The 72,089-nt window shown below is 34.1% G+C and overlaps 1 protein-coding gene across 1 annotated transcript; it reads right to left on the bottom strand.

Moving 5' to 3' along the window:
* Positions 1-13,746: 13,746 nt before the first annotated feature.
* Positions 13,747-52,004, bottom strand: Ppp1r3a (protein phosphatase 1 regulatory subunit 3A). Its single transcript, XM_047562614.1, has 4 exons — positions 51,193-52,004; positions 20,886-20,944; positions 20,662-20,786; positions 13,747-18,759 (listed from the first exon to the last, which is right to left on the bottom strand). The coding sequence occupies exons 1-4, from the start codon at positions 51,978-51,980 to the stop codon at positions 16,399-16,401; spliced, it is 3,333 nt and encodes a 1,110-aa protein (XP_047418570.1). The 5' UTR covers positions 51,981-52,004; the 3' UTR covers positions 13,747-16,398.
* Between the last annotated feature and the right edge of the window lie 20,085 nt (positions 52,005-72,089).

The following is a 72,089-nucleotide window of genomic DNA, read 5'->3' as shown; positions in this document are numbered from 1 at the left end:
ATGCTGAATGTTTCTAGAACAACATGCCTTGGTACACTGTCCTTGACTCCCTTAGTGCCCTTTCCCTATCACTTAACTGCAAGCTTCTCTGTCCTATATTCTGCTGAACACCCTCTTCTGCTTCTTTCCCAAACTCTTCTCTCCTAGTTGGAATTAATCTTTCTCATGGTCATTCCATTACTCTTCAGGGGCATGTATCTCTTTCTTCCATGAGGTTGAAAGTTCTTTGAGGTATGAGATTTTCTACTTACCATGTTTGTATCATCTGCACAACATTGAAAAATTATACACAGCCACAGAAAAGTAGCTATGATTGAGCAGTGTATTATTGAAAATCAAAATAGTTACTATCAATTAGGTACTACCCAGTGTCAGGCACTAAGCTAGGTACTGTTAATGAAATCAGAGTTTGAAGTCAAGGAGATCTAGGGTCCTTGTTTTTAGCAGCATGGGCTCTGGAATTGACTACTTGAATTGAATCTTGATTCTACCATTTAATTGCTCAGTGAAACTCTGTGCCTCAGAGTTTCAACCATAAAATTAAAAAAAAAATAGTATTTAACTTGTAGGTTTTTGATAGATATACATAATTTGTGCTAATTACTTTCAGGATACCTAGTGCATAACAGTATAGACTAGGAGTTAGCTCTTATTTATTATAGTTTATTCTAAGTATTTGTTGAGTTAATGAATTCTACCTTCTTGGGTAAAATGCTTCCTACTTTCTCATCTCTTCTCACAGTCCTAGTCTAACTTTAAGGAACAACCTATGTAAAATCATTTCCAGCCAGGTGTGGTAGCACATGACTGTAATTCCAGCTAATTTAGAAGCCGAGAGTAGGATTATAAGTTCAAGGACTGACTCAACAACTTCATGAGACCCTGTCTCAAAAAATAAAAAGTGATGTGGATGTGACTCAGTGGGTAAGCTACCCTATGTTCAATCCCCAGTATCAAAAATAAAAGAAATAAAAAAGAAATAATTTCCAATGAATGTCTATGAGATTATTCTATCACAACATTGAGCACTTCTAACATTCCATAGCAGCTAACTATACCTTAACCACAGGAATTATTATGGGCATTTATAGTTAGCTATAATGTAAGAAATAGCTAATAGTTTGTAAAGTTTTGCCCATAATAAATAAAACTAAAAACTGTGCAAGTCAGCTTTTGTCACTATGACCAAAATCCCTAACATAAACAATTTAGAAGAGGAAGGATTTATTTTGACTCATGCTTTCAGTGGTTCCAATACAAGGACTTGAAGTAAGGCAAAACATCATGGCAGAAGGGCATGGTGGAAGAGACATGCTCACCTCATGGTAACTGGAAAGCAGAGGGAGAGGGGTGTGGGGAGTGGACCCAGGGACTAGAAAAACCAGGGCATACTCCTAGTGACCTGCTTCCTCCAACTAGGACCCTCCTCCTAGTTTCTAACAACTCCCAACAGACCATTAACATTATTAACCCATCAGATACACTAATTTACTGATGAGATTAGAGCCCTCATGATCCAATCATTTTCCCCAAACCCCATCTCTAAACATTGTTGAGGGACCATGCCTTTAACACCTGACTTTTAGGAAGGACATTGCATAGCTGAACCATAACATTCTGACAGGGGCTCCCAAAATCTCACATTCATCTGGCAATGCAAAACCATTTACTCTATCTCCAAGTGTACCCAGAGCCCCAACAGTTTCATCATAAGTCCAAAGTCTCTTCTGAGACTTAAAGCAAATTCTTCTTACATAGGCTGTACAGCCCTGTAAAAATTTAAAAAAATAAAAATAAAAAAAAATGTTTCCAACATACAATGGCACAGGGTAAACATTCCCATTCCAAAAGTGAATAAAAAGGAAACTTGTGACCAAAGCAAGCAAAACCTTGCATCAGAGCCACGTGGTGGCAGTATGTGAATCATCAAGGGCTTGGTCAACCCTGCCCGGACAGCCCTGCCCTTTGCAGCCCACATGGCTCCTCCGCTCCCCATCCCCTCCACTCTCTCTACTTCCCAGTTGCCATAAGCTGAGCAGCTTTCCTCCACCACACCCTTCTGCCATGATGTTCTGCCTCATCTCAGGCCCATAACCATGGAGTCAGCTGACCATGGTTTAAAACTTCTGAAAACATAGCCAAAATAAATGTTTCCTCCCCTAAGTTGTTCATGTCAGGTATTTTGGTGACAGTGACAAAAATTTAACTAACATAGGATCATCTAACCTTCTGTATTTTAGATCCAAAATACCTAAACATGTGAAAAATATTCTTGTAGTAGACAGGAGACTTCGAAAGAACTAAATGAGAATATACAAAAGAATAACTTTATACTTGGTCATGCCTGCAGCAGCATTCCAATTTATAAATCAAAAAGAAGAAAAAAAACTCAAAGTCCCCAGGTAGTGTTAACATATCAGAGATGAAGGGATTACTCAATATACTTGTAAAATCCCAATTTAATTCAATCTTTTCCTATACAGGAATTATTTTGGTATCTGAGGAGCCATATTCAATTTTCTAGGTCATTTTTTTAGAGGTAATCTATAAAGATGTATTTCCTTATAATGAAAAGCAAATATATACCAGGCATTTTCTCTGAATAAGATCAAAAGAATTTTACAACAATTGTCAGAACTTGATAGTTTGTTGGTTCTGCTGTGATCCATAGTGTGGTTCAGGAGCATGACATAAATAATCAGAGGAGAGGTGGCAATATGGCATCTTGGTGGTGTTGTTTTTTTGTCCTGCGTTTGGAACTAAAATATAACAGTAGTTTGAGTTGATCATTGGCTAATGTGGTTTTTAAGATGAAATAATTTTTTAGCCCTTTTTTCTAGTAGAAATAAACTTTATAACATTAGATATTATTTAGTGGGGTAAGAGGAAGCACAAATCTGCTTTAACCTAGTCCTAAAATTTTGTGAGATATTTCCTTGTTTAAGTGTGTGAGATCATCTCAAGGTAACAGTAAAATAATCATAGTAGCAAAGATGAAGAATTAAAGAGGGGAGAGGGGATATAAAATGAAAATTGAAAAAAAGAAAAACCCTGAAGTCCAAAAATTGAGTTCTCTTTCAGGTTTCTCAAAGGAATTGCATGTCCCTATAGAGCCCACCATTAGTTTCCTTGCTACAGTGTGTGGTATATGAAAACAATAATATCAACTACTAAAATACATATACCTGGATTTTATAGAAAATATGGTTTCAGTTGACCAGTTATTTGGACATATACCATTCAAGCCCTGGGGAACCCTTGGATTACAATGAAATAAGAATTTTATCAAATGTCTAGGAACTTTATATAATGAATCATTTCCTTTTATGTAAACATAATAATTTTTCATCATGTGTTCTACATATTTTGAATTTCATAAAAGAATATGTGGTAGTATAATTTATGGATAAATCACAAATTTTTGAGAAATTTATTTCACACAATAGCTCTTCTAAATTCTTATTAATTTTAAGATACTCTTTAGTGTCCATCAAAGAGAATAAACAGCAATATACTCAATCAATATCACTTTCTTTTGCTAAAATTTACCATCGATGAACTAGGTCTTCTAAACAAAGCCTTTCTCTGGAGTAAACTAGACTGACATAATCCAAAATAAGTAATGTTGAAACAGAGAAAACTAGTGAATATCTCCCCTCTCCCTCTAATGACCATTTTACCTAATATGGCAGGGCTGAGTTTCTCTCCCTTCTTTCTAACCCTCAATTCCTGCCATTTCTACAACATGATATACAATACCAGGATAACTTAAAACATTCAATAATGCAACTCAAGACTTATTCACTATTTGAAGCTAAGGATTAAATACCCTTCCCATTGGCAGAAGCTTATAATCAACCCAACTACATCACGGAACAGTTCCTTTTTAAGGAAAAAATAAAAACACTGACTAAAACTAGAATGCAAATTTAACAAGTTTCAGGCCTAGGGAAAATGCAGAAATAGCTTCCCTAAACAGTACAAACCCAAGTCAGCTGGCAAACATTTCTATTATCTCTATGATACACAAGCCCCAAATTCATGACATCATCATTTCACATGTGTTTTTGTCATCTTTTTCACTTCTGTGACTAAAAGATCTGATCAGAACAAATTCAGGAGGAAAAGTTTATCTGGGAGCTCACTGTTTCAGAGGTCCAATCCACAGACAGCAAGGCTCCATTCCTCTGGGCTCAAGGTAAGACTGAACTTCATGGCAGAAGAGTGTGACCGAGGGAAGCAGCTCACATGATAATCAGAAAGCAGAGAGAGACTCCGCTTTCCAAATACAAAATATTTACCTCAGATCCACACCCCCAGTGAACCAGCACGTGTTCTACATGTTTTGAATTTCATAAAAGAATATATCTTCCTGCCTTCAGTTACCTGCCTTCAGTTACCCCACCTGCCTTCAGTTACCACAAAGTTAACCCAACCTGCCTTCAGTTACCACGAAGTTAATCCCATCAGGGAGCAATTCACTGATCAGTTTAAGGCTATATTCTAGTCATTTCTCCTCCAAAACTTCTTGCCCCAAAACCTGAGCTTTTGGGGGAACCACATCTAAACTATAACAACACGTGTGATCTAGAGACTAAGTAAATGTCACCACTAAACAGTGGAGGCAAGGATAATGAACTCAGAGAAAGAGAGGCAAAGAAATTATGAACAACATTCTAAAACACCTGATGAAATCAAATAGCAATGAAGTAATCAAATCAAGAATTGGAACATGAAGTCAATCCACATTAAATTATTTTATGGAACATTCCAATAAAACTTTAAATATCTAACTTAAGATGCTCAAACTGATAAATGAAAGAATAACTTGCTTTTTAAATGGCAAGTTTTTTTATCCTCTAATTTATCTTTCCCCACTTTTCCTTTTTTCGCTTCTTATTTCATTCTACTTTCTCAGAAATTTCCTCTATTTTGTTTGTCAACCCTTTATAATTTTTTCTTCCCACTATTATCTTTTGTTGTTGTTGTTCACTGTCAAGTCTTTCAAATATCCTCTGGTTTTTTTGAGAGTCTGTGATATTGTCTTCTCTGTGAGGATAGTCACAGTTGTTTTGAAATTTATTTCTGCTCCTGGTATTGTTTCTTTTATTTTAGCTCATCTGGTCCATATTTATCTTTTTGTTTCTCCTTGTATAATAAAGACTTTCTTGAAATAGCTGTGAGTACTGGCTTTCTAATAATAATTAGAGGTGTAGTGAAATAACAAAAGAGTTCATTGAAGACTGTGTTGGGAGAGACAGGGAGACTCATTGATTGATGGCTCTCGTGGTAGGGAGATGTAACCAAGTTACTTCATTGATGGATCTCCAAATAAGGAACCTCCAAATGTTTCTCTCACTGAAGATTATTTTCCCCCTTTGTGGTTAGGATGATCAGTTTACTAAAAAAAAACAAAATCCTGGTCTTGCCAGAATTGAGAAGGCACAATTGAACAGATGTGTAAGGAGACAAGGGATCTGGGGGTCCAAATATATCTTTTAACCATTTCTTATTTTCAGCTCTAACAGTATTCTCATTTTCTGACACACTTGGTACTTCTAACTGCTGAGCATTTCTGGTGTAACTGGACTAATTGTGAGCTTCTATCAATTCTAGGATAAATTTCAACCTTATTTGGACTTGGAAGTAAATTATCACTGATCAAGATATGTTAGAACTTCCAAAATTGCTACAGTCTTTCCCCATTGTTTTTGTTGTTGCAACTCTTTATATAATTTTGTCCTTTTAATTTCATTTCATGAAATTTGAAGGAGAAAATCAACAATTATTTGACTCTATCATGTTTATCCAGTTAAAGAGAAAAATATTAAAAGTTATCCAGGGTGAAGCATAGACTACCTTCTCAGATGCCAGAAAATGATAGATGTCTTCAAAGAACTACCCATATCAAATGCCACACTCAGAAAAAAATCACCGAAGAGACATTTTCAGATTTACAAAGACTAAAGAAATTTTTACCAAAAGACCCTCAACTGAAAGGATAATACTTGGATGTACTTTCACTGGAAAAGCAGGAAACCCAGAGAGATGGCATGAGATCCCAGAGCAAACACCAAGCTGGATGAACTAATTGTAAACTTAATGATTGATTTAAACACAACTATATCTGTGTTGAGATGATTTTTAAAATCTTTAGAAAACAGTAGTGACATGAGGTAATTGAAACATTCTGTGGTGCCAGCGTTTTGTTGTTGTTTTGACAGATCAGACAACATAAATGACCTTGTTGTTAAAAAATTGAGTGTGTATTTTAATAATTAAGAGTGAATATCGGCAAAAGCTAAAGTGTGTATCTTCTAAAAGCAACAGAGAAAAAAAAGGATTTATCACTCCCAAAAGCACTAAGAAAAAGAAAAATAATACACAAAGATTTCAAACAGAAAATTCAAAATAACAAGATAAAAAGAAGTCATTTTGATTAGTACCAGCTAATCGAATTATATAATGTTGGTAATATGTAATTAGTACCAACTAATCAAAATAGTGTAAATTATTCATACTTACCTTTTGGAAGACGGATTACTGGTTGAATTTGAACCAACTGAATGTATCTAAAATGGTATTTGTACCTTATGGCATTATATGGAATATTTAAATAGAAAAAATTGAATGTAAATGAGTTATACACTCCCCTCACAAAGCCAAGGTCAAAAAATATTAAGTCGATTAAAAATAAAGTATTCAAAATACTGAATACAGCTACTGCCTGTTATCCCAGTAGCTCAGGAGGCTGAGACAAGAGGATCTCAAGGTCAAAGCCAACCTCAGCAATTTAGTGAGGTCCTAAGCAACTTAGTGAGACTCTGTCTCAAAATCAAAAATAAAAAATGCCTGGGGATATGGCTCACTAGTTAAGCACCCCTGGGTTCAATACCTGGTACCAAAAAAAAAAAAAAAAGTTCTTGTAAATTATTAGCAATAAATTACCAAGTATATAATTAGTAACTAATAGAATAAATAAAGTAATTCAACAAAATAGCTGAATAAGTGACAAAAAAAATCAGCAACGCTATAATGTCAATACTTTTCTCAAAGAAATTATAATAAGAGAAAAATGAATTCATAATAGCAACAAAATCCATATGGTACCTAGGAATAAGTCTAGCAGTAAATGTGCAAGATAATCATGGCAAAATTTTCACATCATGAATGAAGAAACAAAGGAAATGAATAAATTAAGAAACATACTATTCTCATGGTTGGAAAGACAATATTTTTAGAATGTTAATCTCAAATTAAGGTCCATATTCATGAAAAATCCCATAAAAATCAAGGTTTTAGTGAAATTTGATAAGCTGATTCAACATTTCATATGGAGGAGAAAAGGGCCAAAGCCACAGAATTTTAAAGAACATAGAGGTTCCTGCCCTGTGTGTTGTCAAGATCTGATCTAACTGTATAGAAACGAGGACTCTGTAGATCTACAAAAGGAGCAAAGAGGCAGAAGTACACCCAAAAGATTAGAGAATTCTCATATGGAGACATGATTTACAAGTCTACCACTCTAACAGCCCTTTGAGAACCTGAACAGCTCCTTTTGTGGGGAATTCTCTCACTAGGAAGAAGTAGCAAAACCTCCTCCCCTCACTCCTCCTCTTTTGGTTTGCAGGAAACAATGGGTTGCCTTCTGAATCTAATCCAGACCAAGTCAATACATTTCTGTCTCCTGGGAGTTTAGAACTGAGATCCAGAAAATCTAACCAATTAGCTTTTGGGTGTGTAAAATCAAGATGTAAATCCACTCTTGGATAATTCTATTTTAGGGATCACATGTCTCAAAGATTAAGTGGAAAGAGAAAACTCCCTGGCAAACACAGAAAAGCAAAGTGGATCCAGAAAGTGGAATAAAGTAAAAATAAAAGACATGAGAACATGAAAGTCAGAAGAGGCTCCATTTCTGACAGCTTTTCATTTCTTGACTCCTACTCCTAGTGACGCCTGTTTTCACTTCAAGCCCTGGAGTTCTGTATTTCCTATTGCCATGTTCCATTTTTGGCTTAAACTACTTTCCGAGATTTTGTTCATTTCCAACAAAAAAGCCTTGAGTGATAGATTCAGTTTGACTATTATCAAATTACCTTTGACCTTAATAATAAAAATTGGTGATGCTCAACTTCATAAAATACCATAGACTCTTACACACCTTCCAGTAGAGAACAGCTTTACAGAAACATAAAATTGATGCCAGTGATATTTTTGGAATACCCAAAGAGAAGATTTAGAAAGGGCAGTTTTCGCAAATCATTCCTCTAGGCTGGTAGAGGGAAGATTAACTGAAGCCAGTAGAGGAGTGGCTAAGGCTTTTATGTCAATTATGCTGGCCCTTTGCCTGCATATCGACATGAACATATTCTGCAGTCTTCAGTAATTCAAGTAGTTCTTTGGATAACCTTCCAGTACACCTATCCCTTAAGCATATGTGAAGGAAGAGATCCATTGTCATTCACAGCTTCCCACAGTGATACCTATAGGAAGTAAAGCCCAAAGCCAAAATTTAAGGTTATTGTAAAAGCCAAAACTGAATGGAGTGACAGTAGTTCTGCCTTAAGATATTTTTGACTCTTACTGGATATCTTGGATCATTTGTTTACATCTTCATTTATTTTGCTATTCTAATAGTGATGTCTTAGCTCATTTTTGTTCAATCTCAATAACAGAATCTAGTTATCTCTCCCTCTTCCTGGTGATAAGCAAAATGTATACACGTAATATAACTAACTTTCAGCAACAGACACCATTATCATAACACACATTGGCCTCCACAACTTTTATTCCATTTTGACTATCCTGAATGATGAAATTATCAAGTCCTGAGTCCTCTAAATAGGTTAAAGTATTCAGTTATGCCATATTAATAGTAATTATCTGAAGTTATGTAAAGTTATGTAAATGACTTTTTCTAATACATTTGACCAGCATATTCTTCAAAAAATATTCTTACTTTTAAAAAACTGTTCTCTATATTATTACTTCTGCAAAATGTTGTTCTACTTTACCTGGGCTGATCAGGAGTCAGTGATTTCGATTACAGTCTGTAACTCTAAAGAAAAGAATTCTGTCTGTAGGTTATAAATGACATCTGAATTGGAAAGCATTCTTCTTTTTCGTATGACACAGAGCTCTTTAAATCTACTAGTTAGGTTATTTTCTTGGCTTTTTAGGCTGACCTTTCAATTTGTCACCCAAACAATATTACTTCTGAATGTTAAAGGGGTGCTATTAATATGGTACCTGTCATAAGTGAGCACTATACCAATAACATCAAGACATACCCTCATCCTAATTATTATATATGTAAAAGTTAGTTATAACTTTTGAAGAAGTTTGTTGTGATTTCCTTGATTCCTAAAATTCTTGTGATAAAGAAAAGAAGGATCATCTCTGAAAAGTATCAAAGTATCATCTCTGAATGTGATAAACTGGAGGACGGCATGTTAAGCTAAATAAGTCATGAAAAGACAAGTATCACATGTTCTCTCTCGTAGGTACAAAATAAATAAATAATAACCTGAGGAGAAAAAGCATAGAAAAGAAAAAAAATAGTAAAGTGCTTTCAAGACCAAACTGTCCTTCCTTTATGCCATTTAAGTTCTTAAATCTTACTTCTGTTACTGAACTGGTCACAAGATGTTGCAATTATTTGTTTACATCTCCATCTCATTTACTATACTCAACCTAGGTAAGATGTTGTGGCCTTGATGGAATGGACCATTTCTTTTTTTTTAATTGAAATATTTTGAATAAAAATGAATTGAAATGAATAGAATATTTTAGAAACTTTCCACACTTAGGAACATTGATAATGAGGATTATCTGCACAAAAGACATTGTGAGTAACCTGTGCCTATAGCACTACTCGCATGTTGATGTAGAATAATGCAATTTATAAGAAAACTCAGTGCATCCAGATTGAAGGAGCAGCATAATGCAATGGTCAAGAAACTGAAGAAAAGCTGCTGGGGTCAGATCTAGACTTTGCCAAGTACTTGTACTTCCTTGACCTTGGAAAATTAATCTCCTTTCATCTGTTTTCGTCTACAAAATGAAACACTAATAAAATTTCTCTCATGAATTTCTTAAAATAAGTGTTATTTTATATGATGAGCCTAAACAGTACCCAGTTCATATAAATACTCAAAAACCAATGATTGGGAGCTGTGGTTGTGGCTTAGTGATAGAGCACTTGTCTGGCATGTGTGAGGCACTGGGTTGGATCTCAGCACCACATAAAAATAAATAAGTAAAATAAAGGTATTATGTCCATCTACAACTAAAAAAAATATTTAACAAAGAGCTAAAGTGTTGTGAGAAGGTGAACAATTAAAGAAAAAGAACCAATCATTGTTGTGCTGTGCTGTTACTATTATTATCATTATCCACATAGTCATCATTAATATTAAAGATTGAACTTCACATGCACAGATCAGTGAAGCTATATATGTACTTGTTATACTCAAAGATTCAAACTACAGCTTCATTATACCTTGTTTATTCATAGAATAACACATTAACTGTTGTACTTTAATTAAATAATAATTTAAGAATGATTTGCAATAGGACCATGTAGCCCAAATAATTCACTTGGGAAATGGCTTAAATTATAATCTAAAAATCTTATCCAATGTATTAAAGATCATAAAGTGAACATGAGGAAAATTATATTTCATCTTTATTCCCAATTTCCTTCTAAATTTCAAAGAGTGGAAATGCATTTAAAATATTTTCACTTATATCTGAAGTCAGAAAATAATATTTTCTTGAATCTTGATTCCCTTTTGTAGGTAGGACTCAGAATCATTTCACTTTGAAAGAGAAAAAAATTTACATGCATCATGAAAAAATACAATTGGATCTCCCAAAGATGGATTCATTAATTGGAAATTCACTTAATATGTAGAAACAAAAGAGGTTTTAAGAGTGTATAAAAGTAATTTAATGGTTCAATATTTTCATAAATGTTCCTTGCTAAAAAATTTTTATAAACTCGAACATAAAAACCTCCTACATAAAATTACTAAAAGTAGATTAAGGTTTATTTAAGTGTTTACCAAGAATTTGTAGCCTCTTAATAATGATACTTAAGCACTATCTCTCTGCTGTTTGATATTAAGTTTTATAGAGTGTGTCTTTAGGAAATTTTAAATTGTTTCCATTCTGAACCAAGTCAACCAATGCATGAAGTTAATGAATTCTATAATATAGCAGACACATATCTGGCTTTTGTTTAAAGTCTTAAGAGACTAATTGTTGATGATCTTAAACTGTTATAAGACATGCTTCTATATTCATAAGCCATGTGCTGCTTTCCTTTAGACTCAGCCTCAAAAAGAGGCAGGCCTTTGTCTTATTTTACTTCTCTATCTGAAAGGGAAAGGATCTATCAAGGAAAGGATAAACCTCCACATATGACATACATCACTACGCACAGTATTTGTACATTACTACATTACTGTAATTTATTGGAAATCATAATATTGTGTATGTGTATTCTCTCATGTTAATCAGGCAAATGCTTTCTTTTTAAAAAATCCACTGACTGCTTTTTTTTCCCCCCAGTTCTATTTGCAAACCCTAAAGGTTGACATGCAGAACAGGTGTGAAATTGAGAGATCAGCCATTTGCAAAGGGCATGGGAGCATTTGAGAAGATTGAATTTCTTACACTTTATACCTTGTGATGTTTGTTGATTTTTAAGCTACTGAGCTACTGAGCATACCTTGTTCTATTCATTTTCACCTTAGCCACTGTATTAAGATATGTGTTATTATTCTTTTAATAGATAATAGGTATATTATTTTCCAAAAATCAGAATGAAGGGAATGTTTCTTGTACTAGGAAGAATTTACAAATATGGACAATCAATTTAATTATTAAGAGAAATGTAAAGAATTGTTTCTCCCCTTCCCACATTCCAAATCCAGTACACCTCTGTCTTACTTCTCCCCATTCTCTTTGTCTTTTCAGCCTTGTCTTCAGAAGTGTACTTCTGTAGCATCCTAACTTTAAGTTCACTCAGTTTTGAATCAGATCTCAGAGTGCCCTTGTCCACATTGCAGCAAGAGGAAATAGAGGAGGTATCTTTATAATTCAGTTCTGTCCACAAGTATTCACTGAGGATGCCTACGAACTTGTCCTCAGAGAGTGGTCAGAAGAGAGAAAAGAACTTTGCTCCTCTCCGGAACAAGCAGATGGTCCACTCAGGATGATTAATTGAATGCCCAGTGTATGCAAGAAGAAGGTTAATATCATAAGCCATATGGAACCAAAGCCCACAAACTGAAATAGTAGGCTACTTCAAAAGGACAAAGACTTTAACTGCACATAGAAAAATGTGCAGAAATGATAGAAAGAGTGGAGTAGAGACAACTGAAGGTATCCTCTGGGCAGAGGGATGTATGTATTTAAAGTCACAAAGAAACAGGTGTAGCATATTCTGTGGAATAGTGTACTTTGCTTGACTAAGAGAGGACTTGAGGCAAGGGACAGTGGGAAATAAGGTGAGGTGGTTTGGGTTGAGTGATAAGAAGAAAGATTCACCAATTTCAAACAAGGCCAGTAATTTAATTAGGCATTGTAATCTATTGCAAAATCAGATTTTGAAGTTATCTCCCAAATAATGATATATCTGTAATCCACTATTGACTTGCTCCCTGTCACTTCATGTCCTTGAATATAAAGAATGGGATATAACAGGAAAAGACTTGGGGAATTTTTTATTAAATTTTCACACAAAGTACTGTTTCATCTTCGAAAAATGAAAGTAATATGCGTGCATTTAACAAATAGGGAAATGATAAAAAGTAAAAATCCTGTACTTTTTAAAGAATTGTTTGTTTAATAAGGTTTTAGCACACTACAAATAAAGATATTTCTTGCAAAACATGCACAAAGCAAGTTTGAAAACCTAGTGAAAATTTAATTTGTAGTTTAAAGTGGTTTGGATAAAATGATGGAAACATTAGATTAATGACCAAATCTATTTTTAAGAATGAAAAGAAAATTATGGTGCCAAGATTTTTTATTGCAATTTTTCCTGAAAACATTAAAAAAGAAATCAAATGAACCTAAATAAATAAAAGGAACAGTTTTAGCTGTTCTCTTCAGGTAAGTGCACCTCCACAGCTGTGGAGGTGTCTGGAAAACATGGGCTGTCAGAGTTTTTTGTACCTTGTTGCAGAATCAAAGTCTATATCCTATTCCTCAGTTTGATAGGAACTGGTTAAGATGGGATTCAACAAACAAAAGATTCTTATTGCATGCTTCAGTTTACATATTCACTCAGGGAAAATTTGAAGGCAAAGTCAAATATTATAACAAATCAGTAGAAGGTACTGCTTACATCTTTCTAGTTTCGCTATTTTTTATAATTTTGTCTGTTTTGATTTATTAATATGTAAAAGGGAACCTAATAGAGAAGGCAACAGGACTGGGGATACAACATGACATTCATGAGTGGGAAAATATTATGAACAAAACACTATGAATGCTATTTGGGGGAAAAGAAAATATTTACTTCCCCAAATTTGGTCTAGATATTCATGAGTTTTCCATGTAAACCAGAAAACTGGTTTCAGATGACAAACATATCCTATTTCTCTTGCAAAACAGTGATAAATATATAGATACACATACATCAGCTCATCAGGTAGGCAGGGTTAGATGAACCCAATGCTCTTTAATATTTCTGGATGAATGCCATCTTGTTGATTCATTATCTCTTAGTTGAAAAATACATTGTGGTATTGATGGCTTATACAAATGTGTTTTTTTTAAAAAATAAGTGGTTTCTTGCTTGACATATCAATTAATTTTTAGAATTTTGTTTCTAAAAGTTAGAAGACCATCAGGATGAAAGGCAACAGTTAATTCCATCATTTATCTTATTCAATGCGTAAAGGAGACCTACAAGTCACCTCTGAGCTGACACTTCTGCCACACCCTCATTTGGCTCTTAATCATTACTTGGTGAGACATGGTGCCAGCAGCTATGCTTAAAAGATAATGATCCTTCCTGTGATGATTCACAGCCAAATCTTTATTAGCCAGGGTCTACCAGTTGTTCCTGAGATCCACCTTTCTTGTTCAACATAGAGCAATGACTCTAACAGCTTTGCAAAATTTTACCTCTCCTTCTAGCAATCATAGGATCACAAGTTCTTATGACTATATTTCAAGTTCTTCATAAGTAATGTTGGGAAAGGCAGTTCAGCCATCAATTATTTCTTCATTGCATGCAAAGAATTACATAACTACTTTTAATCCTTTGAAACTTCTTACTGTTTGATTACAAACATATGAGAAGATTGGTAAATCATGTTACGAAAAGTCAAATAAAATAGATAAAAGAGGTTATGTTATTCTTTTAAGGGAATAATTCCAACTCAGACACCTGTGTTCATAAAGTAATGTAGTGTTCTTTGCATTAAAGAGATGGCATATTGACTAAAACTCTTTAAAAAGTAGAATTCAAAAGCAAGCCATTAAGAACTAAAGAAATGCTAAACTTAACTCCATTATAATTTGGACCTGCCAACAAAATTATCAGGACAGCAGTTTGGGAGATAATTTCCAGGTACATTTACAGTATTCCACTTGTAGTAAATGAAAATGTGCTTTATCAAACAATCAAATATTTGCCCTACGTTCTACTTCAGGATGTTTATATTTGCTCGACTTGAAGTCAAGCACTTATTTTCAATGGAACTTGAGGGTTGCATGCAATTAGAGGATTGGGAAATAGTTGTGCACCTAATGAAAATTAAGGAAATAATTTACTACCAGCTAAAAGTCAATTTTAAGTGTTTCATTCTTGTCTTCTCAAAATTTCTTGTTATATGTGTGAGCTGATATATGCAAATTTTGCTCACTGAATTTACCTTTACAGGTGAATAGACTCTTTTCCTGTGAAGATCCACATTACGTGTTCTATCAAACATGAAAAAGGAATCATCCCCATAGGCTTCTTTCATGTGACTTGCTTTCTCATTCCTGCAGCCAAGTTAAAAGGATCATAGTACATAATTAAAACTAGAACTAGCTATGGAGAGTACCGAGTGAAAACCGCCACAGAACAGAACACAGGGTTTTGTAGATTATAGATTATTTCAACAAATAGTTGTTGAAATAGATTGTATTTGAATCCTTGCATTGTCCCTAACTAAACTGACTAGTTTTCTCCTATTCCTTCTTTTGCCATAAGTAACTACAGCAAAGTCACTGCTCCACTTAATATTCATTTCTTCTTCAGTAGATTTCCACAATTACCTATTTACCTACTTAAAATTTTGAATTATCATCTTAAAACCTCAAACTCACATAATGAATATCACCAGAGGCTATTTGATCTCTAAATGCACCTTGGGGGATAATTCATTCCCTCACTAGGAAAAAAGATAAAATATTTTTTAAAAATTGTTTGAGGGTAAAAGTAGTACCACATAGAATACATAGTTCATTTGGATATCTTTTTTATTATTATCATTTAATGCTTTATGTTTTATAGGTACAAAGTCATTCTGAAACAATGCTTGTGGAACTTTTAATTTAAGTTTTCCACTCTGAATAATAGTTGACATTGAAATTGTTCAGCTATGTTACAGTCTCTCTTTATAAGAGAAAAAACATTGCTTAAAGACAGACCATCAACAAAATTTTGTAGAACTGAGAAATAATTTTCCAATTGTTTCAGTCTTTTTCAAATTTGGCTTATGAATGCCCTGACTTTGTGGGCATAAAAGAGGTACAAGGTGTGTACATAAAGTCTAATTCAAGTGACTATAATGTGTGTGTTTTTTCAATTTAAGTTTACATATTTCAATATCCATGAGTTTTTTCTTACAATTATGAAATGAAAGTTGAAATATTTGATCTATCAATATGTACCGATAAATGATATAGTGGTAAATGCAAATTTCATGGTCAATTCTAAAAAACCAAAAGAAAAAAAAAACTTCTTTCATTGTTCATGTTTTATCTATTTTTAAAAGCCGCAGGGGGAAAAGTGCTCTCAGGGAAAAAAAAAAAAAATGAAGCTTTACTGCAAAAGAAATGAATGCAAGAAATAGCACTTTAAGTAGTGAAGAGACATGAAGCATTGCGACTTCATAGCCTGCTAAGGAGCAACAGCTGTACCTAATTTCAACTTGACGTGCTTCAGATCTCATATTCATATAGGTATTTAATGATCCAAACATAATGGTCCTATATAGAATAATTACTGATATGAAGGAGCAAACTTCATACGCATTCCTTTTTAAATGATCCTTCAAGAGAAAAACTGCACTGGCTCTTTGAACAATGAATAGTCTCTTTCACCAATCCAAATGTTTGGGGCTAAATAGCTTATCTTTTAAGAGAGAATAATAATAAGTGCCAAGGTTACTTCTTTTTGACAGACTCTTTTTGTCTTCCCTCTTCCCAGTATAGCCAGTACAATGATAAAAGGTAGAATGCCAAGCCTATCATTAAGTCATACTGATAGATGGTTACAAGAAATATGAGAAACAAAAGGAAATAAGATATTTTAGAACTGGTGTATTTTGAGAGTAGAGATTCATTGCTTTGAGCTTGACTTTCCTGGACAGAAGCAGAGCTATCAGATTCTTTGTCACCAGAAGAGCATCGCGACTGTCCTGAGTTTATTAATCCTTCATTTTCATGCCTTTCCTCTTCTGTGTTCTCCAGAGGCTCACTGATTAAAATCATCGGCCCCAGGGATTTTCCCACTCTGCATTCTCCTGGTTGAAAACTCTGGCCTATACATCTTTCTTTTCTACCATCTGATATCATTATTTCCGAACCTTTGGCAACTTCTTTGGGTTTAAGCACAGGGTGACTCTGGGTTTCGCTGGTTGAATTACAATTATATTCTGATTTGGTAGGAATAGAATGGGGAGTCATGGTCGCATTTGTACTCTCTACAGCAACTGCCTGTTCACAAGACGGCACTGACACTTTAGTCTGGTAGCTGGAAACAAGAGAGCCATTCTGAGAAGCTCTGCTGGTGTCTGAGTAAAAAGCAGAATGAACCACAGCATCTAAGTTTGTTTTCTCTGATAATCCTTGGACCTGCCCCAGATCTCTATTTTCTAGGATTTTTTTTTTGTCTGTTGGCAACACTCCGAATTGTAAATCCAGTTTTGACATTGCTTTTTGATTGCCTATAAGGACCTGTGAAGATTCTTCTACCGATGTGATATTTCCAGTGCCACATTTCTCCCTGTCGTGTGCCTTCCCAGGATTGTACATAGACATGGTTTCCTCCTTCTCCATTTCATCTACATGCACGTTACAAATATCTAAACGTGACTCCTTTTCAAAGTCGTTGTCATCAATTACACCTGCTGTATCTCGTTGACAAAGGGTATAATGTGAATCATCGTTTCTCCCTTCATGTGGATCAAACGTTGTTTCTTTTACCTCCATGGGCCTGTCACTTCGTGCTGTCTCTTGAGGTAGCTTAGCAATTATTGCTTTCTCTCTAGCAGACATGCTTTCTGGAGTACTTTCTGATGTTGTCTTAATTATATAAGCTGTTCCTGCTTCTGCTTTCTCAGTAATACCATGATCAGCTACAGAAGACAGTTCGTAACTCTCTGTTTCTTGGCAGGTAAACAATTCTTCCCTAGGAGTAGCTTTCAAACTCCTCATGTTATCTCTTTTTCGGCACATGTCTTCACAATCTGCTTGTTCTTTGATCTGCTCAGCTATATTTATCTTACTCCCTCTTGCTTTTTCCTGACTTTCCAGAACATTCCAATATTGTGTAGACTGTTTATTCTTATTCTGATCTCTAGGATTAATCCAACCTGATTTTTCTTCTTCAACTTGGAAAAGATAATCATCCCTCAAAATATTTCCATTTCTTGGTGAGCAAGCTTGACTGGTTACCCCTTCTAAAGGATTGTCTTCATCTCTTGCTGGACTTGTGAACACAGCTTCTTCCCAATTCTGATTTGTCCTTGATGTGCGGAAAGTGTCTGCTGTGATTGTCTGGGCCAGAATTGTAGTATCTTTGCCTGGCACAGGAATTAGGTCTCTGTTCTTAGCTTCCATCCCTTCCACACTTATTTCAGGGTGGTCCATCTTTCTTTCTTGGTCATGTAAGAGTGATTGAAATGTTTTGCTTTGTTTTTCTTGAACACCTAAGTGTATTCTTTGTTTCTTTTCATCCGTACTGTTGCCATAACCCTCCTTGGAAGATCCATTTTCTTCCAGATATGTGGATGCCTCTGAATGGAAATCTCTTCTTAAACATTCCCAATCTGTTCTTTCAATTTTCTTAGCTCCTCCTTCATGATTTTTATTAAGGTTTTCTGCCATTAGTGGATCTGAGGAGGGACAGAATATTTGTGCTCTGCCACCCACGTGGGCTGGATTAGCATTATCATCCAGAACTTCTTTGCTGCCAGTTTGTAATTGCATTAATTCATTACTACTGGTTTCTCCCAGGGATGACTTGATTTCTCCCAAATCTGAAGCAATTTGCTCTGAAGATGGATGACTGTCCTCATTTCCTGAGGAATATTTTTTATTGTGGTAAAAATCTCCCTTGAAAGAACTTTCCGCTGATGAACTTGGAGACAAAGGCCTTTTGAACAAGTCAGTGCATATTTCACCGTGAATTTGTTTCTTCTCTAACCCCTCAACTTTATTTGGGAAATCCATTGGATCTGTTGAAAATATATTCTTTTCATCTCTTGAGGTGGCACTTCCAGTTCTTATTAAGCGTTGATTTATCTTATGGGATAAAAACAACAAAAATAATGACCATCTAATTAGATAGGTTTTATTATTTTGGTTAGTAATTATCTGATAGATTTCCTCAATGCACTTCATTTGCAAAATTTATACAAACTCTGTAAGCCGGATGTTTTGGGGAGATCCTTGTAGGCTATGACTTGGGAATGAGATTAGTAAGAAAAGGGGACCAAATTAATCACTCTCCTTCCCAGCCTCCAAATATCACATTGTATTATTCAACTATTCTTGCTTGTCATTGCACTTTCTCCTCACTTAGGATATACACATTGATAGCTCCATGCTAATCAATTAGAGAGCAGCTTCCTGGGTGCCCCTTGCTGCATTTACACTTGCTGTAGGTGCCCCCATTACAGTTTCTCTTATTAATATGTTTTCTGCAAAGCCTCTGCAAACTATTAATAGCAAAACGTCACTCAAAGAAAAGTGAGGGAGTTAATGTCTCTGCAAATTCTGTTTTAATGACCCTCTGCCAACTGGTACTCAAATGTATTTGAGCTCTTCAGTGATGCCAACTGTCAGGATTTAACAGTGAGATGCCTGTGTTTTTTTTTTTTCTCCTCATAACTGACATTTGCATGATCTCAATAATTATATGCAAATCTTACGTTTTCCCCTTCTTCTCACATAAGGCTCATGTTACTTGTCAACTGCACAGCTGTCTTGTAAGCCAATGCCTGTGGGTTCCACAGATTTGGTTGTATTTCCATCTATTATAGAGCTTCATTGTTTTATGCATTAACATCAGCATGGAGCAAATTAGCATCTAAATTACAGCACCCTGTTCATTTATTGGACTTACAATCTCAGTAACTTCTAAACAAACTTTTATATTTGAGCCTGCTCAATGTAATGAGGTGTATTGTTGAAGTATGTGATTTTTCAGGGTCCTTTCATTATATTCTGTAGTTTGAAAAAAAAAATGGTGATGTTAACTTTCAGCTAGTGAGAATTCTCAGAATGGGTGACAACTTTGTAGTTTCTTAAAGTTGGAGCAAAGTAAATTGCATACTTTAGTGATGCAGTTGCCATATCACTATAGAAAAGGTGGAATATGTGGGGAAAGAGATGAGCTCTATTTCTTTTCTGTTTCAGTACTGACACTTGAAGAGGCAAATGTCATTTTAATCTTAGATGATTATGAATCCATGTATCCCAATGATATGAGCTCCAACCAAATACAATAAGGGATAAATTGCATTATGTGACTCATTTACTTCTATTTCTTCCTTTATGATAAAAGTGCTATCTAAACCATACCCCCAAAATATCCCAAATAGATTGAATGCTCACCAAGTGTGAAATTTATAACAAATTTAATACAAAATTGTACAGCACTGAATTTGTTTCCTGTTTAAAAATTATGGCACAGGCTATTTTCTTCTCACTTGGTAATTTAATACTTTACAATGATACAGAACTTTGAGATTCTCACAAGGATGGAACTAAGTAAAATGTGAAATGAAATGCTGTTAAATGCAAGGATTATAGACTTGTAGAGTTGGACAGGACATTAACAATCATCTAGACCAGCCCTCTCATTTTACAGACGAGTTTGTGCTAAGTGTACACATGTCACAAAGATTAGAAATGCACATCAGGATAGTGCTACCTCTCCTACAATTCCTGTAAACTATTATTCAGAGCCTCTGGTAAAGAGATAAGAAATGAATGTCATTAATTTACCATTGCAGAGACCAGAAGCAACACACTGAAATCAAAGTGCCTTGTTGATCAAGCTAGAGATGCAAGGACAGAATAGACAGTGCTTTCACGTTTGCAAATTATATTAGTTGAAGCTATTGAAAAGCAGGCATTGCAGCATCTTTGAAGCATAAATGGATTCATCTTCTCTAATACCGTGGCAACCAGAACACTTACCATCAACTCTAATTCTTTTTCATTATGTTCATCATGTTCCCTGTTTATGTCTTTTACATTCCGATTACTGGCTTCCAAGTCTTCCTTGTCCTCATGAGAACAAACGATTCTTGGGATATAAGTATCTGTAAAGTTGATACAATGGCACCTTTGTAAGATTGTTTTAATTGTAGACTTTTACAAAGGCGAAAAATTCTATTTAAAAATTAAATAAGAAATGTTACCTGTAATCTTTGAATTATCAGAGTTATTCTCTTCTGATGTTACTGATGATTCTTCTTTACTGTTAAAGTTAAAACAAAATGTTATACATTTGTTCTGGGACTACATCTTCTAAATATTTTTATACAGGGGAAATTCAAATTAAGAGAAAGCCAAATAAACATTACCAAACATATTCACATTTTCTTGTATTACTTTGTATATTTTTAAGTAAAGTTGATTTTTAAGAATAATGCAATAACAATATTGACTGTGGAAAAATGTTTAATAATTCCCATAATGCCATATTTCTAATCAAGATTACATTGCTCACATTAAAATTTATATGACCAAAGTGAAAATGCATATAAATGTAAATTATTTTATCATTCACAAATTTAATAAGGACAAGTGAGAACATTTCTCTCTGGGTTTAAGTGATGAAGTCTTATGCACTGATAGTCCAGTTGTGGTCATGAAATTGCTTTCTAACATTTCAACTATTGGTTTTGTGTTTTATATTATCTAAAATTTTTTCAATGGAACTAATATAACATTTACTCTTACTGCAGAAAAGCAGGGGGAAAAGTTAACTAAAAACTGAAAGGCAGCTAAATTTATACTCTATTAAAAGATTTTATATGTGTATTGCCACTGGCCATTTTATAACCAAGACTTGCAGATTGCTCAAATTCAAGCATATATTTTCTTTCCTTAAAATGATTCAGGTTACATTCCCTTGCCTAGTGTATACTCTATACTGATTCAAAAGATTACTACTTTTTTTCAGAGGTTAATTTCTTTGTAGCTGTCTTTGTGGGATCATTAGGATTTAGCTTTTCTGTAACACTCAGTAGGAAAAATATTGTTAGTGGAAATGCCCACTGATACAGTAAAGTCCCAAGTCAAATATTAGAAATATTTGGCCAAGTGTCCACGTTTTCTGGTCTTAGCTGAATTTTCTTCTGGTGACTTTTCCTAATGACTTTTCTGCAACAAAAGAAATCTAGAAAGTTAGCAATGGCTGATAAATTTGCCTAATAGATTCTAGTTTTCATTGCATGGATAATTTTAATCCAAATCCCAGGAAGGCTAATTTTTTTTTTTAACAAAACATAAGAAAATTGCAAATTCTTCTATTGCTAAGAAGGTAATTCAAGTTTATAGATATGTGTAATGTTTAATTTTAACTTAACTAAAAACAATATCTTTAGTGGCAATGTAAATGAAAATAACATTTCTATAAAAATAATTTCATTAGAAAAATATAGTTTTCATAATTGACACTGAATTGATTTATAAATTTATATTGCTTAATGAGGCATATATCTATGAAAAGATTTATTTTTATGGAATCCATCTACAAACTGACCTATATTTCCTTCTCCAAGTATGTAATGTATATGTGTTTAAAAAATATAGAGACCATGAAATGACAGTTATTCCTGCCTCCTCTTTATTCCCACAACAATACTGAAAATATCATTTGTAGAGGAAAACTAGTATCTATTCAATGATTTTGTTTTCATCTAACCAAAATACTATCACTCATTTTTCTAATTCAGTTCTTTAAGATAATTTTTTTGAGTGATTGAGTCAAAAGTGAAGGAACCTGCCTTTTAAACTCATTTTGGGGACAAATGATTAGGGATCCAACTGTACTTTATTATGGTAGCATCATTGAAAAACATGCCAATACAGATATATAAGGGAAAATTTTGCATTCAGGGATAAATACAAGAAAAGTAAAAATAAATGAAATTTATATATTATATGAACTACATAAGGCAAAAACTAACAGAAAGTGTGCAAAATTCTTAAAGGGAAAATAAGATTAAGAAATATTAAAGTAGATCTAGAAAAATTAAGTAACATACCATGTTCATAGATAGGAATGACATATTAAATTGATTTAAGAATTCAATTCCAATGACAATTTAGAAACTGTTTAACATAATTTGGAAATGTGATTCTAAAGAAAAAAAGGGCTAATGATAGCTGGAATATTTCTAAAAGATAGAAAAATAGGAAGAGGAACTTCCCTTAACTGATTTCAAGAAAATCAGTTATGAAAATTACACTATGATATTTAGCTACTGAGACAGAGTTATACTGGTTAAGAGGAAGACAGACTGACCAATAAAACAAGACTGAGAGCTCAGTAACATAACAACACATATGTAAAACTTTGGTATACAGCAAATGTAGCATGTCAGACAATAGGAAAATAAAGGATTTTTCAGTAAAGGGAGATATGGGAAGTGGCTTCCCTTATGGCAAAAGATTAAATTGGCACAATGCACATTGAAAATTCTGTTCCACATGGATTAAGACCATAAGCCAAAAATCTTAAAATTTCTTAGAAGGAAATATATGTGAATATCTTTTAGACCTCAGAGTAGGAAATACTTTCTTTTTTTTTTTTTTTAATTTATTTTTTTTTATTATAAAATTGTAAACAAATGGATTACATGTTGTTTCTCTGTCTGTACATGGCGTAAAGACATACCATTTGTGTAATCATAAATCTACATAGGGTAATGTTGTTTGATTCATTCTGCCATTTTTTCCCTTCCCCCCCTCCCCTCCCACCCTTCCCCTCCATCTATACAGTCCTTCCTTCCTCCATTCCTGCCCCCCTCCCTAAACCCAACTCCAACCCCAACACTAACCCTTCCCACCCCCCATTATGTGTCATCATCCACTTATTAGCGATATCATTCTTCCTTTGGTTTTTTGAGATTGGCTTATCTCACTTAGCATGATATTCTCCAGTTTCATCCATTTGCCTGCAAATGCCATAATTTTATCGTTCTTTATGGCTGAGTAATATTCCATTGTATATATATACCACATTTTCTTTATCCATTCATCAATTGAAGGACATCTAGGTTGGTTCCACAATCTGGCTATTGTGAACTGAGCAGCTATGAACATTGATGTGGCTGTATCTCTGTAATATGCTGATTTTAAGTCCTTTGGGTATAGGCCAAGGAGTGGGATAGCTGGGTCAAATGGTGTTTCCATTCCAAGTTTTCTAAGGAATCTCCACACTGCTTTCCAGAGTGGCTGCACTAATTTGCAGCCCCACCAGCAATGTAAGAGTGTACCTTTCTCCCCACATCCTCGCCAACACCTGTTGTTGGTTGTATTCTTGATAATTGCCATTCTAATTGGGGTGAGATGGAATCTTAGGGTGGTTTTGATTTGCATTTCTCTTATTACTAGAGATGTTGAACATTTTTCCATGGAAATATTTTCTTACATAAGAAAAAAGAAAAAAGTAAACCATAAAAATTAGTATAGCTCTATTAAAATTTAAATTTTTGTTCATTAAAAGACTTGATTAAGTAAAAATATAAATTCCAAACTAGGGGAAGGTGTTTGTATTACACAAAGTCAATACAAAAAAGAATCAAGAGTATACACAGAGCGAACTTCAAATCAATAAGAAAGCACGAACAATGTTTTTGGTATTGAGGGGACATACACCTCACAAAACAGAAAGTACATGGTCAGTAAACACCTAAAGAGATGATCAGCATTACTAGAGAACAAAGAAACAAAAATCAAGATAAAAAGGCAGTAGCCTTTTACACTCATTAAATTGGCATAAATTTAAAAGATACCAAAAGCGCAAGATAATTTGGAGACAGACTTTCTTACACACAGCTGGTGGGAGAATAAATAGTGAAATACAATTTGGAAAACATTTTAACAGGTGCCTTTCTCTAAAATTGAACATTTATATAATCCATAACCACTGCATCCAATCCTAGACAAGATGTGAGTCAAAATATTTTCCAAACTGGCTTTCTAGTCTAAATTAGATCATGCCCATAAATAAAATTCTACTCTGAAATTCAAAGTGTCAGTCATGTGACCTAGCATATCAGAGTTTAATTCAACACCTTTAGTAAATCTGATGAAGATGATGAACTTGATGATTGATGATGATAGGAACCCAGAACTATGATTGTGATAAAAGTGAAATGTATTTTTTAAATATTTCCCATCTCCCCTTTATGTTCCTTGTGTCCTTTTTGAACAAGTGATTTCCTTACTTTTCTCTATTCCCAGTGGTTAACACAGTGCCTGGCATATACCAGTGGCACCATAAGTGCTGTTGAATAAATAGGTGTACCATATCATTTCTATCCCTCCCCTTTCCTTTCTATCTCTCACCAACATTGTCATGATATTGTTCTTCTCTTCTCTCTCCATTAAATTTTAATTTCAGAAAAGGACCTAGTATTTGAAAGCACATTTGTTTTTATATGTCTTCCAAGTCTTCAAATATCACCCTTTCCAAAGTTTAGGATATGATTTTAATTCTGGATTCAAATCATTACACACAATTTTTAAATTATTTATAAATTTAGAAATTAAAAAGTATAAAAGATAGGTTACTTTGGGAGCAAAATATTTATGGTTTAGTGTACCATAAGTCATGTGACATACTCATTATATTATTTTATCATATGAGGGTCATTCAGTTTCCTAAAAGATATTTTAAATCCTGCTGTGCAGTAATGATTGTTAACAAGCCCTGGAAAATCAAAGATGAATATTCTCTAGCCTCTTACCTCAGGGAAGCTAAAATGTAATGATGAAAATAGATCCATCAACAGACCATTATAATTACTATAATAAGTGATAACTATCATAACAAAAAAAGGAGATATGATAACAGTTTTCTTAGAGATATGAGAGGACAGAAATGAAGACATTGTCAGAAGAATCAAGAAAACCTTCACAAAGAAGTAGCTTTCTGAGTTAGCTTTTAGGGATCAGTGAGAGGCTCCCAATTAAAGAAGAATGATAAGGTCATTTTAGGCAGAGGAAAGAATGAGTGGTTAAAGATGAGAGTAAGAAAGCACAAGACAAGAAAAGATCATCCAGAAGCAAGATGTTCAGAGGATTTCAACTATGGAGGAAGAATCCCTGGGGACTCATCCAGAGTTAGTTTGAGCCAGATGGTAAAGGGTTTAGCCAGATAGGCAAAATGGGACTGAATTCTTTAGGTAGTTTTTAATCGGTTGAGTGAAGATGAGGAAGTTAAATGAGAGAGAGAGAAAGAGAGAGAGAGACAGAGAGAGAGATAAGGCACCTATCCCTGCAGATACTATAAAGGAGAACCTAGAAGCGATGGGTCACAGTGAAGCAGGAAGACTAGTTAGTCCCGAGGCTCCTGCAACATTGAAGGCAGAAATGATGTGGATTAAGGATGAGGGTAATGAGGAAGAGGAAGGAGAATCAAATTTGGGTTATAACTTTTAATGCAGCATCAGTATGACTTGTTGATCAATTTCCTACACGTAATTTTGTAAAATGCTTCTCCCTGCCTAACCTTGGTTCCTTTCATGAAAATTAGAAATCTGCAGTGTTGTTTCTGCCAAGACCTAAGACAGGGAAAGTTAAGTCTGGTGGTTAACTGGGGACACCTGCATTACAAGTCAGCAAGGTGTTGAGTTAGTCAGCCTTCTGCCTTAGTCAGGCTGCCTTCTGATGTCACGGGGGCTAGGGGATCTACATCTTAGGCACCCACGTAGACACTGCGTTCAGGCTTTTTCCCTCATCTCTGGAGCACAGCCCTCACAGTGGACCAGCAAGTCATGCCTAGGTTTTCAGTTTTACTGGAGTCCTTCGCGGGGGGAAATAAAATGCTTCCTCATCTATAATCTGTTCGCCCAAGTCTATAAAATTCTAAATAGTCCTTGAAATTTTCCTTTTACTAAATCTGGGCATTCTACATAAATAGATTTCCAAGAAAAGAAATCAAGATCACATAGGAACTTCAAGCCTCTCTGTTGTTCAGGAGCCCTGCTACCCTGTCACTACCTTCTCCCACAAACACTATTGCTCTTAAATGTTACAACAGTTCCCAGAATTGCTTTCATTTCAGAACCACAAACCCAATTTCTGTAAATTCTAAAATAATATACCTGTTCACGAAGCGAGGAGCTGGAATAGAATATGATGATGCTGAAAATCTCCTAAAATGATGTGAGGCCAGATTTGCAAGCTCCTGACAAAAGCAACAATGTAGCTCTGAGCACCAAGTCCACTGAATTTAGCTATGCTATGTACTTTCCCTCCCTAATGAAAGGTATTTTGGAAGTTCTTTCCTTTATTTGAATGGAGCTTCTGGCCCCAAACCCAGTTCCCGTACTGCCTCCCACTTGTATGTGGGTCTGCAGCATACTTGCCACTATCTAGGATGAGAGAGAAAAGATGAGCAGAGGTTTCTACTTTGAGAATTTAAAAGGATGGAACCACGATAATTTGAACAATGAATCAAAATGCAGCCTGTGAAAAATAAAAAAATAAAAATAAATTAAAAAAAAGAAATGAAGCCATTAAGATCCTGTTGAAAAAAATAAACAAACATCACGAATAATTAAAAAAAAAAAAAGAAAGAAAGAAAGAAATGGAGAGTTTAGGAAGAAAAGTACAAGTAAAGGAAAGAGCATTGTTGCAGAAAAACGTGTTCATCTTGAAGGTCTTTGACCACATTGGAAATGAACACCAGTGCTTGTTGAAAGAACATTGCCCAATTTTGTCATTTTTCCTTTATGACTCACAGTATCAGGCTTACTCCATCTTTACAATTGGAGGTAAATTTATTCCTATTTTTTTTAAAGTGAAATATAATAATGAAATTTTATGTAATGACCTCCAATAGATATTAAATAAATATGTGCTTTTATAGGAAGAAGTGAACTATTTCCAGCCAATAGTTAGGCTTTTGAAGTATAATAATAATTTTAAATTTATAGTAATTCATTTTTATTTGTTCATTCAAATATCATTAAACAAATATTTTATTGAATACCTACAAATTTCCCTATGTTGCATAAAATCACAACAAATAAGATGGAGTCCCTTCCCACAAGGGGTTACCCAATAATGGGGACAGTAAACAATTAAAGCAATAACACAAGAGTGTAAGTATGTGCTCAGTGAGCAGCAGAGAGGGGTAAAAATAGCTTCCAGTAGTATTTGACCTCTAAGTTGAAACCTAAGCAAGAAGTAGCATTAGCTAGAGAAAACAAGAGAAGCAATTTCAAGTTTAAGGCATCAGATGCATATTTCTTATCAGGAAAAAAGTATTCCAAACACGTCAATTCAAGATACAATGTGGAAAAAAAAAAAATGAAAGGTGAAAAACCAGGTGAAAAAAGGAAAGGTGATCCATTGGTAGTGATCTCACTCAAGCGGCCTAAACTTAAATCCAAACAGTGCCTCCCAAAATAAGATTCATAAGCCTCCTACTTGAAAATGATCTGGTCCTTGTTACAAATGCTTTGGTAGCCTGAAACCTGATCTACTGAATTAGTGTCTTTGGAGAGAGAACCTGCATCTTGAACTGGAATCACCCGGTCTGATGAGGTGCACTCCTCTTTGAAAACCTTGGTCCAAGTACATGTGTAGAAAGGGCTGCAGGCAGACCTTCTGAGACCACACGAAGGAGCTGCAGGAAGTGCCTCCCTATGTCTCTCAGGCTTCTAGCAAGACACCACGCTCAATTATGATAAAGATGGACCATGAATATAGCTCTATGCATGAAAGAAATTAATTGTATACATAACTTGCATGTACCGAGAAAAGAGGCACATTGAAGAATAGACCAATCTTAGGTACCCCACAGATTAAAATGATAAAACATTGAGGGGAGAGGTACTGAAACATGTTTTCAACCTACCTAACAAATGAATAAGCAAACAATAACTTGTGTTTCTGAATCAGCAGTTAATCTTTCATAAATGTGTCAGAGACTCTTTACCTCTGAGTCGCATGTATTTTGCAAAAAGTTTAGCCAAATTTTTCTCATTCACATAGGATCTCATATTTGTAAAGGACCTCATACTTCAAAGTCCTATCCCATCACTTTACAGAAAAAGAAGTTAATGCTTGATTAAGCAATGTGGCAACAGTTATACAAGTTATCTAGTGGCAAAGCTACAGATGCAAGGGTCTTAGTCCTCAGGTCAGTGTTCATTTCATAGAGGGTCAGTGCATTGAAGAAGAGCAGAAAGACCTGCATACAAATGTATCTTTCCTGATAGTTAATAATTTCTAAATCAATTACTGACATGTGATCTCAAACCACATATTTTTACGGCTTATACCTCATTTTTCTTCAAAGTATTGCTTACTTTCTTACACAGAATAGTTATTAAGTATAGTTTTCCAATATGTAGAAATGTTTAGTGAGTTTACTATTATTATCACTATTATAATTCACCAACTGCAGTAACTACCACACTAATCATTAGTTTTATCTTAAAATAGAAACCAATACCTATCCTTCCCCCTTTTACTTTGAATTTTCTGTATTTTTAATGTTTACCATGTTTTCTCATATCTTTAATTCACAAAGTACTTTTAAGAGTAAAATTTGCAACCCATGGTAGCATACTTGCTTAGATTTTTTAAGTTTGCACTCTGAAAATAAATGAGTTGATCTCCAGGAAAAATAACTTTTATTTAAAAGGATCTTCTCCAAATACAGTGAGCACTGGAATGCTAATTCACACCTCTTTTATAATTCAATTGATTTATTCAGTGTCAGGATTTGAGCATCATGTTAACATTACTGCAGATTCTGGGTATGTTGTATGTCCGCATTTGGAGTTATTTTAACACTGTCAAAATGTAGCAGTCTTTAGTATAATTAATAATATGGTTTTTCCTAAAGTCTTGCAAAACCATTGTGCTAAAACCCCACATGTGTCTTAAAGTATAAACGAAACCTCTTAGAGACCTGTTCTACAAAACCTAAGTCTGATGTGATAGAATTACCCAACCAGTTAGAGCTAAGGGCAGGATTAGGTTGTGAACAGCAAAATATAACTCTGCTCCAAAGTGAATCCAACAGTTGGCATAAAAAGGGATCATTTCCCAGGTGAGCAACAGATGGTGCATTCGTGTCTCCTTAACCCTGCCTGAAAATGTTCAGAACTGTTTAAAGAGGACCAAACTTGGAATTCTTGGGCATTACCTCTCACTCGGTGATAAACAGCTAAACAGTAAATGTTAAACTATTCAAGAAATTCAGACCTGTGCTTATTGTTCAAAGTTTATGGTCTCATTTGATTTCCTTTGTCCTCTTCTCCCCGAAGAAAGAAAGGAAAATAAATGATCTTTTAAGTCAGAATTATGAACCTCATTTAGGGTTTTTTTAAGAGGCATTGAAGAACAGTATATCAGCATTTGACCCTAAGTGATACAAATACACTGAACAGCTTTCCTAGGGTAAAATAATTGTTTATTGTGTACTGTTTCTTTTCATACTGTTATGCTGAGTTTTCCCCAAAAGCAGACTTTTTAGCATTCTGACATTTCCTAACTGCTTATGTATTGGAGGAAGAAGGAAAGTAGAGACATAATTAATGAGAGGTAAAGTTCATAATGCATTTGCCAGCTACTACAGCTACCACAGGCTTTTCCTTTGGTGCCATACCAGTAGCCTTCTCTTGATCAGGAATGAAACAGAACAGAAGAGAAATGTCTGATCAAAAGAGAGATAATTGAGATAACTGTCTAATTGTGAACAGAAGTGTCTAAGGGAAAAAAATTTTAAAGGCATTTTGCAGAAGGAATTTAGGATGAAAAGATGCATTAAGTTCAGTTTCTTGATGATAATGCCAGAAAGGAAAACAAAATGAATGTAATTCTGCATTATTAACAGCAATTGAAAGAAGCAGGAAATAATCTCTAGGGGAAAACATGAGAATTTTTAAATGGATTTATTATTCCTTTTGTATGCTGATTCTGTGGACTAATATCTGACATTGTAAGGGGCATTGGTTTTTGTGGGCTTCACATTCCTTATCTTTACAGTGAAAGCTCGGGATTAGATTAGGGATCACAAATACAACTCTGCTCATGCTGACCTCCCTCTCCAGCACCCATGGCAAACACCGATAACAGATAAAGGGGCTTCCTTGCTAAGTCCTGAATGAGCCATGACTCTTTTTTAACACGGTTAGGTAGCCACTACCCATCACCCTGTATTGTTCAAAATGGAATCAATTTTTCTCAGTTTTTAAATAACACACTTCTCTGCTTGAGAGTTCTGTATTTCTATAACTAATAGGAATATTCTATGAATATAATTTAGAAATGTTAATTTAAAAATACCTTAATGTTAAGACATAATTGCTGGCAGAATCAATGGAAATAACTGCTAATTTAAAACTGCAACATAGCCAAGATAAATTCTCAGTTAAATCTTATAGTCAGTGTCATCAGTTCAAATTTAATACCACAAATCTGACCTGTACAACTTGTAACCTAGTCTTATTATTTGTGCTATATATTATAGAATGATGTTTTCCCACATCATTTGAAAGTAAAACCTTTCAATATCAGAGAATCATCAATCTCTGCAATCAATTAAGATAAACAAATGTATTGGATAACACCTTTAGGTTAATTTATTAGTTTTAAAATGTAATCATAAACCATGAGAGACCACAAATTCTTTGTACAGATCATACTGAACTGCTCAAGCACTCAAGGAACTAAGAACATACCACTACTAAAGTGCTACATGGTTTTGAGTTATTTTCCTATTTTGCATAATGCTGAATTACTTTATTTCTAAAACTCAACTGTTTCAATTTCTAAATTAGAACACTGTTTATTGCCTTGGTGCTTACACTAGAAGATGATGGTACTTTGTTTTCTTTTATTCATATATATGTTATGTTATAACACATATGTGTGTTATAGATGGACACAATATCTTTATTTTTTTATGTGGTGCTAAGGATTGAACCCAGTGCCTCACACATTCGAGGCAAGTGCTCTACTACTGAGCCACAGCCACAGCTTATACTTTGTTTCCTTGATGGAAGAAATTTCAATAGCAGAGAAAGAAACTGAAGGACATAACCTTGCTGGAAAAAATCTTTGGTAATTCTCTCTTCCACAGTCTCTTCATTTTCTACCAAGAATTACAGGTTTAAATCCTCATTGTCATATCAGAGTGGAGGGTACTATTTTTTGAAACTCACCCCAAAGAATCAGGGAGAAAAATACTTCCGGTACTTTATTCTGTCATTGAGTGGAGCACCATGTACAATTCATCTGTGAGATGTGTGCTTTCTAATGAGGCCCTAGATTGTAAGGAGCCAATGCATGATTACATGGAATCATGGAAGTCCAAGTATGGTCTCCCCCCCAAAATAAATTGCAGATTGCTTTGAACTCAGATGCAATTATAAGCAGAATTCATGAATTTTAAGTGGAAAAAGACTTATAGAAAAACCTGGTATTAGGGACTCCTCAGTCACACCTGCCAATTATATGCTATGGACAGAAATGTAAATGTTTTTTAAGTGATCAACACTGGAACAACTGTAGAATGTACATCAGAAAGATATGAGAAAAAAATTCTTAAACTTACTAGCCTAATGTCCATATTTCATCTCAGTTCTTAAAGGAAGTAATTGTCACCTGTTGAATGACAAGAAACTAGTGATTACACAGCTGATGGTCTTACTACCTGGGAAGTAAGACTTTCCAAATCTTCACAATTCTCCCACATAGCCATTGCTAACAGCTTTACACTGACACCATTTTTCAAAAATTCTCAGAATACTGTCATGTGTTATTTTCCCCTGAACTTAATAAATTTCAAGCATTATTTTCTTCATGATGATATTAATTTGCTTGTGGTTGTATAAAAAGTCATTTGCAGGTCAAAACTACTGAGTCAGTTAACTGCAGTTAACGAAAATCTGTATAAATATGATTTCTCTTTGGAATCTATAGTAGCCATCATCTGAGCTATTTGGTTTGTTAAATATGAACCCTGACACCCAAGCTCTACAGCCTTTGTATTATTTTTAAAATGTTTTTAAGGAATGATTATTTAATATAGTAACTGATAACACCAGTGTATGGTTGTAAAGAATCAGACATGGAGTGAACATAGAGGGATGTGGGACCTCCAGACTTGGACATGAAATTATTCAGAAGTGACACCTCCCAGAAGAGGGATCTCTAGCTAAACCAAGGGTGGAAGATGCAAGGACAGAGATCACACTGCGGTCACTCACCTGAGCATCTCTGCTTTCTGTTCTCTCTCAAAATGAGACTATCATGCTGTTATTTCTTTTGGGGAACAAAGTACCAACTTCTCCAACTTTCCTCCCAGCCTCTGTCTCAATCCTGGCTCTCGACAAGTATTTCAAACATGTATCAATGTGCCTCCCTTTATCTGAAGAGTAAATTAGGTGAAACTGTATATTATTTAATAAAAATACTAGAAGAACAATTGTTTAGTGCAGATTTTATGGTAGATAATACATTTTGGGTTTGTATTAAAAAATCACATTTCTTCAATATAATAATTAGGACTTTTTAACAAAAGTTAAAATATACCAAATCAAATTAGAAATGTTAAGTTATTCAGTGCTTTGTTGTGGTTATTTTTTATTTAAACGTTAAATTTAAAAGTTATGAAATCATTCCTTAGATCAGGGGACATTTCTGGGTTGCTCTGCAATCAAATAAATGTATAGTATTTCCTGTAATACTTTTAATTTTTTATACAATTAGTTACTGCTTTTTAGTTTTAATAAGTGTTTAGTATCCTCTGTGATATGAAGTCTGTTGGTATTCATTTCCATTTTCAATTAATTCCATTTCAAAAACATTTTCAAACTAGCTCTACTTATGCTAATCATATTATAAATTAATATATCGAGGAAAACAGAAATAGGGTAAATTAGGCTAGATGGTTTGCATTAGAATCCAAATAAGAGACCCATTATCACACTAGATTTGTTTTTAACAGCATTTGAAAAGTTTTTTTAGGCAGTCTTAGTAAGTCTTAAAGCATTATTTCTAAATTTAATGCTTTTGTGAACTTACGTCACACATTAACATTATCCTAATGCACCTTTTTGTCAATTCTTCACAATAGTATTACAAAAGGAAGGGAGAAGAGGACACATTTAAAAAGCAAATGAAAAAGAACTCAATGGAAGCCTATTAGGCTACCTGTTGATGAGCATGTAAGAGAGTCATTAATATGCGGATCATTGACATGATAGGCCATAATGACTCCTCCAGGGACGTATCAGTCTATTGTGTCAGAGACTAGTTAGGGATTCATTAATGTGAAGACTTGTGACTTCTTAATATGCAAATTATTAATGCAAAGCACTGAGGCATACCTCACAAATGTCCACATTTTGCGTTACACGTTTTCTTTGCCAACCCCTCACCCACACCTTTTGTGAACTACTGTCTTTCTTCCATCCTCTGTCACAGATGCTTCACAAAAGATTCTATACTCACGTGGATTCTACCACTGTGCCCTCAAAGACCTTTTCCCCTTCAGCACGTTTCCTTGATTTAAGGCAGGTTTGTACACATGAACCATTTGAAGCATTTTGACTAAATCAGTCAAAATTTAGTCCAAAATATGATTTTATATATTTCTTCAGTGTCAAATTGACTGGTGGCTCATGACAGAACAAAATGAAGAAAGCACTTTTAAAAAAAAAATTTGAATTCTGAAACATGAGTAACATAACCAGCAACTAAATAACTTGGACTAATGTAGGCAATGGAATAGGAAAAAGAATGATAGATCCGAAAGAGGTTTAGGAGAGGATATAAAGAAAAAAGAGCAATTAAGCCAGGAAAAAAGAAAATATCTATACTCATGTGATGCATTAGATGAGAAAATGGATTTAAATCACTTCATGCCCAGAACACAGCAAGCAGTCTATAAGTATCAGCTCTTTATTATTGTGTTGGCATTTTGTATTTATGCAAAAGTAATGAAATTAATGCTCATAGTTGCTATTGAAACAATTTGAAAAATATTATCACTGAAAGATATTCAGTCTAAGAAAATATACTCTATGAAGGGGATCGAACTTTTATTCCTTCAACAAAATTACCTACAGAATCCATGGAAAGGTATTAAAGTGTCTTTTGAAGCTTATCCACATACCATATTATGAAAAATAAGTTACAGTATAACTTTCCATCTGAGACTTTATATACTGCCTATATTCACATTCTTGCCACTTTATTACTTGTGCCTAATCTAAAATACAATAATTTTTATTGCTATTTCTCTACTAAATTTCAGAAGAAACAGACCCTTAGTTCTTAACTTGTAAACTCCATATGCCCTAAACCCTTGCAATGAGTTTACAGAAGTTCATATTTATTTAATATTAATTCCTCATACAAAATCATTAATATAACTTTTAAATTAACTTACCTTGAACAGATACTACCTAGCTTTATTTGTTTAAAATTCTTTAGTAGGAGGCAATGTTATTTTTAACATAAATAACATTTGATATAATTGTCACAAGCAACTAATTATACTTCATATTCTGGTTAATGTTAACTTCATTACTAAAGGCCAAAAGATACCCAACAGTATTGGTCCTATCCAGGTTCAGAGATGATGTAAATGAATATGTAGATTGAAGGAAAGAAGTCAAACCAATTTAGGAAGGTTGCAGTACAGTAACTATCTTGTTTTCTTCAGATTCTACCACTAGATATGATGGAAGAGGTCAGGAGTTCATAAATGCCTACATGGCTCACCAAGAGGGTATTTGGGTCCCTGATTAAATAGAACAAAGTTCATACCAGAAAATCCTAAGACAACGAAGTGGGGAGGGCTAAGACAGACTGTGGTTGGAAATAAGTACAAGAAAAATATGCTGTTTAAGGAAAGACAAGCTGGGAACCACATACAAATGGGAAGAATAAGGATCAGATTACTGAGGAAGTTGGGCCATATACTGAGACTGCTAAAAGTGTCGTGTACAAGAGCCAAGTTCTGCTGAGATGCAGTTATGTTAACAAAGATGAAAATCTTAGCCACACTTTCAGTAAGGCAGTCGGACTTTATAATCAACACTGTGCAGAACAGTGCTATGAAGTGCGTTTAAAAGACTCCATACACCTACTGCACAGGATGCTAATTCAGAATAAGTGTTGGAAACAATTCAACATGAATTCATTCAACAAATATTTAAAATGTATTAGATATTAGACTAGAAGTTAAACCACTAACTCAGATTAAAGTTGAATGAATTGTGCCTTTATGAAGTTTATAACTTAATAAAAGATAAATACAAACCAGTATTTTAAAATCACAATTGTATATATCATAACTAGGTATGTTTCCTTCCAGAGGAAAATAATAAGAGCACTAACACAAATTCAGGGAAGGGAGGTGAGCATGGAAGATTTTCAGGAGGAGAGAATATTTCATGTGAGACATGAAACTTCAGTATGATTACTCAGATGAAGACACAGAAGCAGGAGAATATTCCAGGCAGATGGAGTATCATTAAGCATGTGGTGGGAGAGATTCTGTCCACCCCCTTCTTCACAGTTTTAAAAGTTAAGCAAATACTAACATAGTTTCTAACACCTCAAGGGCATATCCCTAGGATAATACTAGTCTGCCTGAGAAAAATCGAGATTGCCAAAAGAATTTACTCTTTGTTCTAGCCAAAAGTCTGAGGATAAACCTCTGGTCACTACTTCTTAGAGCCTTTACTAAAAAGGGTTCACAAATTTGAATCCTTTCTTTTACTCTCTGAGATGTATGTATATCCCCTCTGTTTCAAGAGTGCATTTCTCAAGGACCCAAAAGTCATTCCTTTACAATGTAATCATTTCCACAGATAGGTTCTCTTCCAGTCCCTGTGGAAGTACAGAATCCTAACTGACAATTGCCAACTAACAGACACAGCTAACCTAATCCGCATTTATACAGACCAACCCTTCTAAACTCCTGTTTGCCTCCCTCTCTGCTCTTTCATTTTCTGTTAAAAATGTCTAATCATCTCTGAACAAATTTGAGTTAAGTTCAGTTCACACTGAGCTTTCTTCCCTATCGCAATAGTCCATTAGTGATTAAATCTGTCCTTACCACTTTATGTCTCCAAAAAGAAAAATAAATACTCTTTAGAAGTTTATTTTAAATGGACATTAACCTTACCTTGCTGTATAATGTTGTTTTCCTCAAAGAAATGTGTTTTTTCTCCAATTCATCACAGGGGTGAAAAACCTTAATAAATATTTTATAAAACATATCTATGGTATCTCAATATCTCACTTCCATTAATGTTGCTATTCATGCCTCTGATCTTTCTTGCCACATTTTCAAATGTATGATTTCATTCAGATTTACTACATTTCCTTGACGTAAGTAGCATTATTCTTTTGATGGATATTGCAACTAATTAGTGGATTATCAGTATTTTAAAATTGTACCTCAAAGCACCGTTTATGTTGTTTACTCCATCCATTCCCAGCCCAGTACTCTTCAGAATCATCCAGAGAGTCTTTAAAACATATCTGGGCCAGGAATTTGCCCCAGATCAAGTAAATTAGAGTCTTTGTGGTGGGGTCTGAAGTTGGATGGTTTATTTTTCCCTTTTCTCTAAACAGATGAATTTTAAAAGCATTGGTTTGTATTACTATTCCACACTGACTTTCAGTACATGAAGGTATGGTTATGATGAAATTAAGTTACTTACTAAAAATATTCTGGGGGTGGGATTAGGAAAGAGATGGGCGTACATAATCAAAAGCACCAACATTCATGTAAATTATACATGGGTTGTATTTCTGCTACTGTTGGGGCTGTAAAACAATTTTCATTCACCATGTGACTTATATATTCAAAGTGAATTTAAACTTGCTTTTTAAACAAACACTATAAAGAAATCTAGATTTTTGGGGGGGCAATAGCACAATAATATTTATCATTTCCATGTTAACAATTACTACTTATTATAAAATTGGCCATGTTTATGAAGATTGGACTTGCGCTAACAAAATGTTTTCCAGTTATTACACTAAGTGGCAAATGGCCCAAACAATTACAGTAAATGTAAACACTCTGAAGTGTATTGCCATGTACACAATAGGTTAGATCTCATAAAAGAAACAGTCTTGGGGTGAAAATAAGATGATAGTTGCTAAAAAAGGCAGAACAAGAAATATAATGGTTTAAATTCAAGTTCACAGATACACTGAGAGTTTGATATGCTTGGATTTTATCATGTGCAAGATAATATTTCACATAAAAATACCATAACCACATATACCCTGGTCTTTTCATGACAAGGCACATAAGTGAAACCACTTGCAGGATTACATTTGCTGTCTTTCAGAATCATTTCAATGGTTAGCTTGATTTTTATGTACATAGTGCTAATTTTATGGAAAATATTTTCTTCTCACAAGTACCAATTTATGTAAACTTATCCAATCTGTCCACTACTCATAGTCTAAATTCAATAAAATGAGGACATTTCAAAAACAAAACAATAATAACTACAATGATATAGGGCTTTTTAAAGATAAGCGTGGAATTTCTTCTGTGAGTAGATTAACTTAACAATTCCATCTTCACTCAACTAGTAAACAGATTCTTCATTGAAAAAGATGGACCTACCTGCAGGTTTTGAGGATCATGACTCCCAGAAGGTCACAGGAAAGAAGAAAAGGAGCTCAGAAGAGTCTAGTGTCAAAGACAAACCACCCACAATTGTATGTGTTCATTTGTGCCTTTCCTGTACTATCTTTACCTTCAGAGATCTTTGTGGAGTTCACAGGAAACCCAGAGAAAATTTGAAGGGAAAGGGCCATCACTTAAACATGATTTCACCAAACATGGACACCTTCCCCATTATAAAATACAATCCCCAACTCTACAAACTGATCCCAGTGTGTGATCCATTGATAAGTAAACAGAACAGATTGTTATCTAACATTTATGCATTGTATAATTCCCATATAGCAGCCAGCAGCAGACTTTAAAAATAAAAGCTATATCCCATCACTGGTAAACTTAAAATTCATCAGTGACACTCTATTTACATTCAGAGTAATAGTTAAAAGACTTATGGTAAGTCACAATGCGTTCTACCATTGGTTCCATACAGTCTCCCTGACTTCATCTCCTACTCTGCTCACCTTCATTCACTCTGCTTCAGTTATACTGGCCCCCTGACTACTTTTTAAACACTCTTGTTCACTTTCTTATCAGAGAATTTGCACCAACTGGTCATTTAAGTATGGAACTCTCTTCTTCCATATATCTTCATGGCGACTCTTTCCAAGTGTCTGATCAACCTTCACTTTTTCAATGACAGTTAAGGAAGAAGACATTCCAATTCTACTTATTCTTCTCTGCATTTTATTTCCTCAATTGCAATTATCTTCTTCTAACATAACTTCTTATCTGATCTATTATCTATTATTAGTTTTCCTTTCATTAGAATATAAGCTACATGAGGACAGAGGATGTCATTTATTTTTTCATGGATACATCTACAAAGCTTAGGATCATATCTGGAACATAATATGTGTTTGATACATATTTGTTGAATGAATTAATTTTTTCACTATCACTTTGCAAGCTGAAAAGCATAGAGTTCTGCTGATATTTTGATAGTTCTTTTCTTTCATGTTAATCATGATCCATCACTTCTCAACCTTGAGGTCACTGTTATTAAAGAAGAAACCATATTTGAGTAATTTCCATGTATCCGTCCAAGAGGATAAAGACTGAACTTCTTGGACTAATTTTTTTTATATTAAGGTCAAATATTAACTTTAGATTTAAAAAATATTTGGATAAAAATCCTATAATATGTATAATCAGAAAAATAAGATTATACTCCATTTATGCATGATTTATCAAAATGCATAAATTCACTCTACTGTCATGTATAACTAATTAGAAAAAATAAAAAATTTTAAAAAGAAAAGAAAAAGAGAAAAAATCAAAACCTAAAAAAAGTTAATTATAACAGGAAATAGCCTATTGTGGCAAGATGAAATATCTAAAACTCAGGTAGGTATGGTGGTACATACCTGTAATCTCAGCAACTCCAGAGGCTGAGGAAGGAGGATCACAAATTCTGCAAGTTCAAAGCTAGTCTTGGCAATTTAGGGAGACACTTAATAATTTACCAAGACCCAATCAACAGCTAATTCTTCTTAGAAAATCTTTACTCTAATCTCACAAATAATATTTTCAGTGGAAACCTATTCAGATTTATATATTAAAAGTTTATGGGAAAACTATGAAATGGCCATGATTTAATTTTTAGCTAATTTCATTGAAACATTTATTCTGAAAAGGTAAAAAAAATATTTACCAAGGACATGCATCCCCTACCTCAATAATACATTTATACTTTGGATAGAGACTTCAGGTTTTATACACAATTATTTAAGGTATTGGGGATTATAGTAAAATTCTTAATGAACTCTGAGAAGTTAATGGCAGTGACATGAGTTAACCGATACATCATTAAAGATGAAGCATTTTATTATTTTGACCATAAATTCTTATGATTATTCAGACTTTATGCTAATGCCCTAAAATATATGTTTAATTCTTATTATTATCATAAAAGCAAAACATAATTTTAAAATTTTTAAAGCATTATAATATATCTTATGATTATAATACTAATTGTATTTACCTTGAGTTTATTTAGATATATGTATGTGAGTGTAATCCTGGGGATTGAACCCAGGAGCACTCTATTACTAAAATAAACTTCAAATCAAATTCTTTTTTTTAAATTTTTTAATTTTTTAATTTTTTTTTTTTTGGGGGGGGGACAGAGTATTGCTATGTTGCTGAGGCTGAACTCGAATTTGTGATTCTCCTGCCTCAGCTGTCCATGTAGTTGGGATTACAGGTATGTGCCACCATGTCCAGAGAGTTCATTAATATGTTTACAAAATATTTGAGACATGCTTTAACATTCAGCAAAATCAGCAATCATTTACAAACTAGAAAGTAACCATTGTTTAAAGTTTTTAAAAGTAAAAACTTTGACCTATAAGAACTAATACAACTAAATCCCTCTACTATAATAGTTTTAAAATATTCATATCCACAAATGTGGGAATTATTCATATTCTTCTTGAACTTTCTATAAATCTAAAATTATATCAAAATAAAAATTAAATAGTATTCAACAGAGTGTGGCAGACACATAGCACTACCTCATTGTAGGACTTATGTTTAAAAAGTTATACACATTACATTTCTGACCTCATGAACCTGGCATCCAGCTGGAAAGAAGAGGACAAATACAAGTTTGACTTTTTTTTTTTTAAGTACAGAAAAGGACAATATTTGACTAAGTACTAGGTGAATAATGGAGGTGTTAAATTCCAGTCTTAAGGAAGGGAAGACTCTGAATGAATTGGAGACACCAGGAAAGCTCCAGCAGGAAAAATAAAAAATTGAGTTGGTCCTTGATGGAAAGTAGGAATGGGATAGTCAGAGACAAGAAAGTTTCCAAGTAGGCTAGTGGCATAGATTGAAGCAGTAAAAACAAGCGGAAGAGCTAGAGTCTGCATATTGGAAGCTTTAAAAATATGACTTTGGCTCTCTCCATGTTTACATATAATTTTTATAATTAAACCAAGCAAGTCCAAATGTTTCTTCTCTATACCCTGCCTATGTTATAGCTAGCAAAATATAGCCTCACAATTGTATTTTTTTTCATGGTTTAATTTTAGTAATACATGACCTTATTTGAAAATAGTAAGTATTTATTGCAGTGCTTCAAAGTAAAATAATTTTTGAATTTTTAACAAAAATTTTTGGCTTTGTAAAACTACATATTAAAATACAAAACTTAAAAATGATAAAAATAAAATGTGAAGGTCTGAAAAAAAAAAAAAAAAAAAACTTGTCCTGTATGGGTACTGCCTAGAAAAGTCATCATTGTAAACATTCTGACTAAACTTATGCAGAGGGCAGTACATCAAAGGCCCTCTTTCTTCCAGACACACAGTTATAGTATTAAACAGTAAATCTCTTACTAAATATTTTCTTTATCGATAAATAAATTGCATCAGATATAATAATAGCAAACAGCAACCTGTTCATGTAAGGACAGCTTTTTTATTTTGTATTCTATAAGCTGCTACTCTATAGGAAAATCCTGCCAGAAATACTGGAAATTTAAAAGAAGCATAACAAAGTGATGCAAGCCCCATAATGTGGATAGATCAACAATAGGACCTGGGCTCCTGTTGAACTAAATAAATTTTATGAGATTTGTAAACAAATATCTTGAATGCTTGCATAACTGCCACTGTCAACAAACATGACTTGATTTACCAAAGATAGCTTTGAATGAGATGTTACTGATATAGAAAATGTTGCACCATTTGAAGAATGTTGTTTTATATGCATTATACTCACTTGTGCTACATACACACAAAATTTAAATGAAAAGCTTACATGGACATGTGTGTATGAGTGCATTTTCCACAGAAAAAACAGTGCACCATGGTTGAACTGAAAGCAGATGCAAAATGACACTGTTCTCTAGGTGTAATTTCCTAAATAAATTACTAACTAGATTGGCAGCTCTAGTCCTTTACATATATTCACTGATTAGAAGAAAGCACTATTACTTAAAATTGTATACACACACACAGACACATACAATCAGGAAATTTAACATATATTCAAATGATTTGTGCTTGTAAATAAAATATTAACTTTTTCTATGAAAGAATAGATTTAAGCTAATTTAAACTTCACTTGGTCTGTATTACATTTGGTTTTTCAAATTTATTCAAATTCTTTTAAAATATCTTACTTATTCTGTTCTTGAATGCAAATTTATTTAAAAACTAGGTGTCTGGAAAACAGCATAACTACAATTCTAAAATATACTCTATTTGTCTAAGAGTTTTTCAGGAATTCTAATATAACTGTATTTTTAGGTAGGACTGAAGAATAAACAATAATATTCTGAAGTATTTTTAACTTTCTAATTTTATAAAATAGTCTCCTTCCTTTCTCTGGCTTCCAAAGAAATAGCATAATAATAATAACTTCAAAACTCAGAACTCAAAGCTAAGTGCTGGATTAGAAAAGTTCCTTAGCCAGTCAGCTGTTACCCATTGGCTGCCCTTGACCCAGCAGGCCCAACAATGTAAGACCCCTGAAATAGTGATCTCATTCACCCCTAGAAGAATTCAGCTAGCAGTGTGTTTTTACTTTTCTGACTTTTGCATTAAAATGTTCCAAACTAGTTTACTAGTTTATTAGCTTAAACCTCCAGAGAAATACTAAAGTTATTGAGGTTATTTGACATGAAAAATAGAAATCAGTGAAACAAGTCATATAATTCTGCTTAATTTTGAAATATAAAGTATAGGGATACCAACATTTAATTCAACTGAAAATTAGAGTAGATGAATGACTGAAGACACAATAATATGAAAGGCTATATATTAAAGACATAAACTTCCTTACAGAACACATTATTAAAGAACACAATTGTCCAGGAGAGAGTTAAAAAGAGACAAGCAATCATTTGACTCTGGCGGTTTTCAGAATAATTCTGCCTGAAAGCGAAGGACAGAATTAGATGGTTTCTTCTACGATAGGATTCAGGGAAAATTGTTTAGAAATCAAGTGCCGTAGGCTGGAGATGTAGCTCAGTGGTAGAGAGCTTGCCTAGCATGCACAAAGCCCTGGGTTTGATCCTTTGATCCTAAGTATTGCCAAAAAAAAAAAAAAAAAAAAAAAAAAAAAAAAAAAGAAGAAGAAGAAAGGAAAAGAAAAGAAATTGAGTGCTGTGTTAAGATCAGAAATATTGATGATTATTTTATTTACGCTAAACACAATCATTTTATGCACCTCCTTAAGATTATAGGTGAGGGATGCAATCTTTTTTTCTGTTATATCTGAAAAAGATTTTTTCCTACTGTTATGCTTAAATAACTTACATCATATTAATATGTTATGAAATAACAAATATTAATCTACGAAAGGAGTTGTTGGTAAAATGATTTTTTTTCCAGCTTCATTCCCTACACCGTTTATGAAGCTGAAATTTACCTGAGCAAAAATTCTGTGGTTTGCAGTTGGGTTAAGACATCTACACTAATTTTAACAATGAAAATTAGCTTGAGGTTTTCCTTTTAGAATTAGAGTCAATAGGTTAGGGTTGTACCTTGGTTTAATTTTGTAAAACAAAACAGAATACCACTGGTGGTCAGGTTAGGTATCCTGATACTATCATGAGTTGGGAAATGTTTTCACATGGTTAGGAAAAGCACTGTCACTATCCAGCACGATTAAAAAGTATCTCTTGGAGGAGGGGAGGTAGTTTGATCATTTACTACTTCAGACTTCAAAAGGGGTAAAATTCAAGTGCACAGTTGCCCACAGGACAGGTACTATCTTTCAATATTACAAGCTCATTTATAATTGTGACTTGAATACCACTAAAGGACAACACAGATCATTTTCAGAGTAACCAGGGGTTGGGGGAATATTAAAATTTCCTAAGACAGGTTTGTTTAATATACAGCTGGTCTACATCATCAAACAATACAGTGGAACAGTCCAGTTTAGTAATTTATTTCTATTCTTCATAAACTTTTTTAAACAACGGGGGGGGGGCATAAGATTAAGCCTTCAAAACCAGGTATTGGTTATCTAATGGATAAAGGCACCACCATGCTGTTTAACCTTATAAAGTTATCAGAGCAAGAGAACAGAAATCTGAAAAGATTTGAGAGGTATGTCCTGAGGAGCTTTTCCTGTTCATATAGTGGCAGGGGGTTCAAAGAATGCTTTAAAATAGAGGAATGACCAAAATGTGATGATAGAGCATATATTTTCTTAGAGGAAAAGAACTATATAAACTTTGACTTCATCTTCTAGTCATAGGTATAACATTATGATAGGGTGAATTGAATGTAGCCAACTGTTATTTGGTTCAAAAGAATCATCTTTAAAAGAACCATCTTAAGAAAAACCATGTGGGAGTTCCTTCAAAAATAGATCTAGTCTCTAACATATGAACAGGTAATTTTCCAACGTTTTTGTAACCTAGAAATTGCTGGAATTTAAAAATCATTTGTCCCCACAGAAGCATAAACGTTAGTTTCCCTGGTTAGTGCCCAAGAGCTTATTGAACATGACTAATTTTGAAACTATTTATATTAGCCTGGGTCCTGGCAGCTGGAATGATAATGAGGGAAGAAAATATTTCTGCATTAATTCTGGACATAGAACCAGCTGCACAAGAGAGTTTATCACACTGTCACTGATACTAACATTTGGATAGATGCACATATATGGCTAATGTAGCCCTCATTGCAGTCCTGCCAAGTAGAAATTATCATCCCTGCTTTGAACCTTAGTAAAATGGATACAAAATATAATTTTTCCAAGTTCAAATGGTTGACAATTAGAGTTAAAGCCCAAATCTGCCTTACTCTGAAGCCTCTGCTGTTTCCATTATGCTTCATTATTTTTGGAATCCGCAAGCACTGATACACAGGCATACTCCAGACCCCTAGAGCCCTTGGAGCCACAGTCAGGTATTCAAATCTGTCTTGTACCTTATGGTACCCTCTGCTCTGAAACTATCCATTCCATTATCCCAATGCACACTCAGAACTCTTCTGTGAAACCAGCTTCAAGGGGTGTAAGCTAGAGACAGACTCTGCCATTCTGGAGGTGTCTGCCCTTCAGGGAGGGGTGAGGTGTATGCACAGATCCATACACATAAACACACACCACACACACATATGTAAATCCATGCAAGGTTACAAAGTGAGGAATCAGAGTACAGATTATCTTTTAAATCTGACAGAACACTGGACAATCGGACCCACCAGGAGTCTACCTTGAGGTCACTTCCCATACTTCATTCCTGTTGGGGTTTGGGGTAAGAACTTGGAACAGGTACAAGAGTCACAGCTAACAGAATTAGAGGAAAGGGGAAAACTACACTGGCTTACTTCACAATGGTGCCATCATTTCTTTGCCTAGAGCATTTTTGGCTCAGAGTACTTGGGCCCTGTTCCACTTTTGCAGGCTGCAGATGGGCTTCTGGTGAGTAAGTTAGGCTTACAGGAAGGAGCATCCACTCCAAGTGTGGCATCCACAGTGGTTCCTTTCATGGAGAGGTTGAGAAAATCCCTGAATGTTGAGAATCCCTCATTCCTCTTCTCTCAGAAAAGTTTCATACTAATCTCATGGTAGTCTAGGCTTATAGGGGTACAGATTTCCACAAAACCAGGAAGCCGCGAAGCCCTGGTGGATCTCCAAGGAAATTCTAGGCTAGTTGGCTTCTTGCTGTCAACCAGCTGGCAGCTTCCAACACCCTCTTGATGGGCCTGTGCAGCTGTGTTTTTATGTTTCCATAAGCTCTTGCCAAAGGTCCCTCCCCTTAAACAGACCCAGCTTCCACAATTAGCCGGGACTCAAAACGAGTTAGTTATGGAATACATTAGGTCCCAGAGGCCTCGTGGAGATATTTACACCTCTTTGGACTATTTCCAGGACCCCAGATTATGCTGTACTGGTAAATGAAGGAAGTCTCACAATCCAATGGCTCTAACTGGAACTTGCAACATGGTCATATCTTGTGCCCCATTTTCCAATGCTTTTCTTGGCCTTATTTTAACAATTTTATCATACTGGAAGATAAACTCTCCACATTCTTAAACCATGCTTTAGAAAGGATTTCTGTCTTTCCCTCTCCTGACTATGCCTGGTTCTACTCCTCAAGTATAAAAAAAGAAATACTGAGAACTAATCAATTTTTTCCTTGGCATTAAAGTCATCTAGGGTTATATTTGCATTAACCTGGCCAAGTTATAAAAACCATCCAACACCTATATCATGCTGTTTCTTTACTTAAAATAATAAATTGGTTTCACTTAATAAAATACAAAACCAGATGAAGTCAACCTGTGTACCCAACAGTTGAGAACATACATTAAGCTAGCGGAGGGGAAAAAAGTAAGGTGCTGAGGAGGCCACTCCCCTAGCCAGCACCCAAGGTCAGTTATAGATCACACATTCTAGAAAAGCTAAAATATAAGTAGTTCTTATATTTTGAGATCTGTGGCTTCCATTGTATACCCAGAAAACCTGAACTTGGGTTTAGTATTTTTCTCTCTCAATCTCCACTCTGCCTGTGAGACCCTCTGTCTTGGGGACTCTCCTTATCCTCACAGTCCCATGTCTCCAGGCACACTTCTCAATTGGACACTGCTGCCTAAACACAGGACCTGGTGCACAGGTCCTTGAGAAACATGTGTTGAATTTGTTTTGGAACTTGAACAAGGAAACCTACAGTGTCTGGAGAAATAGTGCAAGTCCAAGAATCAGGAAATTAGTTAGCTGAACAAGATTTGGTAATGATAATGACCGTTGCAACAGTTAGCTTTTGACGATTATCTGCACCAACACTCTATTAGAAACTTTAAAGATATAATCTCATTTTACCTTAGTTTAATCAACACAACACAGACTTTAGATCCCCCTATTTGACCAGTGAATTAACTGAGGCTTTAAGAAATAAATAGGTCCATAGCCACATAGTTATTAAGCATATGTTTTGCTGGTATTAATATGCATGTCCTTTCCATGCCAAAATTAATGCCTTTTTTACCTAGTTAAAATTAGGTAAGACTAGGCAAAATTAATGCCTAGTCTGTTACTTAATTTTTCATGTATAAAAATTTAATGGTAACTTAAGTTCTCTTCTAGTTTTGAGATGCTCCTAATATAAGGTCACACATATCTCATGAAAATTCACAGTTCAGTTTTGCTTGTTGATTCCAAATCTGCAAGAGTGTTTGGGGTGTAGCTCAGTGACACATGCACAAGACCCTGGGTTCAATTCCCAGAGCTAAAAAAAAAAAGAAAACCTTGCAAAAGACAAAGGAATGACTTTTCAAACCTGAATTTTCAGAAACATGTAAAGAAATTGGAGAGGGACTTAGAGGCAGCTTAAGCCTTAACCGAGTTTTTCAAATATTCCTAAAGCTTGAGTTAGCATTGCCTTTTTACAGCAGCTAATATTCATTGATAACTTTCTATGTTTGAGGCACTATGTCAAAAGTTTAGATGTATTACCTCATGGAAATCACAAACAACCCCTATAGGACACAGTCACTTTTATTCCCAAGGAACAGACGAGGAAACCCAGATTAACTTGCCCAAGTTAACATATAGTAAAGTTGGGAATCAAACACAGAAATATTTATGAAGTCTGAAATTTTCATTTTGAGGGTACTCCATTTCTGCATGCTATTTTTTGCTTATCTATCTATATACATTTAATGCAACTTATATCAATGTCTTTCTTGTCAGATATTTTTAAATAAGCCCATGGAATGTAGATCCACTTAGTAACAGTTTGTTTGCTAGCACATAGCCCAGCCCTGCATAAGTGGTGATATTTAACAAGCATCTCATGATGCATGCCTGTCAGTGGCAATTAAATACCTCTGGGTCATTCTCAGTCACATGCCTCTCAGTTACAGACTCTGCTTTCCTCTCCCTCTACGTATTTCTTTCTGTTCAAAGTGGATAAATTAATAAGCATCAAAAGGAAACAGAAGGTCCACACCAATGTGAAGATTTGCCAAATCTGACCTGAGAAAAATCTCCATAGAGAACACACAATACATGGGTGGATGATTGACATAATAGAAATCCTATCTCACAGTGTTTCCATAGTTCATCCCATACTTATTACAAGGGATTATTGACACTTTCAGAAGATACAATCTCAGGGATCCTGATAGCAAATTAACTTTGGTATTAAGAGTAATTGAAGTTAGAGGTTGCTCTATGCACTAGGACAGACAATTTTCATTTTAACTCCGACTTATGTTGCACAATATTATTAATCTACTTGCATGTATGAAGCAAAATTTCACATACATTTCTCTTCTCTTTTTATATTTTGAAAGAAATGTCCTCCAATTACATAAGAAATGTGCAAATACTCAATAGGTGACACTTTTAGATACCGTAACTATGTGGAAGGAGGAAGATATTGTAGAATCTATAATTTTTATCAAATGTGTTAGTTTGCTTTAATTTTAACCAAGTACACATTTTGTGAAATAACACTAATAAGGTGTGCTCTTTTTCTCTATTCTCAAATTCTTCGCAATGAAATCCAACTGCTATATTCATTTAGAAATTTGATAATGCTCTCTTGTGTGAGTTTTAGGAATATTTGAAACCCCATTGCATATAAATTATATCATGGAAAAGCTGTATAAATATTCTATTATGGCACATGCTGTTCTAAGGATCTGTCAGGATTTCCTTTATACACTCCATTTTGAGTGGTATATAAATCAGATGTAAAAATTCACGTTGGACTGAAACTCAGCACAAAAAGCCTCCTCCAGAGGCAAATGCTTTTTTCAAAGTGTGGTTTGAATTATGTTGGTCATTTTTAAGTTATAGAAGTGCAGAAAATGTATTTGTGGTTTTGAAGGAGAGAGATTTTTTCCATTTTTATAACTCATTAGGAAACTTTACAGGCCTTTAGACCATTCTGTGGTTTAGTTCTTCTCAGGTTTTTCCCCAAAGCAATATTAAAACTTGAATGGTGTCCGCTATGAATCCATTGATGACTATTCTGAATAAAAATGTGTGTGTGGGTATAGATAGTACATATCTTCAACCAGGAGTAGTTCCAATAATGTCATGACTGAGGTAGAGGATAGGCCTCTCTGTGGCCCATTCTTTGCTCTTGGTATCCAGTCAAATTTAATCTATCAAAGCAATCCCCTACCTAAACCATAGTTCAGTGTGGATTGTTTTTCATTATAAAGCTGCATCTTTAAATTGCAGGAAAATCCACTGAGTTAAATGCTGCTTCTTTTATGAATCCTTTGACAATTAAGGCTGTACCTTTCTTAAATTCTGTCTGCTCTAACTTATACTGCAGCATGCTTCATAGATATTCACTGATGATTAGCTCATGCACAAAGTATTTAATATATGCATGTTTAGGTATAGAAGTTAGTTTGCTAAATACCACTGAATTATTTTGTCTCTATAGCTAGAATGTTGCTGAGTAATTTTATAAACATTTAAATTATTATTTTCACATATATACAATTATGATTCTATTAGCTCTCTCAACAGCATCAGTTAAAATCTGAGAAAGTTGGATTCCGACTAAGAAAGTTGACATAATACACAAAGTTGATTAAGCTACTCTTTCCAATGACTTTAAAAGAAAATGAAATTAAAAATATCTTAAATGTTGGAATTGCTTCAACCTACATTACCTTTAGTTCATTAATGTATTAGAACAACACATCCAGTAGTTATTATTAATTGCCTTATATATTAAAACACAAAGAGGTTAAAGAGTCTCAGTATCATAGCTCATAGGTTTTTTTTTTTCACTAAATTCTGCTTAGAGAACTAAAATCTGGGTGTTTTGATTCCTACTACTATTCCTTTTTATCATATTACACTATTTCTGATGCAGTTACTAAACTCTGTGTTTGGGGACAGTTAGGATAGATCACTCAGAGGATAATCAAATATTTGCCTGTGGCGAGAGGAGCAGCGTGGACTTGTCCTTTGGGACACTGTGCAGAGCAGAAGGAGACTAACTCCTCCTGAATACTTTATCTACTAGCCCAGTGTCATGGAACTTAGCCAACCCTGCACTATAGAGAGAGCTAAATGCCAGGGATTTTTTTTCCACATTAATAGGAGAGCAGGGTTACTAATGAGGGGTCACATCCCAAATCTCTAATCTATATAGCAGAATATCCTTATTTCTATTGGGGTCATATTTGATTCTGCTCCATTTACTTTTAGTAAATTATACTAATTTGTGTTGCACAATGTTACATTTGGTTATAATTACAAAATTTTATGTGTGACTTATATATCATTCACATACTTATATCATTCTGCTAGTTTATAATTTAAGTATTATCTCTTATGATTTAACTTAACATCTGTGACTCCAGAATTCCTTATATGCCTCAATCAGTCATTAAAATATTTGTTTTTGCTTTTGGGGAAGGTCTACAAATTTCTGAGAACAATGTGCACACTGAATATATAGTTTTATGTTAATCAGAAATGTTTCAAAGTACTGCACAGACATTTAAAAAGTACTAAACATATACTTTAAATGTCAAAAAAGAGCTTATATATATATATATATGAAGAGTCTGTATTTCATGGTTTAAAACTAATTTATAACTCATTAAGCAAGTAATACACATATTACAGTTTCCCCACCATCTATTATGTTATACCCCTATTTTTCTTCACGATTATAGAAGAAATAACATGGAACTATTTGACTAGCATTGACCTTGTTAAGCCTGACACCATTGTTTTTCACATAGCACGCAGTATATCTATTTAAGAGTAACGATTTCCTACAGCATGTCATATAAAGAACAGCATTAAAATCTTTCAAGATGATGAATAACAAATAATGTAAAATATATCCTCACCTTGATTTTACCTTTAAGCAGCCTTTTATTTGTCTATTAGAAACTTCTTCCTGTGGCTTCACAGACTCTGGCTCTTGTTCTTTCTTTTGACAAACCAATACATAATTTGTGCCATTATTATTTGACCAAAATGTACCAACAGAAGTTTCATAGCGTATACAAAATTCAACTTTACTGCCATCTTTTTGATAAGGAGGAACTAATGTAATCTTAAAGGAGAACTGATCAGTTTCACCATCACATGAATTAGGAACATATTCTGCTAAAATGTCATAATGTGTCTGCCAGTCATCTAAGGACATTCTCACATAAATTAACTTCTCAAAAGAAATATTCAGAACTCGAATAATGCCCTTCATACTTGTGGACCCAGGAGGATACTCAGTTGACTCCAATATTGCTTTCTGTACTTGAAGTTGTTGCATAAGATCTTCTTTTGAAGAAGGCAAATCAAAAAGTGGAGACAGAACATATTCTTCAGTATAGAAAGTATCCTTCTTTAGGTCAAAATTGGTTGAAACACCCGGTAATTCCCAGCAATCAAATTCTTTAATGGACACAAGATTGAATCCAAAGTTGTCAGCAAATGAAACTCTTCTGGTACCTGAAGTTGGGGTGTCCAGGTACATGTCTTCAGAAGACTCAGAACCCCGTCTACTTGGTTGAGGAGAGAAGCCAGGTTTGAAGTTAGCTCCAACATCTTCATCTTCACAAACAGAATCAGATAAATTGGGAACTTCTAAAAAATTGTCTTTGCTAATCTGACTAGGTACTTCAGAAGGCTCCATTGGGCTCTCTGATATCAAATAAGAGAGAACTATACAACTAGTAGAGGCTGATATTTGAGATACTGAGGCTTAAAATAAGTGTAGTGTTACAGTTGACATTGCAAAAAGGAGTCAGCTCTATAAATAGGCCCAATGGCTTGTAAACTATGCTAGCCTGCCTCCAAAGGCCTTTAATATGATAGCATCCATGCTACATTCGCCAGTGTCTCAGATTTAACTCTCAGTATTTAAAGTTGCATTTGTTTATGAACTGAATTCCAAAGAGGCACTTACAGGACATTTTTCACTGTTACAAATTCTGAAAATTTAGGATGAAAATATTTCAAACAGTTAATCTTAAAAATAAAAACTTGGAATATTTTTAAAGGAATAAAACTAGTAAAATAATACTGAAAATGTAGTTTAACTTAAATCAATACATGGAGTAGGGAAGGACAGACAGGGTAGTTTAAGAACATTTATAGACTTGAAGAGATTTGAAGTCTGTTAATAATGATAGGTGATGGTTATCAGAGACTTATAATGTAAAATGTTTACTGGAAAAGGGTTAAATAGACATGCTGAAAATTCTGAGGAAGGAAACATTATTTGGATAAAGGGTATAACATTTGAAATAAACCAGAAAGAAAATGAGGAATTTAGACATGCAAGACTGAGGTGGATTTTTCCAGGTAAAAGAAATAGCCTGAACTGAAACCTGGAACAAAGAATTAATCAAATCTGTTGTTTTAAACATTAGTTTCTTTTCATGAAGTCATGGAAAAATACACATAAGTCATATGTCATTGACTTGAAAATATAAGTGGACAAAGGTCAGCCTAGCTCAAGAATAAAATATTAATGTAAAATAAAATATTCATCTTTGGCAAATTGCCATTTTATGCCCACAAAATAGAAGTTGATACCATGTCATCTTGGAGTCATTGTGAATTTTAAAGTGTGAACAGCCTATTTGGACTCTCATGTTATGTGTGCCAATGTAAAACCCACTTTAGGGATGGCAATTTGAGAAAAACGTGTTAAAAAAATATAAATGTATATGTGCTTTAACCCAGAAAGTTTCCAGCTAGAAATCTGTCCTATCAATATGGAAAAGTATGCAAAGATAAATGTAGATATATATATTCATAGCAGAATTGTTTATTTAAAGTTTCTATCTAAATACCATCAATGGGAACTGAATAATGTTATCCCATTACAACAGAATGTTTTACAGTCATTAAAGATGATAAAGTATTGCTTTATGTACTGATATTAAACCAAGATAATTAGTTACATGAAAAAAAAAAAAGAAAATGTACATAGATACATGTCTAGAAAATTCCTGGAAAGATACAAAAGAAGATGTTAACCATACTCACCTCTAACCACAGAGGCTGAAGATTACAAGACAAATAGGCTCTTATTCATTGCACTCCATAGTAGTCTGTATGTTCGAAATGTTAGTCATGAGCATGCTTTTCTTTCGAAGTATTTATAAATTAAATTAAATAGAAAAAAATATGAAGTGTAAGAGGTGATGATTTTTTTCAATAAAAGAACCCAATGGCATAATTTCTGTCCAAAGACAACTTTTTATAAATATGTTGTAACTAATTGAATAATTTGCACTGCACATAGTAGTTGATGAAAAAAATATTTTTCAAAGTGAAAAATGGTTGATATCTAGGAAGAGAAGGAAATGAAATTACTTAGCCTTTATCTTATCATATAGCTAGAATGATAATGAACACCGTGGATTGTTCAAGAATGGCAAGTAGTTACTCTTGCCTGCAGATTTGATGACCAGAAACAGACCTATTCTAAGATACCTAAAACATATCACATGTAGTCAAGGTAATTAACTACTAAATATTTAAAAGAATTAGTAAAAGAGACCAGAAAGGCATATAGATAACAGAATAATGAAAATTCACTATGTAATAATATCCTAAAGAAATTTAACTATCCAGTGATTCAATGAGATGAAAACCCCAAGGTTCATATCATAATCTCTATTGGTTACTATTGGACAAATTACAGAACATTGCTCAATTTTTCTAACCCCGAGTTTCTTGATTGCTCCATGGCAATATTAATGATGAAATAAGATGTTTCTTAAATGTCTAGCACAAAACCTACAGTACTCTTTACAGGTAGTAATCAATATTCTTATTCTGATAAGTTTGTGAAAGGCTAATTTACAAGATATGTCAATAGGTCTTGACACGTAGAAAGGCAGGCAGAAAGATAGATGTGTTATAGAAAATCTACATATGTAATATTAAGAAATTATTTGTAACTTGTTTCACTTTGGTCTTTTTCAAAGATTACAGAATGTAACATCTAGCTTTACACATCATAAAACATCTCTGCATTAGGAGATGGTCCTGTTACTTGATCTAAATTTCTCCCTTTTTAATCTGTCTCTCCACAGAGTAATCACTGCCTTTCTTTTGGCGTTTACAGTCTTCATATGATTGCAGACAGTTGTCATGTCTGCCTTCGACACCACTTAGCTAAAGCACAGTGATTTCGTCTTTTTCATCTCTTGTAATCTCAGCACTCCAGCGCTTTCTTATCATTTTGCTACTCCTCTATGAATGCCTTACAGTTTTCCTTTATTTTTCTATTAGTGAGCTGCCTCCAGATGAATGTAATGAAGCAGATCAAATGTCTCTGGAGCATGCAAAGAAACATGACCAGCCTTGGCCTTGTGACTTGATGTTTGTATTTAGTTAAAATTGACAACTCCTTGTTCATTTCCATGTCAGATCAGATCGACATCTCATTTTTTCATATCCACTCCCACCTCAATTTCAGCACAGCTTGAACCACACTCTTCCTCAGCTGCTTAGGTATAGTGTTTTTAGCAGATCGAGAGTTTTTTTGCCAACAAAGTTTGGGATCTTCATCCATCCCAACCCCATCTTTTGTGAAAAAGAGGATCTCAAAGGTAACTTTAACAAAACAAACAGATTAGTCAGGATCACAGTAAATAAGACAGAGATAGCCTAGATAATTCCAGGAGGGTTTATTTGCAAGGGTGTAAAGACAGAAAAGCCACAGGGGCTGGTGTGACAAACTGAGGTCAGTTGTATCAGAACTATGGCCGTCCCTCAAGGGATAAGGAAAGGGAACAATTATCAGAATTCAAAATTCTTACCATAAAGAATTTATTGGTAAGAGAACATGTTAAGGGGCAAAGTCACTGAAGATGACCTCACCAGAAGTAATCCAAAAGCAAAACACATTAAATTCACTCTTCTTTCCTATGATGTCCTACCAAAGATACCCATTGACCAGAGGGCACAGGGACTTTTGTAATTCATTCAGGTCAGTCTCCTAGAACAGATGCTCTCTAAAAAGGGTGAAAAGGGTATTGAGTAAATTTTAAGAAGACATCTGAGATTAAATTTGCATATATGATAAAAAACTTATACCTTATATATATGTAAACATTTAAAACTTAAAATATGTGTGTTCCTCTTTATACATATTCTCAGTGCCAACTGAGTTTCTATTACCTGCTCTTTTTATTATCACACATTTATACAAAAAAAAAGGTGAAATTTTTTAAGATCTGTAAGCTCTGATCCAGTGGAAGTCATAAGAAAGAGTTGATCAACAAAGGGCTTTGAAAAAAATGGTCTTTTGATATTAATTATAGCTTTGTATTTGTTTCCCTTGTTAGCATAGGTTTTGTCTGCAACCTCAACTCAAGAAAGGTGTCAAGAGAGAATGTGGAACAATGGTTCTTAACTAGAGACACATAGCAAAATCACTGGGAGAGATGATCAAACTACACAGGCTCAGATATACTACTGGACATATAGAGTAACATTTTCCAGGATGCCCTGCTGTCTCACACTGGTGATTCTGATGCACAGACCAGGTTGAAGTGCAGATAGAGTAATCTGCTGACCTTGAACTCAGGGACTTCTGTTCACCATATGAAGACAGTTGCAGCTCTTAAGTACTATATATTCTTTTTATATGTAAGCTATAAAATGCTTTCACCAAAAATTGGCATAAAAATATATTACAATTTTATATAAGTAGAACTTTATGGGTCATTAACAATCATTTAGCTAATCTTTTTACATAAGAAAACTGAAATCTAGAAAATGAAGGATCCTATTTTAATGACAAAGTTGAGACATGAACTCAACTTTCATGGAAATATCTAGTATTCACATAATACCAAATATATGCCAAACTCTTGTTTTGAAATTCATAATGAACAAATTAATCATTCTTTGAAAATAGTCATTAAAATTCATTTGTTCTAGATTTAGTTTATTTTTTTTTAATAATTAACTTCTGTGAACTTCCTTCTTACATTTGATGGAAGATCTCCAGGGGTGTCCAGATAATTTTTCTTTGTGACAGGGTCTCTCAACCTTTTTCAACCTGTACTCCCTTTGATGATTATAATATCTCAAACTATCCTCTCTCTCCCTCTGGGATTCTGTTATATTTCTGTTTGGGAATGGCTTATCTAAGTTATAAAAATGACTTATGCAATCTCTTTAGAACTAATAATTATATTTAATATTTAAAAGATTATTATTAAAGGATACTATTCCAAACATAGTTTGAGACAGAGATTTGTTAATCATTGAAAAGAAATCCTTTGAAAATATTCATATTCACCAACAGAACATGCATAGATAAGTCAGCAGGTAATGAAAATGTTGCCAGCTAAAGGTAAATTTTTAAACATCTGTGTCATTTATTCCCTGGAGACTTGAATGATTCAGTATAAGTAACTGATTATGTTATAGAGAGTTTTACCACCAAGAATAGCATCCCAATTCCTTAGCTTCATTTACAAGAAAAAAAACTAGTATATATACTCAGTACCACATGCTTATTTCATATGGATGGTATAATGTGCTTTGAACTTTTTTGGCCAAAATTAAGAAACGTAAATATAGAGTTACAGAAATGTAGAACTCTAAGGATACTTAGAAAGCAAGTATCAGATCTAACACTTTCATTTTACACATGAGGAAACTGAACTAAATGACCAACAGGATTCTTACCTTTTGTGGTGGGTAATTCCAGCATTAGCACTAAAAGGAAAATATAAACTTTTGAGACACAGATATTATTAATTGACAAAATGCATGCTCATAGTATGTGCATTTTTATATGGAAAAGTATAGCTAATCACACGGTATTAGGAGTAAATAAGCCTGAATTCTAGAGTCCTGTGTACCATTAATGAACTGTCTGATTTTGGAAATCACTCAAGTGCTTTGTACTGAACATTTATCATTTTAAAAAACTCAAAACTGGGAAATCTGCAAATATATGAGCCTTTTATATCATATATCTCACTTCTTTGCCCCAATATCCTTAGTCATTGATTGAGAAATCTTGGGAATAATCCTTGCAAGGTTGGCTTCAGGGCTTTTGCTCATGTGCTCCTCTTTATCATGTTAGAATGAGACTCTTGCTTCAGACAGATATTAAATCTTATTGGCAGCCAGTGACCACCCTTATTTCAAAGAAGTCTGGGCTACTTTTCCTGCAAAATATTGACTCTTGTGGCTACTATTTACTCTGTTAATTTTATTAACTATTCAGCTGCAGGTTCTCTAGTGTTGAAAGCTAACCAAGACACCCTGCTGAATCCCACCTCCCCACCGACACACATTTTTACTCTAGATGAGAACAACAGAAGAGAAAAGCAACCTCCTTTGATATGGTGTAGATATTCCAGAATCATCAATTTGCACAATTAAGGAAAAGATAAAATTCAAGGTTATTTTCTATTTATATTAATGCAAATTATCAAAAGTTTATTCTAAATATCAACCTAATACTTGAAATTATATTTTCAGTAGTTTAATTTTACATAATGCATACTTGGGCTCATTTTTTTTTGGATACATATGATACATTTTGGACACAAATATTTATTTTAGTAAGTGTATTTTACTGGAGGAAGTTGGATAAAGTGGTCAAAAATGTGGGTTTTTAGAACAAAACAGACCTGGTTCAAATGCCTGCTCTTTTTCTCTGAATAGTTTGATCTTGGTCAGGATATCTAACTATTCCATATCTTACTTTTCATTCTATGAAGGAACGCCTAATTGGCTATAGTGAGGTTTGAACTAGAACATATCCAGAAGCAGTTATTAGTACCGATGAGTCTATCATAAGCAGTAAAAATTATGTATACTAATTTTTTTGCTGATATCATTGGAATATTGCTAATTGAATTAACATACTTCCATTACTGAGAGAAAATTCATCTGTGGGATTTGAAAATACAGTGCTTGGATGTATTGCCTAGGCTCAGATTCTTCGATTTATTAACAAGTTAAATTAGGTAATTATGTATCCTGTGCTTTTATTTCTCCGTCTATACAACAGGAATATTAATAGTTCCTTTCTCAAAAATTTATTATAAAGATCAAATAAGTTATTATATGGAAAACTTTTGAAATAATACAAATTTAAATGTCTGGCAAAATTATGGTGGTTAAAAGTCTATAAAGATTTGTCTCTGTGTCTTCTATTCTGTACCATTGGTGCATGTATCTGTTTGGGTGCCAATGCCAAGCTGTTTTATTTATTAGAACTCTGTAGTATAATTTAAGGATTGGTATTGTGAGGCCTCCTGCTTCACTTTTCTCGCTAAGGATTGCTTTGGCTATTCTTGGTCTCTTATTTTTCCAAATGAATTTAATGACTTTTTTTTCTATTTCTATAAAGAATGTCACTGGGATTTTAATAGGAAATGCATTAAAGGTGAATAGCACTTTGGTAGTATGACCATTTTCACAATGTTAATTCTGCCTATCCAAGATCATAGGAGATCTTTCCATCTTCTAAGGTTTTCTTCAATTTCTTTCTTTAATGTTCTGTAGTTTTCATTGTAGCAATCTTTCACCCACTTTATTAGATTGGCTCTCAGCTATTTTATTTTTTTGAGACTATTGTGAATGGGGTAATTGTCCTAATTTCTCTTTCAGTAGATTCATCACTGATGTTTAGGAACTCAGTTGATTTATGGGTATTAATCCTGCTACTTTGCTGAATTCATTTGTGAGTTCTAGAAGTTTTCTGGTGGAATTTTTTTGGGTCCTGTAAACAGAATCATGTCATCAGCAAATAGGGATAGTATGAGTTCTTCTTTTCCTATTCATATCCCTTTAATTTCTTTCTTTTGTCTAATTGCTGTGGCTAGAGTTTCAAGGACTATGTTTAATAAAATGATAAAAGAGGGCATCCTTGTCTTCTTCTAGTTTTTAGAGAGAATGTTTTCAATTTTTCTCCTTTTAGAATGATATTGGCCTTGGATTTAGCATATATAGCTTTTACAATGTTGAGGTATATTCCTACAATTCATAATTATTGTAGTGTTGTAAACATGAAGGGTGCTGAGACAAACCCACATAAATAGAGTTATGCCATACTAGACAAAGGTGTCAAAAACACACATTGAAGAAAAGATAGCCTCTTCAACAGAGAGTGCTGGGAAAACTGGAAATTCATGTGTAGCAAGATGAAATTAAATCCCTATCTCTCACCCTGCACAAAACTCAACTCAAAGTGGATCAAGTACTTAGGCATTAGAACAGAGATCCTGCACCTACTGGAAGAAAAGGTAGGCCCAAATATATATCACGTTGGTTGAGGACTTCCTTAACCAGACAACCAAAGCACAAGAAGTAAAATCAAGAATCAATAAATGGGATGGAATGAAACTAAAGTTTCTTCATAGCAAAAGAAACAATCAATAATGCGAAGAGAGCCTACAGAATGGGAGAAAATCTTTGCCACCAGCATCTCAGATAGATCATTAATCTCCGGGATATATAAAGAACTCAAAAAACTTAACACCAAAAAAACCAAAAAAAAAAATGACCCAACCAATAAATGGGCAAAGGTACTGTACAGGCACTTCACAAAAGAAGAAATACTATCAATCAACAAATATATGAAAAAATATTCAATGTCTCTAGTGGTTAGAAAAATGCAAATTAAAACTACACTGAGATTTCATCTTACTCTAATCAGAATGGCAACTATCAAAAATACAAGTAACAATAAATGCTGGTGAGGATGTGGGAAAAAAGTTACACTCACACATTGCTGGTGGGAATGCAAATTGGTGCAACCACTATGGAAAGTAGTATGGAAATTCCTCAGAAAACTTGGACTGAAACCACCATTTGACCAGTTATCCCACTCCTCAGATTATAACCAAAGGACTTAAAGTCAGCATACTACAATGATGCAGACACATCAATGTTTATAGCAGCTCAATTCACAATAGGTAAACTATGGAACCAACCTTGGTGCCCTTCAACAGATGAATGGATAAAGAAAATGTGGTATATATATACACACAAGGGAATATTACTCAGCCACAAAGAAGGATGAAATTATGGCATTTGCTGGTTAATGGATGGAATTGGAGTCTATCACAGTAAGTGAAATAATCCAATCCCAAAGAACCAAGGCTGAATGTTTTCTCTGATATCCAGATACTAACTTACACTAGGGAGGGTGGGGGTAGGGAAGAATAGAAGTACTTTGGATTAGACAAAGGGGAATGAAGGAAAGGGAGGGAAAATGGGAACAGGAAAGATAATAGAATGAATCCGACATTAAAATCCCATGTGCACATGATTACATGATCAATGTAATTCAAATCATGTACGACCAGAATAATGAGAAGTTATACTCCATATAATATGTCAAAATACATTCTACTATCATGTATAACTAATAAGAACAAATTAAAAATATATAAAAAGTCTATAAGGATAAAGATCATTTAAAATTCTATCATCTCCTATAGTCATTGTGTATTTTGTTACATTTTCCTTTGTGACAGTCCCACGAGAAAAAATATATTTTGTGCACCATATGTCTCCATGCATTCCATAGTATGCAAATGAATGGATGAATAGACTGATGGATGGATGAGTGGTAGGCAGAATAAATGAATTTAACACAAGCTCTCATCTTCCTAATGTCCTATTAATAATATTTTTATTGCTATTTCTGTTCTTCTACAACTAGGAAAACTTGATGCTCATAATATGAAATCTTAAAGTAGTTTCTAAATTATTATGAAATGATTATTCATCTGTGGTAATGTGGAAATAGTTCATCTTCAAAAACACTTTGTTAAACAAAAACCTCTACTCTTAGTTCAGACCAGATTTTTCCACAGTAAACAGAAAATATCAGTGCATTCTTTTGGTTACCTGTTATGTATACATATAAATAACAGCAGAGGAAGAACTGCATTCAATGCTTCAGATCCATTTCACATTGCTGTATTCTAGGGGAAACATTTCTTTGGGATGTTCAGATTGCTAGAAGGTTTTTTTTGCCTTTTTCATGTCATTCTGCTCCTTCCTTGTTGTCATTAAGTTCAATACATGGTTTAAGATCAGATGAAACAACATAGGATATAGAAAGAAACAAAATTTTGTTTTAGAAAATTAAGAATTCCTAGGATTTTATTATCAGATCCTACACAGATTAGCATGCAAAATATTAACATTTTGCCCTATCTGTTGTAGGTTAGGAAGATATGTAAATCACTTTTTTAAGGATCTTCTGTCATTTGGGTTACTTAATGTAGGTCAAACTTCAGCAAGAACTATGAATTTTTCCAAAAGTTTCAAAGATTATGCACACAGTGCTTGGCACAGTTTTGGGTGATAATGAATACTTGATGTCTTTGCAACAATTTAATGAATTGACTAATTTACCATGTAGGGTAGGATGCCTAATGATAGTTAATACTGTAACAAAACCAGCAACATTATCAGTGTTACTTAGTTGTCTCAGCTATATATGATATTAATTTACCAGGCTAGGCATTCATAATTTACAATTGCAGTTTGTAGTCTAGAGGGTTTATGGATAAAAAACAAAGGGACTGAAAATCCTCTGAAATTATATGTTAAATTTATGTGTATTTACATTTTACTGTAGAGTATGCAAAGTTTGGGTTATGAGCTAAAATTTAAAACCTTGAAAATTAATTATTATTATTGATACCTGCAAATAATTACTTGATAATCAGAATAAGTTGGTTCTTTGCATTAAAAAATAAAATACACCATCTACTTTTGTGCACTTAAAGTTACTGTCCAGTTCAAACTTAATCAGTATGCATTATAAAATATTTCTTTGCTATGTGATATGAAAAATATATAATGTGTATATGGAGTCATATACACATTATGCATCTCTAATTTGAATATTTAGGTGAGAAATAAAGAGAACTTACTTAATTTTTCATAAAACACTTCCTGGTACACTAAATAGATACATACATCTAACCTCATTCTAACTTTTCCCTTGGCTTATCATCTTTTACCCATATAGCTGTCAGTTTACTCAGGATTATTTTGAATTTTTCTTAAGAACAGCATACCTTTTTAAAAGGTATGATCTCTTGCTTAGTCCAGTGGCTTGGTCATCTTCATTTTTTTTAATTATAGAACAAAAATTTGTCAAAAATAGAGGCAAGTGAGAAATACATGTTCCTTCAAGTGGAATCGGATTCAAGGTAAAAATGATTTAGTCACTGATAAATGGACTATTGAACAGTGTTTGGCAAATCATGGAAATTTTTATGCAAGAGATCACTCATACTGGGATGTCACCTTTGTAATTAAATGAGTGACCATATGTGTGGGGATCTGTTTTTCTACTTTCTGTACAATTCATGCTAATAACATTTTTGTGCTAATATCATATTTTTGTTATTGTAGCTTTATAATAAATCTTCAGATCCTGTAAAGTAAGCACAAAACTCATTCTTCAAAATTTGCCCGACCCTTTGAAATTCCATTGAACTTTTAGAATCAGCCTATTAATTTCTGCAAAAAGCACTTCAATTTATTCATAGTATATCAAGTCTACAGAATATTTGCAGAGATTTTGAAAAGAACTGGCCTCATTACAAAATGGACATTTTTGTTTATTGTGGTTTTCAATCCACAAACATTATATAGCCCTCCATATTTTAGCTTTTCTTAGCTTCTCTCAATAGTATTTTGTACTTTGCGACAAAGGACCCTAGTACACCTAGTAGGAGACTTATTTCTTAATATTTATTTTATTATTATAGAGTAGATAATGTCAATTTAAACATATTATTTTCTATTTAGTCCTTTGTTGTTTAAAGAAATACAAGTAATTTTGGTATATTAACCTTGAAACTATATGTTTTAGACAGAAACTATGTTTTAGACAGATATGTAGGCATGAATTTTCATGAGCTTCAATAGACAGTGATTGCTTAGATATGGTACCAAAACCACAAACAAAAGAAAAAAGACAAATTTAATTTCACCAAAATTTAACTTTCATGCTATAAAACTACATGAAGAAAACAAAAGAGAATCAGAATGTGAGAAGAAAATTGCAAACTGTACAAAAGACTTATCCCCTACACTCTGTACAGAGCCCTTGTAATTCAGAATTCAAAAGACAAACAACCCAAATCAAAAATTAGTACAAGATTTAGATACATAGTTCTTCATGGAAGATTTATGAATGATGAATAAACACATGAAGATATATTTAATTCACAATTAAGGAAGTGTGAATCAAAACCACAATGTAATGCCACTTCACTCCTAATAAATTGCTGTAACAACAGACAATAACAAGTGTTGATGAGAACAAGACTCTCATGTATTCTTGGTTGAAATTATTAAAATGGTATGGTGCTTTGGAAAAGTTCCACATATAGTAACACATGAGTTTTAAGAGCCAGCATTTTCATGCCTAAGCATATGCCTAAGAAAAATAATAATGTATTCACACAAAACTAACAGGATGTTTATAGCAGCATATTCACAATAATTAAAAGATGGAAATAATCCAACTGTTTCTCAGCTGCCAAATGCATAAACAAAATGAGATATTATCTACACAATGGAATGCAATTCATCCATAGAAAGCAATAAAGTACTTACACATGCTTCAACGTGAATGAGTCTTGAAGACGTTATGCTTATGCTAAGCAGAAGGTGGCAGACAGAAAAGGCCACATCTTATACTATTCCATTTATATGAAATGTCAAGAATGGACAAACCTACTGAGAAAGAAACTATATTAGTGGGAGTCCAGGGTGAAAGGAAGGAGAGCAAGGGAAGTGACTGCTAATGGTCACAGGGATTCGTTTTGGAGTGGTGGAAATATAATGGAATTGGATATTGATGATACTGCACATATCTGTGAATATACTCAAAACCCACTGAACTGTACACTTTAAAGAGGTGACTATCTTATTATTCAGTCATAAAGAATAATAATATTATGGCATTTGCAAATAAATGGATAGAATTAGAGAATATCATGCTAAGTGAAATAAGCCAATCCCAAAAACCCAAAGGCCGAATGTTTTCCCTGATAAGTGGAGAATGATATATAATGGGGGTGGGGGATGGGGAGTGAGAGAAGAATGGTGGAACTTTAGATTATGTAGAAGGCAATGAGAGGGAGAGAGGTATGATAAATGTTGGAATGAGACAGACATCATTACCCTATGTACATGTATGATTACACGAATGGTATGAATCTACATCATGTACAACAATAGAAAGGAAATGATGTACCCCATTTGTGTACAATGAATCAAAATGCAGTCTGCAAAAAATTAAAACCTAAATTTTAAAAAGATCGGATTCTCAAGGTGTGTGAATTATGTATCAATTTTTAAGACTCCAATTTTCTGGTAAAAGTTTGCATCTTGCACTATTTTCTTCACTTACTGATCACAGTGATCTTAAAGTCCATGTTTGAAATCCATTTTTCTACCTTTTCTAATTGTTCTTTGCAGGTTTATTAGTCTGCCACAAGCTAGCTACAGCACTATAGCAGAATGGGGAAATTAATTTCTCTATTTTTTGAAGTTTGCCAGTTCTCCCTCTATTTGTATTTAGTAATTAATTATGAAAAAAAAGTAAGATATTACTATTCTTGTTATGTTCTTTTCCACGCTATAGCATCTAGATTTCATATTACTCATAACAAAGAACATTGTTGCAATAAGTGTAAAGGAACAGGATATAATTTTTAATCTAAACTATTATTGACACTTAGATACAATATTTTCAAATTTCCTCACCTGATTGTGCATTTGTAAACTGTCCAGAGTTTATGAAATAATAACCTATGAGATTAAGTGCCAAGGACAATTGCTTCAGAGGAAATCAGTGATTATAAAGAAACATTACAAAGAAAATAATTAAAATCTATTATCTTTTATATGGTTGCAAAGTTAGAAAAACTTTGGAAAAAGAACACCCTATTTCAGGACTGGGGTCGTAGCTCAGTGGTGGAGTGCTTGCCTAGCACACGTTAGGCACTGGGTTCAATTCTCAGCACCACATTAAAAAAAAAAAAGTAAATAAAATAAAAGTAATAGGTCCTTCTACAAAATGTCCATCTACAAAAATATTTTTTTAAAAACCCTATTTCTAGGGCAAAAAGAAACTTCAACTGAAAACTCCATTTTTTTAACAGACATACATATTAAAAGGTAGAGAGATAAAATACCTTGACCCTGTCACAGCTAGTTAGTAAAAGGATAGCATCAGTCCCAGAGCTAGTACCCTTCATCTACTCACCCCTGTACAATAAATTCAATTCAACTAAAATTCACCAGGGAGAGAGAAGTCTATTATGAAAAGAGCATTCAAGTCAAGAAAATTCTATTCAAACTGTAGTTCATACATTACCAGCCTTGTGACCTAGAGCAAGTATTTGACTTTTCTAAAGGATACTCATTTTCTTTACATATATATAAAACAAAGGTGATAACAGTACTGTTATGAATAATAAATTACATATTTTAAAAGGCTAAGCACAGTGCCTAACACATAGCAAGTGTGTTAGTAATGGCATACGCCAAAATTAAAGATGATTTATTTAATGCCTTAAACTTGTACAAAATATTACACTTCTCAAAGTGTAATATCCACTCAGTATTATTGTATTTACAGAAAGTGTTTTCCTCAACTTCCATTTGTGTAACTTTCTTTTAAAGACATAGTTTACAATATTCAATTTGTACTTGAACATATAAAGAAGGGATTTTTAATAATTATTATAATTATTATGTCTTATTCCAGTGAACACCACCAATTTCCACCCTCAAATTCCATCGACTCAACCTGAAAAGCACTCATCTGCACTCTCGAAGTGTGCCAAAATGACCCCATGAAGCACAAGCTGTTCCTAAAGTTCTAAAGAGTAAAAGAGATGGGGATGGAAAGATCTGGCACTATCCTGTCTATACTTCTGGGAATTTAAACTTATTTTAATTTAATAATTCCCTCAGAAAGGTTAAACACAAATTCTGTCTTAATCTCCTACTCTCACAGAATGAGGATGTGATTTCCAGTTATGTTTTCTCACTATAACAAAATTTCATTATTACTTTGGATTATGTAGAAGGGAATGAGGGGGAGTATGAAAAATGATGGAATGAGACATCATTACCCTATGTACATGCATGATTACATGAATAGTATGAATCTACATCATTTACAACCTTGGAAATGAAATGATATACCCCATTTGTGAACAATGAACCAAATTGTAGTCTATAAAAAATCTAAAAAATAAATAAATAATAAAAAAATGTGAGATTACACTCCATTTATGCATGATTTATCAAAATGTATAAATGCATTCTACTGTCATATATACTAAAAAGCAATAGTAACAAAAATGGCATGGTATTGGCACCAAAATAGACAGGTAGATCAATGGTACGGAACAGAGGACGTGGATACAAATCCAAATAAATACAATTTTCTCATACTAGACAAAGGTGCCAAAAATATGCAATGGAGAAAAGATAGCCTCTTCAACAAATGATGCTGGGAAAACTGGAAATCCATATGCAACAGAATGAAACTAAACCCCTATCTCTCACCCTGCACAAAAATCAACTCACAATGGATCAAGGACCTTGAAATCAGACCAGAGACCCTGCATCTTATAAAAGAAAATGTAGGTCCAAATCTTCAACTTGTTGGCTTAGGATCAGACTTCCTTAACAGGACTCCCATAGCACAAGAAATAAAAGCAAGAATCAATAACTGGGATAGATTCAAACTAAATAGCTTTCTCTCAGCAAAGGAAACTATCAGCAATGCGAAGAGAGAGCCTACAGAGTGGGAGAAAATCTTTGCCACTCATACTTCAGATAGAGTGCTAATATCCAGAATATATAAAGAACTCAAAAAACTCTACACCAAGAATACAAATAAACCAATCAACAAATGGGTTAAGGATATGAACAGACACTTCACAGAAGATCAACAAGCAATCAACAGATATATGAAAAAATGTTCAACATCTTTAGTAATAAGAGAAATGCAAATCAAAACTACCCTAAGATTCCATCTCACCCCAATTAGAATAGCGATTATCAAGAATACAAGCAACAATAGGTGTTGGAGAGCATGTGGGGAAAAAGGTACACTCATTCATTGCTGGTGGGGCTGAAAATTAGTGTAGCCACTCTGGAAAGCAGTGTGGAGATTCCTTAGAAAACTTGGAATGGAGCCACCATTTGACCCAGCTATCCCACTCCTCGGCCTATACCCAAAGGACTTAAAATCAGCATACTACAGAGATACAGCCACGACAATGTTCATAGCTGCTCAATTCACAATAGCCAGATTGTGGAACCAACCTAGATGCCCTCCAATTGATGAATGGATAAAGAAACTGTGGTGTATATATAGAGAGGGATAAAAGGGGTGGGAGGGATGGGGGGAAGAAAAAAAATAACAGAATGAATCAAAAACTATTACCCTAGGTAAATGTATGATTACACAAATGGTATGCCTCTACTTCATGTACAAACAGAGAAACAAGATGTATCCCATTTGTTTACAATAAAAATGAAATTAAAAAAATAATTAGATCAAATATAAAAAATTAATTTAAAAAACTTTCAGTATTATAAAACAGAAGATCTCCAAGGTTCTTTTTAATTTTATAATTCTGACTATATACCCCACAAAGTTTAGTACACTATGACTGACCCTGTACATTGAAATATGCCTATTTGTTCACTGTGTACACACATAAGCACACATATATTTTGGCACAGGAACTATTGTTTCTTCCCCAAACTTCTGATTAGTAAACTTATTGGTACTCTTAACCTTGAGTCAGGTCCTATGCATGGAAAGATGACTATAAAGATTCCCACCCTAAGGGGAACCACACTCTGTCACAGAAAATATAAATTATGTCATTTCTACAGCAATCATAGCTCTGTTTTACCTTCTTAAAAGTTCACCCATCTGTAACCTCCTTTAAATTTTTTAAGTCAGTAGATTTCCACTTACAATTTAAACCATTTTCCTACATCAAAGATGGATCCGATTGAATTACAATGGATTCTCCTGGTGCTGTGATTTGGATCTCAAATGTCCCCCAAAGGCTCATGAGTTGAAGGCTTGGTTCCCAATGCAGCAGTGTTTAGCAGTGAGGCCTTTGGAGGGTGATTGGATCATAAGGACACTGACTCTGTGAAAGGAAGTAGTGCATTCATGGATTAAGGGGCCATTGGGAGGTGGTGGAAACTTTGGGAAGGGGGCCTTGTTGGAGGAAGTCAGTCCTTGGGCATGTGCCCTTGAAGGATGTATGTTTTCCCCTCATCCTCTTCTGCTTTGCTTTTCTCTTTGTTTCCCAGATAGCAGGAGGTAAGCATTTCCTCTGACACATACTTCCTCCATGATAATCTCCCTTGCCACAGGCCAAAAGGCAAGAGGGTGAAGTTACCCTGGACTGAAATATCTAAAACCATGAGCCAAAATATCTCCTCATTTTAAGTTGTCTATCTCAAGTATTAGAAATGACTTAACACACACACAAAAAAAATTGGTGCCAAGAGCAAGGTCATTGCTGTGACATACCTGATGGTTTGGTACAGAAGTTTCTGGAATTGGTTTGTGGGAGGAGTTTGGAAAGATTTTGGGATGCATGATAGAGAAACCCTAGAATGCCATAACTAAAGCTTAGCAGGCAATTCTAATAAGGACTTGGAAGACCAGACTGCTGATAGAAATGCAGAGAGTAAATGGTTGAGATGATGAGATTTCTTTGGAAACAAAGACTCTACTGAACTAGAGGTCATTACTATATTCTGGCAAAGAATGTGTCTTAATTTTGTCCATGCCCTGAAACTTTGTGTGAGCCTCAGTTTGAAGGTGATAGACTAATTAATCTGGTGGAGGAAATTTCAAAACAGCATAGCATTCAGGTTGTAGCATGATATTGCTGGCTTCTTTTCAACAGATTTGAGAGAAGTAAAAGCAGAGCAGGAAGAACTTGAAAAGGAAGTCACTCTTATTATGCTTTTGCCATGCCCAAGAAATGGCAATGAAAGTGGTATCACAGGTACATTAGGTCCAGATCAGACAGCATTATGGGGTCCTCCAATTGTTTCATAATATTGTGGAACTGGTCTATAAAGTTCCAGGTTAATTTTGTTTATTATTTTCAGATATGATGAATAGAGACTTGGTTATCAACAGACTGGTTAAGTCATACGATAACATATCTCACACAGCCTTATCAACTGATGTTGTCAATTGGAACATACTTAAAGTAGAGGGACTATAAAGGGCATTTAGATCCTCTGTGGCACCTTATCCTAAAATGAGGACCTTGAGGGAAGAAGAGAGGTTTCTTCTCCTCTTATTAGTACACTAGTGACTCACAACCCAATGTTCTTTTCCCTTAAATTCTTTTTTTTTTAATTTTTTTTTTTATTGTATACAAATCGGATACATGTTGTTTCTCTATTTGTACATAGAGTCAAGGCATACCACTTGTGTAGTCATACGTTTACATAGGGCAATGATGTTTGATTATTTTTTTTCCTTCCCCCCCACCCCTCCCACCCCTCTTTCCCCTCTATACAGTCCTTCTTTCCTTCATTCTTACCGCTCTCCTTATCCCTAACTCTAAACCTAACCCTAAACCTAATGCTAACCTCTCCCACCCCCCATTATATGTCCTCATACGCTTATCAGCGAGATCATTCGTCCTTTAGTTTTTTGAGATTAGCTTATCTCACTTAGCATGATATTCTCCAATTTCATCCATTTGCCTGTAAATGCCATAATTTTATCATTCTTCATTGCAGAGTAATATTCCATTGTATATATATGCCACAGTTTCTTTATCCATTCATCAACTGAAGGGCATCTAGGTTGGTTCCACAATCTGGTTATGGTGAATTGAGCAGCAATGAACATTGATGTGACTGTATCTCTGTAGTATGCTGATTTTAAGTCCTTTGGGTATAGGCCGAGGAGTGGGATAGCTGGGTCAAATGGTGTTTCCATTCCAAGTTTTCTGAGGAATCTCCACACTGCTTTCCAGAGTGGCTGCACTAATTTGCAACCCCACCAGCAATGTATGAGTGTTCCTTTTCCTCCACATCCTCGCCAACACCTATTGTTGCTTGTGTTCTTGATATTCGCCATTCTAATTGGGGTGAGATGAAATCTTAGGGTAGTTTTGATTTGCATTTCCCTTATTACTAGGGATGTTGAACATTTTTTCATATATCTGTTGATTACTTGTACATCTTCTTCTGTGAAGTGTCTGTTCATTTCCTTAGCCCATTTGTTGATTGGATTATTTGTATTCTTTATTGGTACCAAAATAGACAGGTAGATCAATGGTACAGAATAGAGGACATGGACACAAACCCAAATAAATACAATTTTCTCATACTAGACAAAGGTGCCAAAAATATGCAATGGAGAAAAGATAGCCTCTTCAACAAATGGTGCTGGGAAAACTGGAAAACCATATGCAATAGAATGAAATTAAACCCCTATCTCTCACCCTATACAAAACTCAACTCAAAATGGATCAAGGACCTCGGAATCAGATCAGAGACCCTGCATCTTATAGAAGAAAAAGTAGGTCCAAATCTTCAACTTGTTGGCTTAGGATCAGACTTCCTTAACAGGACTCCCATAGCACAAGAAATAAAAGCAAGAATCAACAACTGGGATAGATTCAAACTAAAAAGCTTTCTCTCAGCAAAGGAAACTATCAGCAATGTGAAGAGAGAGCCTACAGAGTGGAAGAATATCTTTGCCAACCATACTTCAGATAGAGCGCTAATTTCCAGAATCTATAAAGAACTCTACACGAAGAATACAAATAATCCCTTAAATTCTTTAAGTAGGTACTTGTTGAATAACTAAGAGAACACCTTAAAGTGTATTCCTGTGCCTCTCCCAAAAGGGTCCTCTTAATCATTAGCAGCTGACACATTATCTACACATTTTTGGTGCACCCATACTTAAAACTGGAAAGTCCATGAAATCCAACTCTGAGAATCAAGCAAGTCCCCTGAAGGGAAGTGGTATCTTCCTCTTAATCCCAGAAAACCACACAGGGATCAATAATAAATTCCATAACAATGAAAATGTTCAAAAATTATTCCTCAGTTGATAAGGGACTCCTGCCACACTGCTAATTCATCATATCTCTGTTCATCTCCACTAGATGGTGATTTCTCTTCTGCATACACTACAAATAAAAAGAACTATTTTCTTTTTTTATATTTTCAACATACCCCTTTACAACTAGACAGGTTTTAATGTACTAAGAAGCCCCCAAGGCAAGGTCTCATATATATGAAGCTTATGTACTCATTTATGTAAGAAGCCCTATGGGATAAATTTACATGTTTTATATAGATTTTTTTCAAAAAAAAAGAAAAATAGTTATGATCAATGAACCAGTAGATTAACATTAGATACTTGTTCAAATATATTTTCATGTAAAATATGAGGATATGAGAGAAAGGATACATTCAAAACTGATATCAGAGAATTAGAATTATCAGAGAGAAGAGCCATGATAAAAAAATACTGTTAGTACTTCCATTTGGTTATAAGGATTTTAACTTTAAAAATGGCCTCTTTCTTTTCCCCAGGGCACTAATAGAATTTAAGTCAGGAATAGGGGGAAGTTGCCTCACCAGATTTCTGATCCAAAACTTCCCCAGACATGGAGGAAGGGTCTAAAAATTATGCCCTCACTTACCTGGAAGGGGATATTTCCTTCTACCTTTA

This window comes from Sciurus carolinensis, chromosome 8 (genome assembly GCF_902686445.1).
Source record: "Sciurus carolinensis chromosome 8, mSciCar1.2, whole genome shotgun sequence".
NCBI lineage: Eukaryota > Metazoa > Chordata > Mammalia > Rodentia > Sciuridae > Sciurus > Sciurus carolinensis.
This window is presented reverse-complemented; position numbering and strand designations above follow the sequence as displayed.

What these genes read in the sequence shown, in the direction of transcription:
- Ppp1r3a (XM_047562614.1), bottom strand. Translation starts at nt 51,980, where the DNA reads ATGGAGCCTTCTGAAGTACCTAGTCAGATTAGCAAAGACAATTTTTTA. An exon ending in TGATAATTCAAAGATTACAG is followed by an intron (nt 20,787 to 20,885) that starts GTAACATTTCTT and finishes TCAACTTTACAG; the next exon opens with ATACTTATATCCCAAGAATC. An exon ending in AAAAAGAATTAGAGTTGATG is followed by an intron (nt 18,760 to 20,661) that starts GTAAGTGTTCTG and finishes TTATCCCATAAG; the next exon opens with ATAAATCAACGCTTAATAAG.